This window comes from Zea mays, chromosome 3, assembly GCF_902167145.1.
Source record: "Zea mays cultivar B73 chromosome 3, Zm-B73-REFERENCE-NAM-5.0, whole genome shotgun sequence".
Classification (NCBI taxonomy): domain Eukaryota; kingdom Viridiplantae; phylum Streptophyta; class Magnoliopsida; order Poales; family Poaceae; genus Zea; species Zea mays.
The window spans coordinates 161151698-161223786 of NC_050098.1; the positions used below are offsets into that span (position 1 = coordinate 161151698).

The window sequence follows — 72089 nt, forward strand, 5'->3', positions numbered from 1 at the left end:
CTCCTTGCCAAGGTGTGCCTCGCCCTTAGCCTTCTTGTAAGCCTTCTTCTTTTCCCTCTTCTTCTCTTGTTCCTGGTCACTATCATTATCGGGACAATTAGCGATAAAATGACCAATCTTACCATATTTGAAGCATGGGCGCTTCCCCTTCGTTTTGTTCTTGTTGGGATGCTCCTTGCGACCATTTAGTGCTGTCTTGAATCGTTTGATGATGAGGGCCATTTCTTCTTCGTTAAGCCCGACCGCCTCAACTTGTGCCACCTTGCTAGGTAGCGCCTCCTTGCTCCTCGTTGCTTTGAGAGCCACGGTTTGAGGCTCGTGGATTGGGCCATTCAACGCATCATCGACGTATCTTGCCTCCTTGATCATCATCCGCCCGCTTACGAACTTTCCAAGTATTTCTTCGGGCGACATCTTGGTGTACCTAGGATTTTCACGAATATTGTTCACAAGATGTGGATCAAGGACAGTGAAGGACCTTAGCATTAGGCGGACGACGTCGTGATCCGTCCATCGCGTGCTTCCATAGCTTCTTATTTTGTTGACGAGGGTCTTGAGCCAGTTGTACGTTTGGGTTGGCTCCTCTCCCCTGATCATTGCGAATCTCCCAAGTTCGCCCTCCACCAACTCCATCTTGGTGAGCACGGTGACATCGTTCCCCTCATGTGAGATCTTGAGGGTGTCCCAAATCTTCTTGGCGTTATCCAAGCCGCTCACTTTATGATATTCATCCCTGCACAATGAGGCTAACAACACAGTAGTAGCTTGTGCATTTTTATGAATTTGTTCATTAATAAACAAGGGACTATCCGTACTATCGAATTGCATTCCATTCTCTACTATCTCCCATATACTTGGATGGAGAGAGAACAAGTGACTATGCATTTTGTGACTCCAAAATCTGTAGTCCTCTCCATCAAAGTGTGGAGGTTTGCCAAGAGGAATGGAAAGCAGATGTGCATTTGAACTTTGTGGCATACGAGAGTAATCAAAAGAAAAGTTCGAGTTAACCGTCTTCTTTTTCTCGTAGTCGTTGTCGTCGTTGTCCTTTTGGGAAGAAGAGGACTCGTCGCTGTCGTCGTAGTAGACAACCTTCCTGATGCGCCTCTTCTTCTTTCCGTCCTTCTTCTTTTGACTTGAGCCGGAGTCATTGACTTTGTCGTCCCTTGGCTTGTTGAAGATGGACTCCTCATTGTCGTTGACCACATTCCCCTTTCCCTTAGGATCCATCTCTTCGAGCGATTAGTCCCTTTCTTGAAGAGAACGGCTCTGATACCAATTGAGAGCACCTAGAGGGGGGGTGAATAGGTGATCCTATAAAAACTTGAAACTTAATGGCACAAAACTTGATTAGGAGTTAGCGCAATAAAGCCAAGTGGCTAGAGAGGAGTTCTTTGCAAAACACAATAACCACAAGAAGATCAACACAGATAGGCACAGTGGTTTATCCCGTGGTTCGGCCAAGTCCAACACTTGCCTACTCCACGTTGTGGCGTCCCAACGGACGAGGTTTGCACTCAACCCCTCTCAAGCGGTCCAAAGACCCACTTGAATACCATGGTGTTTTGCTTTGTTTCACTATATCCCGCTTGCGAGGAATCTCCACAACTTGGAGCCTCTCGCCCTTACAATTTGATGTTCACAAAGAAGCACGGAAGTAAGGATGGGATGAGCAACACACACAAGACACAAAATCAGAGCACAATCACGCACACAAGTCACAACTCGAGCTCACAACACAACCCAAAGAGTTCTCTACTCAAATGGAGCTCTAGTTGCTATCACAAAGAATCAAATACGCGGAATTGGAGTCTTGGTGCTTAGGAATGCTTAGAGAATGCTTGGTATCATCCTCCATGCGCCTAGGGGTCCCTTTTATATCCCCAAGGCAGCTAGGAGCCGTTGAGAGCATTCCAGGAAGGCAATTCTTGCCTTCTGTCGCCTGGCGCACCGGACAGTCCGGTGCGGATTTCTTTTCTTCTTTGGCGAAGCCGACCGTTGGAGATTCAGAGCCGTTGGCGCACCGGACACTGTCTGGTGCACACCGGACAGTCCGGTGCCCCCTTCTAACCGTTGGCTCTGCCATGCGTCGCGCGCGGATTACACGGCCGACCGTTGGCCCGGCCGACTGTTGGCTCACCGGACAGTCCGGTGCACCACCGGACAGTCCGGTGATTTATAGTCGTACGCCGCCGTCGAAACCCGAGAGCAGCCAGTTCGCCAGAGCCAGCCTAGCGCACCGGACACAGTCCGGCGCACCACCGGACAGTCCGGTGCACCCAGACTGCGCAGAGTCTTGGCTGCTCAGCCAAGTCTTTTCCAAATTGGTCTTTTCCTGTTTCTAGCACTTAGACACAATACATTAGTCTCCAAAACAATGTACTGAGTCTTAGAAACATACATTTACTCTTGATTTGCACTTCCTAAGTCTTTGGCACAAATATTACTCAACGCATTTGTGTGGAACACTTAATCACCAAAATCTTATAGAAATGTCCCAAGGGTACATTTCCCTTTCAATGCGGGCACGTAAGACTGCTTCCAAAGGTCGAACTGGCAGTCACCAAGCTTCTTCTCGTCGTCGATGAGCGACATCAACGTGAGCGCCTCCTTCTAGTGGTGTTTGTTCGGGGTTTTAAAGTAAGAAAAATATGGATTCATTATTGACGTTGGTTTATGAAAATTACTCACAAGTTAGATCCATGAAAAAATATTACGGAGAATAAATGATACGCGTGCAAAAAAAAGAAATTTAAGTTGAAAAATTATTTAAACAAAAGAAATTGCATGCAAGACTCTTCTTTAAATACTACTCTTTTCATCTAAAAATATAATTCAAGAATCTCAGTGATACTTATATACATTGTAAAAAGTGTAGCAATTGAGCTTGAGAAGAGATGTAGTAGATGTTTTTCCTGTCATAGATGTAGATATAAACACATATGCAGTATAGCATTAGTTACTGCTCACATTTACCCGAAGGGTCGCGGGTTTGAATTCCCTTAGGCCATGTGTGTGTTGAGCGCCATAATGAGCCAGCGGACGGTCCGCGCCTGTGGGCCGGACGGTCCGCGCGTGCGCAGAACAGATTAGGGTTCCGAGTTTTGTGCTACGGTTGTTAGCTATATTCGCGGAATTAGCTCAGAATCAGTTGTGTAAAGGGTCCAGCCCCCCTCCTCTATAAATAGAGAGGTCTACGGCCGATTTGTAATGATCAATCGAATCAATACAACTTTTATTCACATTTATTTTCAGTACAATTAGGAGTAGTTCTAGTCTAGTTCTAGTTTAGCCTCTCGATCCCCAAATTCTTTGCCTCCCTTCGACTCTACATCGATTAGAGGAGTCTAGGTCGGCCAGCCCGAGCCTAGACAATCCCTAGGATCTCTCCTCCCCGACGGGGTCCCTCCCGGGAGCGAGATCCAGGCGCCGCCGGCGATCTTCCGCCGCCCTTGCGCACGCGCGGACCGTCCAACCTCAGGGCGCGGACCGTCCGACCGTCAGGCAGGAAACCCTAGCCCCTGCGCCAGGTCGCGGACCGTCCGGCCCCAGGCCGCGGACCGTCCGTGCCTGACCAGAGAGCACCGTCGCCGGTTCTTCTTGAGTATTTGGCGCTCCGAAAAGGTGTCAACATACTTTTTGGCGACTCCGCTGGGGACATACATATCTAAGCTCATCAAATCGGCCCTCAATGGCTGGTTCAAGGTATAGCTTTGATATTTCTCCAAGCAACATCATAAAGCCGACATGGGAAACCTTGCCGGCTGACGAGCAGCTCCAGTTCGAGGAGCACAAGGAGCGGATGATCCAGGAGGCGAAAGCAAAGTTCTTGGCCAACTTCAAAGTGGACAGGAACAACAAGGTCGTCCGACATCGGGCGACGGATCCGGCTTCGCTCCAACCCACGCCAGATATCCCCAATGTAAGTAATACCAACGATCTGCAATCTCTTAGAAATTATGTAGAAGATCAGCGTGAACAAATGCAGAACATCATAGGGGGTATGCAAAGCGATCTTAAGAGACTAGTACGTGCATTTGATAAATCTAGTATCACAAATTTTCCTTCGCACGAGGTTGAGTTAGGAGGTAACACGCGTAACACATCGGCTACAGGTTGTCACGACCAGTCACAACCCCTTTATGGGATGCCGATGGACACATACCCTGAGCAACCGCAAATCGGCAGCAAATCAGCCGATCTGCACATGCCCGGACCGTCCGCACGTGAGGGCGGACCGTCCGGACCAACAACAGTCGGGCCGATTTTTAATGAGTTACCTAGATATGCGCCCGAACCACCACACACGACACAGAATCTAAACTACCCAGTCGGACCGTCCGCGTACAACAACGGACGGTCCGCACATAATCACGGACGGTCCGGGCCAATGTCCGGACAGTCCGCACATGATCTTTTTGAGGAGGATTGTTATCGGAATCCTCACCCGTCCCAGCAGCACTTCCCATCGCACTATACAATGCATCAACCCATTAATTCAAGATCTAGAGCCCAGGAAAGCTTTCCGGCCCCACCTAGGAGGCCGGAAAGAAACGATCAAACCTATGACCCATATAGGGCAAATGAAAATGCACCACGTAACTCAAACCAATGGGGGGAAAGACAACATGCTAATATCCAGCCAACCCCACCTATGTTTGACCAGAGAGCCGGTGGTCTCGCACCGGCTGCCATTGATATAGTAAGGGAAGAAATAACCAGGGCGTTCCGAGATAAGCTCGGAGTAAGCATGGTCCCTGGGGGGCAATCATATCGGAAACCTTATGACAGCCGATTTGATCACCACCCATACCCACAGGGAACCAGGATACCCGAATTCGCAAAATTTTCGGGTGATCAAGGGAAAAACACACGCGAACATATAGGCCAGTTCTTAGCACAATTGGGAGAATTGGTCGACATAGAGGCATTTCGCGTATGTTTATTTTCATTATCGCTAACAGGAACCGCGTTTGCATGGTATGCCACTTTACCTCCTAATTCCATTTCATCATGGGGGGATCTAGAACAAAAATTTCATGATCATTTTTTCTCCGGTGACTATGAGTTGGATTTGGTAGATTTAGTGTCGTTGCGACAGACAAAAGATGAATCGGTTAATGATTACATCCGGAGATTCCGAGATACAAGAAACCGATGCTTTCAAATTCATTTAGCAGAGAAACAACTAGTAGGATTAGCCTTTAATGGTCTGCGATATTATTTAAAAGAAAGATTAGAAGGCATCCAATTTTTTACACTAGCACAGTTACACCAGAGAGCTTTGGCTTGCGAAAGCCGGAGCAAAGAAACTGCTAAAACAGTGCGTCAAAACGTACACATAGTAGAATGCGACCAAAGTAGCTCAGATGACGAATCAGCAGAAGTGTACGCTGCTGAAATGGTTTGGCCAAAGCAGGCCAAATCTTCGGCTTGTGCTTCCTTACAGCCGGTTCAAAAGAAATGACAAGAGGAGGTAAACTTTACATTTAATGTTGGTAAATGTGATAAAATATTTGATGAGTTACTTAAAAATGGCAATATTAAAATAAATCACACTGTTCCATCCGCCGACGAGCTAAAACGTCGTGCGTACTGCAAGTGGCATAACTCATTTTCTCATGCCACTAATGATTGTAATGTATTTCAGCGACAGATTCAATCGGCCATTAACGAAGGACGATTGAAATTTCAGGAAATGCAGGTGGATACAAAGCCCTTTCCTATGAACATGATTGACTTCGAGGGCAAGAAAGTCCTGGTTCGGCCAAATACAGCCGATAAAGGCAAAGGCAAGGAAACAATCATCGGCAATGCTAAAAAGGCCGATGGGGATTGTAAAGTTTCTTGCAGGAAAGTGGTGGCCGAGAAGACTCCCGAGGGAGGGCAGACCCTGAAGGTGACCATCACAGCCTCTAGCACTGGGGGGCAAGCGCAGACAGGGAGACAGTAGCGGGAACCCGTGCTGCGCATCACGGACAGTCTGCCGTTCCGACGCGGACGGTCCGGCCATGCTCAGGACTCGCAGCGACCACGTACCTTCAAACCACGACGACCAGAGATAGGTACGTGGAAAACAAATACATTTAAAGCAGCTGGTCGGCTGATCAAGCCTAGCCCGTCTTTCGATCAATTGTTGTCTAAATATGTGAAAAAGAAGGCCGGCCCTAGTGACCAGCCACCGAAGCGACCCCGCTCACCCATTCATGAGCAACGTCAGGTCAGGCCGATTGGACCACCTCACCAATCGGAAGAAATGAAAGGTCCTATTGTACAATTGAGACCTAACATGCCGACATGGACCCCTCCACCTCCTTATCCATCTATGCCATATCCATACACATACTTACCTCCACCATATGTCCCAAATCAAATGTGGGGCATGCCACCATATCCATTTGGAATGCCACAGTACCCCGCCTGGGGGGCACCCCAAACATCCGTTTTTGATAGGTTGGCGCCACCAGTGCAAGACCGATTGAGCGCTGCTGAATCCGGTCACCAGGCACAGGCCCAACAAGATTGCCGGACTACTCGGCCTCCTAGGCCGACCAATCCGGCAGGGGGGCATATGCCTGTAGCAACTCAAAGAACAACAAAAAAGGACATCATCAAAATAGGCACCGCAGATGTTGTCATACGGGGAGACAATAAAGGGCCGATGATTTTCGGCGAATCAGCCAACACAACCGAAAAGGATACGGCTACCATCAAAACAACCGATCCAAAATACTCCATGCCTCGATGGTGCCCAGCGGGATTGACACGATCCCAAAAGAGAAAATTACAGCGCCTAAGAGCAAAGGAGAGCCAGGAGAAGGAGGCGGAAAAGACATTTAATGACACACATCCACTATACCCGCCACCGCAAAAGAAATGGAGACCGAAGGCCGTTGAGAAAAAACAAACGGCCACAGAAATAGAAAGTCAACCTGCACCAGGCGCGGACCGTCCGTCCCCCGCGCACGGACCGTCTACCGTTCACCAGGAAGCCTCTGGACAACCTGCACCAGGCGCGGACCGTCCGGCCCCCGCGTGCGGACCGTCCGCCGTTCACCAGGAGGCCTCCAACGACACGACAACATCAATGGAAGAGGACGACCTGCTGGGAGAAGACCTGGTCGACTACGAGGCTTCTCCAGAATGCCCAGGTATGGATGTAAATATTATTACATTTTCTGTCGATTGTACTATCATCGGCGACGATGAACCTGTTGTTGCCCAGTTTGATTTTGGTCCTAAAGAAGCCGCCTTTACTAAACCAAAGGAATCGGTAAATCATTTAAAGCCGCTCTTCGTGCGCGGTCACATTGATGGGATACCGATTGCTAAGATGTTGGTAGACGGAGGGGCGGCTGTAAATCTAATGCCTTATTCATTATACAGAAAATTAGGTAAACAAGATGACGAACTTGTCAAGACCAACATGACCCTCAGCGGTGTTGGAACTGATAGTTCGATCAAAGCCAGGGGAGTCACGTCCGTTGAATTAACCATCGGGACTAAGACCCTTGCTGCTGCATTCTTCGTCGCTGATGTAGAAGGAAATTACAGTTTAATTCTAGGCAGAGATTGGATTCACGCCAATCAATGTATACCTTCTACATTACATCAAATGCTAATACAATGGGTAGGCGATGACATAGAACAAGTACATGCTGATGTATCGGCCTGCATCGCTGTGGTCGATGCCCCTGTACTCTGGACTTATGAGACTGCTACATGTCTCACAGGAGTAGATTTTTCTGATTATCAATTCATAAGTATAGATAAGAAAGGTTTCATTCCTGTAATGCTAGAGCCGATGGAGAATAGGCTAAATCCTAAATAAAGTTTAAATGATGAATACACACAAAACTCATGAGTCTCTGGCCACGGACAGTTCGGCTTCCAAGGCCGGATGGTCTGGTCTTTCACAAAAGGGTTCGGACTTTAAGACCGAACATATATCACAGCAAAAGGACAGTATTACGGATGATCCGGTCCCCGAGACCGGAGAGTCCGTCGTCACACAAAGATCTTCTAATTCCTCTGTGGGGAACATAATAGAGGAATTCCGAGATCTTGATAAACTAGGACAGGGGTTTACATCGGCCGATCCTTTGGAGGAGATTGACATAGGAGATGGTAAAACTCCAAGGCCGACTTTTGTAAACAAGACCCTGGAGACCGATCCTAGAGATGAGATGATCGGTCTATTGAAGGAATATTCAGATTGCTTTGCTTGGAATTACACTGAGATGCTTGGATTAAGCCGAGAGATCGTAGAGCATCGGCTACCTATCAAGTCTGGTTTCAGACCTTTCAAGCAAAGAGCTAGAACATTTCGTCCAGATCTTCTCCCACGCATCAAGGACGAAATCCACCGGCTACTAGAAGCTGATTTTATCAGACCTTGCAGATACGTAGAGTGGGTCTCCAATATTGTGCCGGTGGAGAAGAAGGAGTCAGGTAAACTTAGAGTATGCATTGATTTTCGCAATTTAAATAGAGCAACTCCTAAAGACGAATACCCCATGCCCATAGCCGACACATTAATCAATAATGCATCAGGAAATAGAATTATTAGCTTCCTTGATGGTAATGCCGGATATAATCAGATTTTCATGGCCGAAGAAGATGCGTCTAAAACGGCCTTTATATGTCCAGGCTTCATTGGTTTATTTGAGTGGGTTGTCATGACATTTGGTCTGAAAAACGCTGGTGCTACTTATCATAGGGCTATGAATTTGATCTTCCATGAATTGTTAGGAAACACTGTGGAAGTTTACATTGATGATATTGTAGTCAAATCGGCTGAGTTTAGTTCTCATATAGCTGATTTGCGCAAAGCCTTTGATAAAATGTGTCAGTATGGTTTGAAAATGAACCCACGTAAATGTGCTTTTGGAGTGTCGGCTGGTAAGTTTTGAGGATTTGTCATACATGAATATGGTATAGAAATAGACTCTGACCGAATCAAGTCTATTCGGAATGTGGGACCTCCGACCTGTAAGGTCGAGGTACAGAGGTTTCTCGGCAAAGTGAATTATTTACGAAGGTTTATTTCTAACCTAGCCGGGAAAATTGATGCGTTCACCCCTATTCTTCGGCTTAAGAATGATGCCGAATTCACTTGGGGGGCAGAACAGCAAGAAGCATTTGATCTCATCAAAAAATACTTATCTTCGGCTCCCGTATTAAAAGCACCACGAGCAGGAGTACCATTCCGATTATACATTGCAGCTGAGGATAAGGTCATTGGGGCTGTTCTGACACAAGAAACTGAGGCGAAGGAGCATGTGGTGACATATCTAAGACGAAGGTTGGTGGATGCTAAAACAAGGTACACTTTTATTGAAAAGTTATGCTTATGCCTGTTTTTTGCATGCACCAAATGTAGATGTTATTTACTGTCTAGTCATTGCACTGTTTCTGGTCAAGCTGATGTGATCAAATACATGTTGCATAACCCAATTATGAGTGGTAGGATCGGTAAGTGGGCTTATGCACTCATAGAATATGACTTGGCCTATGAACCATTGAAATCTATGAAAGGCCAAGTCGTAGCGGATTTCATTGTAGAACATCGGGTTAATGATATTCATGAACTAGACATGTCATACCTCACTATTACTCCTTGGACTTTATATTTTGATGGATCGGTTTGCAATGAAGGGCAAGGAATTGGCATTGTGCTTGTTTCACCAAGTAATGTCTCCTTTGACTTCTCTAGCCGATTGAAAACTTATTGCACTAATAATCAAGCTGAATATGAGGCCCTCCTATTCGGCTTAGAACTTTTAAATGGTATGGGAGTAAAACATGTGAAGGTATTTGGTGATTCTCAGCTGGTTGTCCAACAAGTGTCAGGAGAATATCAATGTTTTGATGGTACTCTAAATAGTTACCTTGAGAAATGTTGGAGCATAATCCATTATTTTGACGAATTCAGTATTCGGCATATTTCTAGAGTTGACAATCATAGAGCTAACGATTTGGCACAAGATGCATCAAGTTATCGGATAAAGAGAGGGAAATTTCACAAAACTGTAAATCTGATAACCAGTGCAGAGCCAAATTCCCAGGCCGCGGACCATCCGCGTAATGACGCCGGACCGTCCGGGGTTACCAGAAATGTTCTCTTAATCGATTCGGCTGACAATGAAGCCGATGCAAGTGATTGGAGGACACCTATACTTAATTATTTACGAAATCCCAATATCAGGACAGATAAGAACATTCGGCGAACAGCTTTCAAGTATGTTTTGATGAGTGATGAACTTTACCGCCGAACGGTCAATGATGTCCTGCTTAAGTACTTGGGCCCAGATGATGCTATATTAGCCATGGCCGAAGTACATGAAGGAATTTGTGGTACTCATCAATCAGCTCCAAAGATGAAGTGGTTGTTGCGAAGGTCTGGTTTTTATTGGCCTAGTATGATAGTTGATTGTTTCAAGTACTACAAGGGTTGCCAAGTGTGTCAAAAATTCGGCGACCTACAGTTGGTCCCTGCAACCGAATTACATCCTATCATCAAGCCTTGGCCGTTTAGAGGATGGGGATTAGACTTTATTGGAGAAATTCATCCTTCATCATCAAAGGGGTATCGGTTTGTGTTAGTTGCCACTGACTATTTCACCAAATAGACTGAAGCCGTTGCTCTAAAGAACATGACGCACAAGGAGGTAATTGAGTTCATAACTGAGCATATTATTCATAGATTCGGCATTCCCCAGACCTTGACTACAGATCAAGATACTTCTTTTATGTTAAAGGAGGTACGTGAATTTGCTGAATTATACAGAATTAAGTTGCTTAATTCGTCTCCATATTATGCTCAGGCCAATGGACAGGCCGAGTCTAGTAATAGGACATTGATTAATTTGATAAAAAAGAAAATATCTGATAATCCTAAACATTGGCATAAGATTTTGTTTGAAGCTTTATAGGCTCATAGAATATCTAAACATAGGGCTACTAAAGTATCTTCTTTTGAGCTTGTCTATGGGCAGGAAGCAGTGTTGCCTGTGGAAATAAGTTTGAATGCAGTCAGGTTCGCCAGACAAAATGATCTAACTGCTACTGATTATTATAATTCAATGATGGATAATATTGATGAGGTGACCGACAAGAGGATGATAGCTTTGGGAGCAATAGAAAAGGACAAGATCATGGTAGCCAAGGCCTACAATAATAAGGTTAAAGCAAAATCATTTCAAGTAGGGGACCTGGTGTGGAAGACCATTCTGCCTCTAAGGAGTAAAGACCGGAAGTTCGGGAAATGGTCGCCAAGCTGGGAGGGTCCTTATAAAGTAAAACAGGTGATGTCTGGCAATGCCTATTTGCTATAAACATTACAAGGCAAGGATTTGCCTAAGGCTTTGAATGGGCGTTTCCTCAAACAGTACCATCCTATTATGTGGCAAGATGCCTAAGAGAACCGATGTGATCACATCGAGTTAGTTGCTTTTGGTTTGCTCAGCTCCACCAAAAGGCAGGGGGCATATGTTGAGCGCCATAATGAGCCAGCGGACGGTCCGGCCCTGAGGCCAGACAGTCCGCGGTCCGGACGGTCCGCGCCTGTGGGCCGGACGGTCCGCGCGTGCGCAGAACAGATTAGGGTTCCGAGTTTTGTGCTACGGTTGTTAGCTATATTCGCGGAATTAGCTCGGAATCAGTTGTGTAAAGGGTCCAGCCCCCCTCCTCTATAAATAGAGAGGTCTACGGCCGATTTCTAATGATCAATCGAATCAATACAACTTCTATTCGCATTTATTTTCAGTACAATTAGGAGTAGTTCTAGTCTAGTTCTAGTTTAGCCTCTCGATCCCTAAATTCTTCGCCTCCCTTCGACTCTACGTCGATTAGAGGAGTCTAGGTCGGCCAGCCCGAGCTTAGACAATCCCTAGGATCTCTCCTCCCCGACGGGGTCCCTCCCGGGAGCGACATCCAGGCGCCGCCGGCGATCTTCCGCCGCCCCTGCGCACGCGCGGACCGTCCGACCTCAGGGCGCGGACCGTCCGGCCGTCAGGCAGGAAACCCTAGCCCCTGCGCCAGGTCGCGGACCGTCCGGCCCCAGGCCGCGGACCGTCCGTGCCTGACCAGAGAGCACCGCCGCCGGTTCTTCTTGAGTATTTGGCGCTCCGAAAAGGCGTCAACAGTGTGTTTTTTAATTTTAGCTAGACGTGAACTGTGCGGGAGAATGAGAATAAGAATGGACTGTCCAGGAAAGGGGAACGAGAAAGTCATAACAAGGAACGAGAATGGTAGAACATGAAATAATAGTAAAACAAGAAATGATAGACTACCATTATAACTTTAATAAGTAGTATAGATACAAGATAGGATACCACTGCACCAGCCGAAAACAAACGATGCGCGCCTGCACATTACAAACGAGCGTTGCTGCTGCTATGGCATAAGTCCCCAAAGCGAGGCGAGGCCAGCCCAACCGTTGCTTGCCACACAAATTTTGTGACGCTGGAGGAAGCGCGATTCTGTACGTGACCCTGTGACTTGCCCGGCTCCTCACACACGCTCGATCCGCAGCGGCGTTGGACATTATGGCATCACTTTTGCAGTCCTCTTCAAAGAAACTCTAATCCAAACTCCGGTAAAGAGCTATCACATGTTCGTTGTTTGTTCCTATATATATTTGTATTGTTTAACCACTTTAATGTTTTTTTATATGGACATCAAGTGTGATTAGGACGTGGAACCTTGTTGCAAAGAGATCAATAACTAATAGGGTGTTTGGTTTCTAGGGACTAATTTTTAGTCCCTCCATTTTATTCCATTTTAGTCTCTAAATTGCCAAAAACGGAAACTAAAACTCTATTTTAATTTCCATATTTGTCAATTACAGACTAAAATAAAATAAAATATAAGGGCTAAAAATTAGTCTCTAGAAACCAAACACCCACTAAATCACTTCTTGAACCAAAGCAATTTATAGATTGGCTCAGGCTCTTTATAAATCTTGGATCCACCGTGCTTTGCCGGTATTTTTTTTACCGAGTGTTTTTCTAGTGCAATATTTCACAAAAGTTTTGTCGAGCGTAAAAATGTCTTTATCGAGTGTCTGGTTGGTGAATTAGATGAAGAAGACGAGTCCGACAGTCTCTGGCGCGAATGCGCTTGTCTGTTGCACTGCACTGTGCTGATGAGCGGGCTCCAAACAGTCCCGTTGCCAAACTCGCCATTGCAGCCGTACGTAGATACGGAGGGATGGATGAATACCACCGGCTGCCGGCTGGTCGATCGATCTCAATTCTCGCATCACAGACAAAGACGACGAGGGGATTTTCTGCGACAAGGACAACAAAGTTGATGCATGATGCCCCGCCACCGCGCCGTACCGACTGACAAAGAGGAGTGACTCATCACTGTCATCAAGATGAATCATGAATACATCCATCCAAAAAAGGAGTGATTGATTGAACTAGCTAGATGAGGCTGTGCCTAGCTTTGATAGTTTTAATGATATGTGCAGCAGCTTTACTTTATTTACTGCTGCCAAAATTACCTTTTCGATTATAGTCCTTGTCAAACTACTTTTGTACCCAAAAAATTACTACTACTGTCCAAGATAGTACATGGATCAGTGCAACTGCATGCGGAGCCCCAGCGATGCAGGTACTATATCATTTGCTTCGCCATGAATGGGATGGACCTCGTGGATTGAAAGTAGTAGCTTTGGCACATGGCAGATGGCTGCACAAAGCCCGCATATGATTGGTATTGGTACATCTGATTGCCAGAACGGAAGTATGGCCGATACCAACCCCAAAGTCTAAGGGTAGCAGTAGCACCACTGTCACGTTCCCTATCTTATCTCCTATTTCAAACAATATCAAATAGTGTTATCTACAGTTTCACGTACTCTATTTTACCTTATGTACATGTCGTCGTTGAGACCATGCACGCATATGATTGGTATTGGTATTGGTATTGGGACCATGCATGCATGTCGTCGTTGAGGGTTGTCCGCTTGCTAGGGGCACTGCATGCATTTGCATTTTGGTCGCGCAGATCGGATCGGTTCATAATAACTGCTCCCCAGAGCTGATTGCTGCTCAATGTTCAGGTTCAGCTCGAGTTCGAATTCCTGTCGGAGCATGCATGCACGCAAGCACGCACGCAACAGTGCAGCGCGCATCATGTCGTCGTCGTCGCCGCGATCCGTTTAATTCCGAGTTCCGACGAGCATAAATGCCGCTGGTGGTGAATTGCCTAGCTGGAACCAAATCCAATTCCGGGTAATACAATAAGGTGCCTCGCGCCAAGGATTGGTGCCCACCCGCGTTCAAGGAGGATCGGCTTGGTGTGTCGGCCACCCAGCGGGCTGGCGACGCCTGCCGCGTGCCGCCACGCGGTCTCCGCCGCGCCGGCGGGAGCCAGCGGGGCCGTGTGCGACTGTGATGATGGTTGATGGACCAAGCGCCGCGTGGTCGATCGGGCGCCAGAGATCCAGGCATCCAGCAACAGCGTTTATCATGTGGTAGACGACGAGGTCGAGGGACCTGGGACCGGGAGCCCCGACTGGCCTGATGTGGGCACGCCAGCTCAGCCTTGTCGTTCCCGGCGTCGGGAACCTAGGATGGTACCCGGCCCCTGCCCTGGTATGGGTGACCACTGACCACCGTGCCACCGCCAGAGCGAGCACGCAGGACGTGCCCCGCGCGCCCGCGGCCTTCCAAGCACTCTAGCTAGCACTAGCAGCTGGTCCCTGGCGGCTGGCACATGCAGTCACTGCACCTGCACTTGTTTCGCGTGGTACGGCTCCTGACGTTTTGCTGGCTGGATCGTCACACAAATGGTGGTCCGTACGTGGAGTGGAGGGAGCATCAGCTGGAACGAGCTAGTCCAGTCCACCACCACCACCGGGAGCCGCATCGAATGCCCGCCCATGTCCCTTGACGACCCAGTATCTGCGATCGAGCTAGTGGAGCACTGGCACTGCGCGTAACCAGCCAGTCAGTCAGGCTCTACGAGACAGGGTGAGGCTCAACAAGACTCTTCTTGTATAATGATCGTGTGATTTATGATACAAATACAATCGTGACGACGCTAACAGCCGTGGTAAATTAGTCGTGGAGACTCTGAACCCACCAAAAAGGCTCGACCAGTTCCGTGTACTCCCTCGTATGCAGGCGGCCATTCACTGCCTTGACACTAGTATTATTAAAATCTCCCTCTCTCTCTCTCTTTTTCACAAGAATTACTTACACAGCCATTCTGCTCGTTCCGACGCAGTATCATTTGTATCACACAGATCCGATGAGAAGCGTGTGCTCCCTCTGCCGTCGTGCTCTCCGCCTCCAAGCTTTTACCCCGACCGTTTCAAGTAGGCCATCACACCGAGCCCAGCAACCAGAGCCGCCCCTGCCGCGACGGCGCTGTACGCAGAAGCCCATGCTGCGTCCTTGCCAGCGTACTCCAAGTCCGAAGGTCCACCCCCTCCCTTCCGCCGGCCAACGCCGGCGTAATCCAGATGCAACCTTATGCTCTGCAAAAAGAGAAGCGTCGATGAGCATCTTCTTCTTCGCGGGGGAACAACCAAAGGCGCGCCTCTGCTTGGGAAACGACATTACCTTCCAACCGATCTTTCTCGCATGGTCCACAGCGGCTATAAGGTCACTGTCCGACGAAAGCACGACCTTATCACGGTCCTCGTCTTCGTACTGTGTAGTGGGCACCGGGAAAGAACAGAGAATGGACTTAGGAAATCGAAATAGCAACGCGGGTACTGTCTCGTGTTGACGAAGGTGTTAGGTTCAGCCAGTACCAAAATTTGCGGCAGGTGTTTTCTGTCAATGTCGTCGCCGACCCTCTGAAGAATGCTGGTTATCAGCTCTGCCAGGCCGCTTGTTTCTGATATTCAGAACAGGTAAAGCTCAGAGACAAATTTAAATCACTGGAAACAATTATTATTTTTTATGAAACGACTACAGTCCGCGGATTGAGGTGAGCATGCATACCACAGTTAAATCTGTGCATCCTCCCTTGCTTATCCTGAATCTTGAACCCAAAAGTGTTTGATAAGCCAGAAGCTGGAAAGAAGGCTGGTCTTCCTATATCTGTTGCCTCAGATACCACTCTAGTCGACCCTTCACTGGGAAAATGCCAGGTAAATCCGGTCACACAAAAAACACAGGATGCCATCAGAATGATATTACCTCCGTTCTAATCCAAATTATAGATCGTTTTGGCTTTGTCACAAGTCAAAAATTTTATGCAGAACTTTTATGTACGTTGGTACATTTTCCAACAAACTAACCTTCTCGAGTCATCGTCATCATCAATAGGTCCAATGGACATTGCTGAATCCCAGAACCTCTGCATCATGGCAGATGTTGCCTCGGATCCAGCTGCCCCGCTGTTTCCAACCTAGACAGAAAAAGGTACTCAGGCAGTCAGGCATGCACAGTCGAGAAGACAAGTACACTAACATAATGGTCAATGTTACTTGCAGACGTACATCTTACTAAAATTTACAGTAGCACAAATTGCTGTACGAATGACAGTTACAGCTTATAGCATGCAGTTTATAACAATTACAGTACAAATGACAACTGAGTTCTAGAGACTTCATTTTGCACACTGGACAATCAAGTATTGTGGGCAGTGGGCACTAACATATAGCAAAAATGGTTTCTAACCTCAGACCAGCAAAAGTGAGTGCATAGGGGTAATAGGTAAGATGGAAGCACAAATATCTGCATTAGATTCAAGTAGAAAGAAGTTGACACTCACCGTAGCAATTGCAGCATGAGTTATGTGAAGAACATCAACAACAGTCACAACATTTCCATCTGGATGAAGACAATATGTCATACCCATTAAACAGTCTTATTACAAAAGACAACGACAGGGTTCAGTTAGCTCATGGTTCATAGACATACCCCTGTCCAGGACAGGCAAATGTAAAAATTTCCCATCATGCATTGTGTGAAGAGCATCAAGAATTGGGGTGTCCACTGTGGCACATTCAGGACTCTGAGTCATGACCTGTGGAAAGGAATTTCAAACATGATGGCAGTTAGTTGATGAGTAGGTACAGATAATTAAATGTGATTGCATAGCGATACAAAGGTAATTGTAAAGAGACTTGCCTTCTCGACCGTGGTGGACTCAGGAGGAAGATTTTGGGCGATAACACGCATCAATATATCTCTAGATCTGTCATATAAATCAAAGCAAGGCTTGTAGTTCGAGTCAGGTCTAGAAATAGTTGTTCCTGTGATTAGACTAAGAAAAGGTACTCACGTCAGAATTCCTCCAGGTTTGTTTTCAATTGCTACAACTGCTGAACTCACTTTTAATTCCAGCATCTTCTTTGATGCTGTCAACACCATGTCTGATGGTGCAACAGTGACAACTCTAAAGAATTGAGATCAGGACATAAGTTGTTCTGAACTGGCATTTATGTTGCATGAATGCTCAAGAAGGCACTTAATCTGAAAAAAGAACGGATATTACCTACTTTGGATTCTCAGAGATAATAGTAGACAGCGATGGCCTAAACATCCGTTCTCGAAGCGTCTCAATAAAATTGTTAGGACCTGCAAAATAAACAGAGAGAAGATTAAAGGAGCACACTAGAAAAGCCATGAGAGCAAACTTTCATACATAAAGTTTATAATATACATGTGAAACATAAAGGTGAAGGGTAGTAGAATGAAGTTGGATGCATAATTTCATTTCCAAATGTAGAATAAAGATGAGAAGAGGTAGGGAATATGTCAAGTACAGACCAGGCACAGCTGCTCCCCAATGCTTTTCAACGCCCTCGACGGCAGCGGCAATTGCTTTTCCTTTCTCCGCCGCCCTTTCCATCCGTGCAATAGCATCATATAGGCACTTGGCTATGTCCAGAATTGCAATGACCTCGCCATTCTCCACGACAGGCAGATGCCTGAACTTACCTGGAACCGAAGGATACGTTTCATCAGGGAACATTAAAAGATGAATATAGGTGAGGCGCACAGAAACCGTGGGAGCATTCACAGACCTTGCACCATCTTTTGCAACGCCTCGACTGCAAGCGTGTCCGCGAGAACAAATACAGGGTTTCGGGTCATGACCTTGGAGACCGGTGTCTCTTCCATCTTCAACTCACGAGCAATCACCCTTGTGGTTATGTCCTGACCAGCGTTCCCAAAATACAGCATACAGTGAGAAATGGGAACATCTAAGGCGGCACTGACACGAAAAAAAAAGCGAAGGAACATCCCCTCACCTTGTCGGTGAGGATCCCACAGAGCAAAGCGTTGGAGTCAGTCAGCAGCACGGCGTCAACCCTGCGTGACGCCATCCTCCGACAAGCCTCGTGCACGGTTGTGTGATCCGGTATCGTCAGCGCCTTGGACAGCCTCAGCCTTTTCACGGTCCTCTCGCCGGTCAGTGACCTGGAAAGAATCACACGAGGTACGTTTTTTTTCAGCTGTGAAGATTTTGGTCTTGTCCATTTGATAGAGCAGGCATGGCAATATAATCATGGCTTGACAGCAATCAATGTCGTGTTGCAATCTTGCTTGTGTTAGTGAAACGTGTGTGGTTTACGTTACACGCGAAATTCCACAGCCGGAGTCATGCGTATGTGGTACGGCATGGTTGTAAGAGTTGAATGGGATTCAGCACTTGTCTGTTGTAACTGAAAAACGGCCCGTACTTGGTATTGTTAGACTAAAAAGTGCGTAACATCCATCGATTCCACAAACCGGGGGAGGTGTCAAATCTAGGCTATGGAAGCTCCCAGCTACAAACAAAGCGAGGCACACGGAAGCTACTCCAGGTTGACACGCGACGCGACGCTTGAAGCCTTGATCCGAAGACACCATGCGTCCATGCCACAGAGACGGTAGGTACGGAGCACGGTCTACGCTACGCATAACAAGGGCAGAGCAAGGCGGGTGCGGCGGATCACGTACGTGGAGTGGCCGCGGGAGAGGGAGACGGAGGACCGCCTGGAGGGCGGCGGGGCGTCATGGCCGTGCCCGTTCTCGGCGGGCAGGACCCTCCTCCTGGATCCGGAGGACGATGAGACGTTCCTCCGGCCGGCGCCCGCGCCCGCGCCGCCGTCCATCTCCCGGCGCGCGCCGCCCGCCGGGGGAAGCGAGAGCCTCCGATCGGCGACGGCGCTGATCCGCGGCGGCGCAGGAGCGGGGGATTCTCTTTGTCTCGCCCGCTGGCTCCCGCGAATCAGGAGCGCTCCCCAATAGGTGGGGGAAGGCGGAGACCGGAGACGGGGCCGAAGGTCGCGGCGTGCGGCAGGGTATCTAAAATTTTCCTTCTTTTTTTTCGCCGAGCTGGTGGGTGCTGGGTGGTGGTGTTCGGATGCCCCCGTCCCGTGCGTGCGCGCCTGGCCTGGCCCGCGTGGTGTTTGCTTTGCGCATTCGTGTCGACGAGAGGCGGCTGAGTGGCTGACGGCTGGGGCTGGATAATGCCGCGAGGCGTGCGATGCGGATGTGGGGACCATAGCAGACTGCAGAGAGAGCAGCTCCGGGCCTCCGATCGAAATCCAACCGTGTCGACGCGGCCCACGCCACCCGTCGGGCGGCCGACCCGCGCAATCCCGCGTCGACACGACTGTTTAGACGCATGGCGGTGGTGATGTGTCGCCCGCGGGACGGGACACGGGACTGACCACCGCGCCGCGCCGCTTCCCTGAGGTGAGGGGCCGGGGACGCCGCCGGGCAGTATATATACCGCTGCCGGGCGGCGAGCGCTGGTGGCCGTGCACCAGAAGGCCGAACACCTGGCGCCGGCCGCCGGGAGACAATGCCTCAGCTCGCGTGCAATGCAAATGCTACGAGAGCGGGCGGCTTGGGGTCCTCTCTCCGTCTCGACCACGCCAGTTCGACCAGGTACGCCGTCGCCGGCGGCGGATGGATGGCTAGGTCGTCGCTCCTTCATTCTTCTGTTACTTCCGCCACGCATTCTTAAAGGGTGTTTGGTTTGTAGGGACTAATTTTTAGTCCCTACATTTTATTCCACTTTAGTTACAAAATTATCAAATATAGAAACTAAAACTCTATTGTAGTTTCTATATTTGTCAATTTATATACTAAAATGGAACAAAATGAAGGGACTAAACATTAGTCCCTAGAAACCAAACACCCCCTTAGATACTTCCTCCATACTCGGTCAGTCTAACTTTCCTCCATCTAGTAGTATTATGTTTTATTATATCAAATATTTCGATTTGATCGGCAATTTTTTTTAAAAAAAATTATATAGGTTAACGACATAAGATTTTGTTTTCGTATCATTATTATGACAACTGCTTTCAGCACACAGTATATAATTCACAGATATTACCTTTCAGCCCACTGACGCCTAGGGCAACTGCATAAACACAAGTGTACAGCACAATTTTTATCACAAACTTGCGAAAACATCCGGCTAGATTTGACACCCAACCCGCCCTCTCTTTTTTGCAGATGAAATCATGCAAGCCTGTACCATTAAAAGGAGTTAGCTACTGATTGAAAATTTGACATCTGCTAGGCAATCACATAATTTTACAGCATCACACTTTTTCTGCACATCACACTAGGTAAGAGGAGCGTGAGACCCAGGCTCCACGAGGGTCACTGCAGGTTGGCACATCCAAACAAACATAAGCAGCAAGCACAGTGCTAGGAAATAAACTTTGTGCGACAACGTAACGGGGCTTAAGTTCGGCAAGGAGCGGCACAGTTTCCGCATCCTGTTATTGAACTCCACTTCCTCGGCTAACCTTGCCAGCAGCCACCTTGACAAACCTCAGCTACACAACAATAGTATGCGGCACCGGCACCGCCCCGTTAGCAACAGATGCACGCCCCGTTTCATTTGTCGGTTGCACGCTCTGCCGAGTAAAGCAACATCTGGCTGCTTGTACTTGCACCGGCACCACCATTGTTTTCTTTTGCCAACATCTGCATTTCATCATAATAGAGAACTTCAGACTAACATGCGAGGAATACATAGCTGCATTTACCAATTTCGTAAAAAATGATTCATAGTGAGCAATAATCTCTTTTTTTTTCTGAGATGACTGACGAGTTCCATTCTGATGAACGGTGTTCCTTTCAAGCTTCAGGATATACAAACAGAACATTTTGTGAGACATGGTTCGTATGCACGTTTACTGTGTCCAGCTTACAAATGGTTGACTCTAGAATAGTAAGGCAGCACGATCCACTTGCCGTCGAAATCATACCAAAAAAGCTCAATTAGAATATAACAAGAATGACTTTTGGCGTTTGTTATCTTGTCCTACTTAAGAGTAGAGCTACATAACTGAGTTGAGCTCTGACAGGGCTTCCGGCCATTGATGTTAGATTTTCACATAATATTTTTTAGCTGTCCCTTAATTAAGAATGGAATTGACACAGTTTTAAGTAAAATCGGACCCAAAACCTACGCAAGGTGTACAAACTACCCAAGCAATGGCAGCCTCACACATAAAACTCATCCAGAGTCATCGTTGTCGAGCTCAACATAATGGACCAAAGAAAACTGGACGACGTCTATAGCCAAACACTAACACAAATGGAGGAAGACCGCGGAGCGTCGTCATTGTCAAGCCTCGAGACACCACACGTGAGGCAGCTCCGATTCTTCACGAACGGGACTTTCAATCTTGATCTTCCGCCTCGTTCCCAACATATGCCTAACCTCAGAAGCAATCCTTCCACGAAGAAGGGGGCGTCTCACGTCATCATTGACGAGCCACATCCCCTGACGTAGCAGCTTCGACTTTACGCTCCAACACCGTACCTCCACCCGCATACCAAACGCTAAGAAGCGAAAGCATCTACAGAAAAGCGATGTCGTGGTCGGGACAAAACTTCAATAGCGACCTCTTCAGGAAGGGAGTGACGTTGCAGACGTCATCGTCGCATGTCCAAGATGACAGGCTTTCACCCATAGAAGACAGTGCTGAGGAATGCGACGCTCTCAAGTGGGTAAGCGACGCTCACGAGCGTCATCGGCGTCGAAAGCCTTGACGAAGTCCCCCAACACAACGTCAAGTCAAGGTCAAAGCAAGCTACCTCCGTCGTCGTCGTTGCCCCGACACCCGCACAAACCTTCCAGATGGGCATCGACGCACCGATTGCCGCGGCAGCTGCCACCCCTCGAGTTGGGCAGATGGAACCGGGCACCACCATGCCACGTGCGACACTACCACGCGCCGGAGTCGTTGCTAGCAGTTGTCGTCGACCCTGGAAAATGCGGCCACCTAAGCCAGCAGTCGTCGGGCGTGTCTCGCAACTCGTTGCCAGCAGTCGCCTGGTGCAGCACCCCTCGGCTAGCCAAACCTTATAGCAACAGCCGTGACGTGGCGGGTCTGAGGTGCTGGCGCGCGCACCACAGCCGGCGCCGCTGGGGCCACTTTGCTAGCCCACCGTCGCCCCGAGCTGACACGTTCTCGGCTGCCGTCGAGCCACCCAACCTCGGAGCACCGCCGTAGGACCAGACCGCAGCCACCGCCGCCCTAACCCCTCTCGGCCTCCAAGCTTCGCACGTCATTGGTCGACAGCATCTTCCCTGTTTTGGCAATGCGAGGAGACGAGCTCGCCCACGGCGACGTGGAGCAGGAAGCCAACGCTGAAGCCGTCCTGGAGGCCGTGGCTGAGCTTGCGGAGCGCCAAGACGTGGCCGAGCCACGCTTCCCGCACACACAACGCCACGCCCGCGTGTGGGACCTTGTCCACCTAGACGCCACCACGGCACACGCCCGCCTACCTGCCGCCGCGTCGCGACTAAGCTGCACAGCAAACCCTTTCAAATCTAAAGCATAGGGAGACCAATCGAAAGAAGAACTTTTCGTGCCGCCATCCTTGGGGCCCGTGCTGGCCTACGGCGGACTCCTCCAGCGACTGCGAGGGGGTGGAGGGAGGCGGAGGGGGTGGCAGCGCTAGGGTTTAGAGTTTAGGGGCAACCTGTGTCGCTCGAGCGGAGGACGATGCGGGGGCTGGGGTCGGGACGTTGCTCACCTCACTGGATATCCTTCTTTCACATAATACTAGAGCAGTACTAGGACGATGCCACTTCTGTTGTCTCATATTATTAACGACGTCTTTGAAAATATGACACCATATACTCTCTGGTTGACTGGTTGACACCTAGCAGCTAATATCATTGTTCAATGCTGACCAACACGCAATGTTTTGAATATTTTTACTTTGTCAGATGATAATTCTCTTGTCTGCGTGGAAATTGGGAAGGTAGAAAACATCAGAAAACCATGCACCAAAGTATTGTAGCAATAATTGGTCCGCAGGATAGGAATACAAAATGTATCAAAAAGTTTTTGGAGCGAGATCTCTATCTAAATCATCAGCCGCAACGATACATGACGTAGTAAAAGAAAGGCATTTTACTGTACCTTTTTGGCTTTCGTATTCCTCAAAGCATTTGTCAGGAGTTCCTCAAGTTTCTCAAGTTCATTGGCATCCGACTCCTCAGCGTTGTTTTGTTTAGACCTGCAGGTTTGTTACATTGTTGCCACCATTGAACATAGAAAGTTGGGAGAGAGTAGTGAAAACTTAGTGTTACCATGTTGCGATCTCCTTAAGTCTCGACTGTAAATCTGAAGCAGCTACATCCCGGTTCTGGGGCAAAATACTTTAGTCAGCTGTATTTATCAGAAAAATAACAGAATGTCTCTTTAGTCAGCTATAATTAACAGAAAAATAACAGGATGTCTCTTTTGTGTGTAGATGAAGTGTCCACTCCGTTTGGGTAATTATACTACAAAGGACAACGCAAGCGAACAAAATACTGGGCAAATTAATGGCAAGTGAAGCGACATATATTGAGGAATTCCACAATCGATAATTGTTTCCTTCCCAATCTAAAACTGGACTGTAAGTGATGCAGCTAAAAGTCTTATTGAGATCTTTACATCGTTGTTATGTCCGTTCACTTTTCTTCCTGCTCCCGCAAATTGATGATAGCGGTCATATGTATCTTCTATGCTGAAAAGGAAAAACATGGTAGCAGGGCATCAGCACTATTTGCCTCCACCTTTTGGGAACAATGGGTGGGATTAGATCCTAAGCTAATATACCTCGGTTTAGCTTGTCACAACATACCTTGGATTTAGTTTCTACGATAGAAGATTCATTGGACACAATTTAAATGTCTACTTCTATGTAGATAAGGTTACAAGTGAGTTCGTGTCTAGGTTATAAAATCATATGAAAACAAAGTGCAATAAATTCAAATTTTTAGAATAAAATTTGAAATTTCCTTACTCTTTGTTTCAAGAGATTCTTTGATTCAATTAAAGAGCAATGCTTTGAACTTCACATCAAACTACCTATAAAGTAAGGAAAAACAGATGAGTCATGACGTCTGATGTGAGATCATGGTGTTTAATAGATATGAGATCTTGACGTTTTAGAGTAATTCCTTGAAACGAACTTGGACCAAAGAAAGAAACAAAATTCTGAAGTGAAAGTGTCCTTTACTTCAAGTAAAGCACCTATTCCTATGTTGGCCAGGACGATTCTGCTGCTGAAAATTGGGCCTTGTGTCTTGGGTGGTGGAACGGTAAAACGGGTGTTACCCTGTTGCTGCGGTGGTTGTATTACCTAACATTCGGGTTGTGATGCTTGAGAAACTCTGGCCAGTGCATTGGAGACGAGCTTGAATTTCTGATTCTGGGCATTTGATGGTGCAATTGGGGCCTTTCACTTCTCCGAGGCATGATGCAGTCTTCTTGCGTGATAGCCAAGTTCATAATTTTATTGTACATGTCTACTTTCACCGGGTTTAGGCGTTGTTTGAGCATGGTATTGAGGCCGACGAAAACGATCTCTTTTTTGGCATCCGTGTCTCCATGATATCCTACATACTGGCATAGATTTCGAAAGCTTGACCATACTAGAGTATGGTGCAGTTGTCTTGGGTCAGTCCTAGAAACCCTCTCCGTTAGTCCTTCCAGAAAGTTATCTTAAATTCTTCCTATGAGAAAATGTGATCTGCTGAGAGTATGACGTGATAGTTGTTCCACATAGACGAGCCAATCATCGCAGTTGTTGAGCACCAAATCTGGCCTTGCTTTCATCCAAACAAACTACTGAAAGCATCTCCATGCATATCCAAGCATCAGAGTGGATTCTTCAGTCTTGTTGAACAGTTGTGTACTCAAGAAATCGAAATCCTGGTAGCTCACAACCAGAGGCTGGTGGTGGTTGTACACATCATGAGGTTGTGGTACTTGTTGCTGCCTTTGGACAAGCTGTCGTAGCAATTCAACCTCTTATGAGCATCAGAGCATGGGTATGTATCTGAGTTTGTACCTAGATCAGGTAAAGTTTGATGGGTACGATTTATCCCATCAATTGTAGGTATAGATGGACAATGCAAAATGGATTCATACCCATTTATCCCATCAATTGTAGGTATAGATGGACAATACAAAATGGATTCATACCCATTGTCATCTGATAATTACAATGCGACAATAATGGTTGACCGCTAGGCTAGCAACAAGGCATCACAATCACTTTAGGCCTTGTTCGTTTCTATCGGATTGCATCCGGAATCGTTTCAGCTAATTAAAGTTTATATAAATTAGAGAAGCAATCCGGTTAGGAATCGTTCCGACCCACCAATCCGGCACAAACGAGGAATAATTCCAAGGGATAGAGGGTTCTTCACGAGCATTGTGGAAGTCCAAGATTTGATTGTAGAAAGATAAAAACATGTGTTAAGTATCATTTTATTTCATTTATTTAAATTCACAAACTTCTCATATTACCATAGTTACAGAAGATCGACACATCGCGGTAGAAACGATATCGAATATGTGAATATTCATAAGTTGTATCAATAAGTACTCGTATTTTTCTACTTTTTTCTTTCTAGATTTATTTTAGCATTTACCACACTTATTTTTTAGTGATATGCAACATGCACAGCAGCAAGTGGATGTGGCGACTTTGCCAAATCTTGGGTTCTGGTAGTGAAAAAGGATCATGCAAGTCTATAGGGTTTTGAATACATGGTTTCAAAGGTGTCGCCTAGGTGACACCTAAGTCCAGGCGCCCAAAAGTTCTAGGCGTCCCCGCCTAGCTAAGAATCAGCAAGCGAGGTAAGAGGGGAAGGGGAAGAAGCCTAGGCGACGGTATAGAGCTTGGGACAGTGGCGGCACAGAGCTCGAGAGAGCGGCGACCGACAATGCAGAGCTCAGGGCGAGCGGTGGCGTACAGCTCAGGGGCAACAACGGCACAAAGCTGGGGGAGCAGCGGCGTAGAGCTCGGGGGAGCAGGAGAGGTGACGCTGAGATGCCGGCGAGCAGCATCGTGAGACTGGGGTAACCCTAATCACTAGCAGGGAAGGTTATATGGGCTAGCTGATGGGATAGGCCATCTCTTATACATCTCCTAGCCCTTCCTTTTCCTTTTTCTTCCTCATCTATGTTGTTCTTCTATTTCTCTAATTGGTAAGGTGCTTTTTCTTCCTCATCTATGTTGTTCTTCTATTTCTCTAATTGGTAAGGTGTCCCCTTGCTCTCCTTAGTAAGCGGCTAGGTGTTGCCTAGGCGTCCAGGCGGTGGTCCAACGCCTTGCCTCGTCTTACCGCCTTAAGAACCATGGTTCAATAGACATATAAAACAAACTTAATATAACAGTTAGAATCAGACGCGATACTCTCGTGCTTGCGTGAGGATCACCGTGCCACGACAGTTTTGGGTATTGATGTGGTACTACCGCACCCGAGGTACCTCATGTATAAAATTCAAAAACTATCTAAGAGAACTTAGATCGAGTGATTTACTAAGGTTCTTGTGGTAGCTTTGAGTCTAATTCACAACGATGTCAAAAGCTTAAGTACAAGTAGATCGGGCGCAAACCCTAAACCAACCACAACATAAGTAGAACATAATACGATCATAAAAAACACAAGGGACAAATGATTTATTCTATGGTTTAGCATGCCACTAAGGATTGTCACCTCCATGTTGAGGAAGCCATCCAGACTTGGTTTCAAGAACTATGTACACTTCTCAAGTTAAGAGCACAAGTCTCTTGATTGAGAGCTCTTCCTAGATGTTGGTAGAGATTACAATTTTTTTTGGAGTACCCAAAAGGGCTTGAGTGAATAGGAGATGCCTAGCCGACTATGAGCCTTTTTTTCAAGAGCAACGAATACAATCTACCGTCTTGAGTGAGAACTAAAGTTAAGAGTGCAAGTCTCTTGATTGAGAGTTCTTACTAGATGTTGATAGAGATTACAAACTTTTTGGAGTACCCACAAGGGCTTGAGTGAATAGAAGATGTCTAGCCGGCTAGGAGCCCTTTTTCAAGAGCAACGAATGCAATCTACCGATTTGAGTGACAACTAAGTGTTCTAGAAGTTTGATCTAGGTCGCAATCCACCGGTTTGAGTGAGAACTAAGTGTTTTAAGCATTGTTATTAAAACGTCGCTTAAACGACGTTTAAGCGTCTTTTAAGCGATAAAACGTGAGTAGGAACTAAAACGTCCGCATGTTCTAAGAAAATGGTGTTGAACGTCCGTTTTGGACGTTTAAGCGTCGTGTAACCGTCTAAAACGTGTTTTATGGTGTTTTAAGCGTTCTATGAACATTCTAGTTGTTAGTGGGCCTTCCTAGGCCTTTAGCCGTCCTCAGTCGCCCTCAAACCCTAAATCCTTAGCCGTCCTCAGCCGCCAGCCGTCCTCAGCCTGCTACCGCCGTCGATTGTCCTCAGCCGCCCTCAGCCGCCTCCAGGAGTCCAGGCACGCCGTCGGCCCCTCTACTCCCTCCTCCCTCCGCCCACAGTGCAGTGCGGCGCCGCTCCAAAGTCCAGTGTGCCGCCGCCGCCAGTGCTCTACCTCACCTCTGCGTTGTTCTGCCTCGTTGCGCTGCTCTGCGCAAGCCGCCAGTTGAAAGGGAAATGTGCCCTTGGGCCATTTCTAAGTATTTTGGTGATTGAGTGCAAACACAAGGGCCTAAATGTGAAAATATGCTCATGGATGAACAAAGTGTAAATCACAAGTAAAGGTATGTTTCTAAGCCTTAGTACATTAGTTTTGTGTACTAACATCTTGTCTAAGTGTTAGAAACAGGAGAAAGAAGAAAAGAAAAGAAGTGGAGAGTGGCTGTGTACAGCCAAAGGCTGCTTCGGGCTGGGGCACCGGACTGTCCGGTGTGCACCGGACAGTGTCCGGTGCGCCAGATCAGCGCAGCGCAAACCAGCCGCTCTCGGGTTTTTCTCCGGCGACTTCGGCTAAAATTCACCGGACTGTCCGGTGTGCACCGGACTGTCCGGTGAGCCAACGGTCGGCCGGGCCAACGGTCGGCCGCGCGATCGGCGCGCGACACGTGGCCGAGCCAACGGTCGGAAGGGAGCACCGGACTGTCCGGTGTGCACCGGACTGTCCGGTGCGCCAGATCTGCAACGGTCGGCAACGGTCGGCTTCGCTTTCTATGGAAACAAATCGGGCACCGGACAGTGTCCGGTGTGCACCGGACTGTCCGGTGCGCCACGAGACAGAAGGCAAAGATGGCCTTCCAGATTTGTTCCCAACGGCTCCTAGCTGCCTTGGGGCTATAAAAGGGACCCCTTGGCGCATGGAGGAGCATACCAAGCATTCCTTGAGCACTCTTGATCACTCACACATCAATCTCGCGCACTTGTTCGACATTCTAGTGATTTGAGCTCCGTTCTAGTGTGCTAGTCTTTTGAGCTCAAGTCTGGGTCTTGTGTGTGCGTATTCGCTGTGATCTTTGTGTCGTGTGTGAGTTGCTAATCCCTCCTTTGCTCTGTGATTCTCTGTGAACATCTTTTGTAAGGGCGAGAGGCTCCAAGTTGTGGAGATTCCTCGCAAACGGGATTGAGAAAAGAAAAGCAAGAACACCGTGGTATTCAAGTTGATCATTGGATCACTTGAGAGGAGTTGAGTGCAACTCTCGTCCGTTGGGACGCCACAACGTGGAGTAGGCAAGTTTTGTACTTGGCCGAACCACGGGATAACCACTGTGTCATCTCTGTGATTGGATTCTTGTGGTTATTGTGTTTTGACTCCTCTCTAGCCACTTGGCATAAACTGTGCTAACACCTAATCAAGTTTTGTGGCTATAAGTTTAAGTTTTTACAGGATCACCTATTCACCCCCCCCCCCCTCTAGGTGCTCTCAATTGGTATCGGAGCCGTTCTCTTCAAGAAAGGGACTAACCGCCCGAAGAGATGGATCCTAAGGGGAAGGGAATTGTGATCAACGACAAGGAGAAGGAGTCCTTCGTCAACGAGCCAAGGGATGACAAGTCCAATGACTCGGGCTCGGGCCACAAGCGAAGAGATGGGAAGAAGAAGAAGACAAGACGCATCAAGGAGATCGTCTACTACGACAGCGATGAGTCCTCTTCTTCCCAAAAGGACGACGACTACGACAAACAAAGGAAACCGGTTAATTCTAACTTTTCTTTTGACTACTCTCGTATTCCGCATAGTTCAAATTCACATTTGCTTTCCATTCCACTCGGCAAGCCCCCACACTTTGATGGGGAGGACTACGGATTTTGGAGCCACAAAATGCGTAGTCACCTATTCTCTCTCCATCCTAGCATATGGGAGATTGTAGATAGTGGAATGCACTTTAATAGTTCGGATAGTCCTATATTCATTAATGAGCAAATCCATAAGAATGCACAAGCTACTACTGTTCTTCTAGCCTCATTGTGCAGGGATGAATATAATAAAGTGAGTGGCTTGGATAACGCCAAGCAAATCTGGGATACCCTCAAGATCTCTCATGAGGGAAATGACGCTACCTTGCTCACCAAAATGGAGTTGGTGGAGGGCGAGCTTGGACGGTTCGCGATGATAAGGGGCGAGGAGCCAACTCAAACATACAACCGGCTCAAGACCCTTGTCAACAAAATAAGGAGCTACGGAAGCACGCGATGGACGGACCACGACGTCGTCCGACTAATGCTCAGGTCCTTTACCGTTCTTGATCCTCATTTGGTGAATAATATTCGTGAGAATCCCAGGTACACCAAAATGTCGCCCGAAGAAGTACTAGGAAAATTCGTCAGCGGGCGAATGATGATCAAGGAGGCAAGGTATGTGGACGACGCCTTGAATGGACCGATCAACGAGCCGCAACCTTTTGCTCTCAAAGCCACAGGGAACAAGGAGGCGCTACCCAGCAAGGTGGCGCAAATTGAGGCGGCCGGTCTTAATGAAGAAGAAATGGCCCTCATTATCAAGAGATTCAAGACGGTGCTAAAGGGTCGCAATGGACAGCCGAGCAAGACTAAGACCAAGGGGAAGCGATCATGCTTCAAATGCGGTAAGCTTGGTCATTTTATTGCTAACTGTCCTGATAATGATAGTGACCAGGAAAAGGGGAACAAGAGGGAAAAGAAGAAGCATTACAAGAAGGCAAAGGGCGAGGCGCATCTAGGCAAGGAGTGGGACTCGGATTGCTCCTCGTCCGACTCCGACAATGAAGGACTCGCCGCCACCGCCTTCAACAAATCAACCCTCTTCCCCAACGAGCGTCACACATGCCTTATGGCAAGAGAGAAGAAGGTATGTACTCGCAACTCTACCTATGCTTCTTCAAGTGAGGACGAATCTAGTGATGAGGATGAAGTAGATTATTCATGTTTGTTCAAGGGCTTAGATAGATCTAAGATAGACAAAATTAATGAATTAATTGATGCCTTGAATGAAAAGAATATACTTTTAGAAAAGCAAGAGGATTTGTTGTATGAAGAGCATGATAAATTTGTTGAGGCACAAAAATCCTATGCTTTAGAAGTTAAGAGAAATGAAATGCTTTCTTTTGAACTATCTACTTGTCATGAAACCATTTCTACTTTGAAAGGTGTCAACAATGATTTAAATGCTAAATTAGAAGTAGCAAACAAATCCAATTCTTGTGTAGAACATGTTGAAATTTGTACTAGGTGTAAAGACTTTGACATTAATGCTTGTAGTGAACACCTAGTTTCAATTTCCAAGCTTAATGATGAACTGGCTAGTCTTAATGCTCAACTTAAGACTAGCAAGAATGATTTCGATAAGCTAAAATTTGCAAGGGATGCCTACACAATTGGTAGACACCCCTCAATTAAGGATGGACTTGGCTTCAAGAGAGAAGCTAAGAACTTAACAAGCCATAAGGCTCCCATTCCCGCCAAGGAGAAAGGGAAGGCCCCTATGGCTACTAGTGCTAAAAGGAACCATGCATTTTTGTATCATGATAGAAGACAAACTAGAAATGTAAGTCATGATGCTTATGATTCATATGTTTATGATTCTCATACCATGTTTGCTCCTAGTTCCTCTTATGTGTATGATAGAAATGTTACTAGGAGAAATGTTGTTCCTAAAAGAAATGCTATTCATCATGTGCCTAGAAGGAATGTTATTCATGCTCCTAGGAAAATAGCAAATGAACCTTCCACAATTTATTATGCTTTAAATGCTTCCTTTGCTATTTGTAGAAAGGATAAGAAAATTGTTGCTAGGAAGTTAGGGGCAAAATGCAAGGGAGACAAAACTTGCATTTGGGTCCCTAAGGATATTTGCACTAACCTTGTAGGACCCAACATGAGTTGGGTACCTAAGACCCAAGCCTAAATTTGCCTTGCAGGTTTATGCATCCGGGGGTTCAAGCTGGATTATTGATAGCGGATGCACAAACCATATGACGGGGGAGAAGAAGATGTTCACCTCCTACGTCAAGAATAAGGATTCCCAAGATTCAATCATATTCGGTGATGGGAATCAAGGCAAGGTAAAAGGGTTAGGTAAAATTGCAATTTCTAATGAGCACTCTATCTCTAATGTGTTTTTAGTAGAGTCACTAGGATATAATTTACTATCTGTTAGTCAATTGTGCAATATGGGATATAACTGTCTGTTTACAAATATAGATGTGTCTGTCTTTAGAAGAAGTGATGGTTCACTAGCTTTTAAGGGTGTATTAGACGGCAAACTTTATTTAGTTGATTTTGCAAAAGAAGAGGCCGGTCTAGATGCATGCTTAATGGCTAAGACTTGCATGGGCTGGCTGTGGCATCGCCGCTTAGCACATGTGGGGATGAAGAACCTTCACAAGCTTCTAAAGGGAGAACACGTGATAGGTCTAACCAATGTTCAATTCGAAAAAGATAGACCTTGTGCAGCTTGTCAAGCAGGGAAACAGGTGGGAGGAGCGCATCACAGCAAGAATGTGATGACCACTTCAAGACCCCTGGAGCTGCTGCATATGGACCTCTTCGGACCCGTCGCCTATCTAAGCATAGGGGGAAGTAAGTATGGTTTAGTTATTGTTGATGATTTTTCCCGCTTCACTTGGGTGTTCTTTTTGCAGGATAAGTCTGAAACCCAAGGGACCCTCAAACGCTTCCTCAGGAGAGCTCAAAATGAGTTTGAGCTCAAAGTGAAAAAGATAAGAAGCGACAACGGGTCCGAGTTCAAGAACCTTCAAGTGGAGGAGTTCCTTGAAGAGGAAGGGATCAAGCACGAGTTCTCCGCTCCCTACACACCACAGCAAAATGGTGTGGTAGAGAGGAAGAACAGGACGCTCATCGACATGGCGAGGACGATGCTAGGAGAGTTCAAGACCCCCGAGTGCTTTTGGACGGAAGCCGTGAACACGGCGTGCCACGCCATCAACAGGGTCTACCTTCATCGCCTCCTCAAGAAGACGTCGTATGAGCTACTAACCGGTAACAAACCCAATGTATCGTACTTTCGTGTATTTGGGAGTAAATGCTACATTCTAGTAAAGAAGGGTAGAAATTCTAAGTTTGCTCCCAAAGCTGTAGAAGGGTTTTTATTAGGTTATGACTCAAATACAAAGGCGTATAGAGTCTTCAACAAATCATCGGGTTTGGTTGAAGTCTCTAGCGACGTTGTATTTGATGAGACTAATGGCTCTCCAAGAGAGCAAGTTGTTGATTGTGATGATGTAGATGAAGAAGATGTTCCGACGGCCGCTATACGGACCATGGCGATTGGAGAAGTACGGCCACAGGAACAAGATGAACGAGATCAAACTTCTTCCTCAACTATGGTGCAACCCCCAACCAAAGATGACGAACAGGTACCTCAAGTGGAGGCGCTTGATCAAGGGGGAGCACAAGATGATCAAGTGATACAGGAAGAAGCGCAACCGGCACCTCCAACTCAAGTTCGAGCGATGATTCAAAGGGATCATCCCGTCGACCAAATTCTGGGTGACATTAGCAAGGGAGTAACTACTCGATCTCGATTAGTTAATTTTTGTGAGCATTACTCCTTTGTCTCTTCTATTGAGCCTTTCAGGGTAGAAGAGGCCTTGCTAGATCCGGACTGGGTGTTGGCCATGCAAGAGGAGTTAAACAACTTCAAGCGCAATGAAGTTTGGACACTGGTGCCTCGTCCGAAGCAAAATGTTGTGGGAACCAAGTGGGTGTTCCGCAACAAACAGGACGAGCACGGGGTGGTGACGAGGAACAAGGCTCGACTTGTGGCAAAAGGTTATGCCCAAGTCGCAGGTTTGGATTTCGAGGAGACTTTTGCTCCTGTGGCTAGGCTAGAATCAATTCGTATCTTGCTAGCATATGCCGCTCACCATTCTTTCAGGTTGTTTCAAATGGATGTGAAGAGCGCCTTCCTCAACGGGCCAATCAAGGAGGAGGTGTACGTGGAGCAACCCCCTGGCTTCGAGGATGAACGGTACTCCGACCATGTGTGTAAGCTCTCTAAGGCGCTCTATGGACTTAAGCAAGCCCCAAGAGCATGGTATGAATGCCTTAGAGATTTCTTAATTGCTAATGCTTTCAAGGTTGGGAAAGCCGATCCAACTCTTTTTACTAAGACTTGTAATGGTGATTTGTTTGTGTGCCAAATTTATGTCGATGACATAATATTTGGTTCTACTAACCAAAAGTCTTGTGAAGAGTTTAGCAGGGTGATGACGCAGAAATTCGAGATGTCGATGATGGGCGAGTTGAACTACTTCCTTGGGTTCCAAGTGAAGCAACTCAAGGACGGCACCTTCATCTCCCAAACGAAGTACACGCAAGATCTGCTAAAGCGGTTTGGGATGAAGGACGCCAAGCCCGCAAAGACTCCGATGGGGACCGACGGACACACCGACCTCAACAAAGGAAGTAAGTCCGTTGATCAAAAAGCATACCGGTCAATGATAGGTTCTTTGCTTTACTTATGTGCTAGTAGACCGGATATTATGCTTAGCGTATGCATGTGTGCTAGATTTCAATCCGATCCTAAGGAGTGTCACTTAGTGGCGGTGAAGCGAATTCTTAGATATTTGGTTGCTACGCCTTGCTTCGGGCTCTGGTATCCAAAGGGGTCTACCTTTGACTTAGTTGGATACTCAGACTCCGACTATGCTGGATGTAAGGTCGATAGGAAGAGTACATCGGGGACGTGCCAATTCTTAGGAAGGTCCCTGGTGTCATGGAACTCTAAGAAACAAACTTCCGTTGCCCTATCCACCGCTGAGGCCGAGTATGTTGCCGCAGGACAGTGTTGCGCGCAACTACTTTGGATGAGGCAAACCCTCAGGGACTTTGGCTACAATCTGAGCAAAGTCCCACTCCTATGTGATAATGAGAGTGCTATCCGCATGGCGGAAAATCCTGTTGAACACAGCCGCACAAAGCACATAGACATCCGGCATCACTTTTTGAGAGACCACCAGCAAAAGGGAGATATCGAAGTGTTTCATGTTAGCACCGAGAACCAGCTAGCCGATATCTTCACTAAGCCTCTAGATGAGAAGACCTTTTGCAGGTTGCGTAGTGAGCTAAATGTCTTAGATTCGCGGAACCTGGATTGAATTGTAGCATACATGTAGTTATGCTTTTGATCATGTTCCTTTTTGCATTATGTTGCTTATTATGGTGCTCAAGTTGTACAAACACTCCCTGGACCTCACAAGTCCGTTGCAAAGTGATGCACATGTGTAGGGGGAGATGTGTTACAACTTGACCCTTTGAGACTAACCATGTGCTTGAGTTTGATAATTTAGTCTCGAAGGAGGATTGAAAGGGAAAAGGTGGACTTGGACCATGAAAGACTTCCACTGCACTCCGATGAGAGGGTAACTAATTCCAAGTTCATCTCATGAAATCTTATTGCCATTTGCTCTTAATTGAAGACTTTGGTGAGGCAATGGGGTTAACGGGCCAAGATTGATCCCGTTTTGGTGCTTGATGCCAAAGGGGGAGAAAATAAAGGCCAAAGTGATAAATGGATCAGCTACCACTTGAGAGATTTTGAAAATAGTAGAATAGAGTTTTTGTTTTGTCAAAAGCTTTTATTGTCTCTTATTGTCTCTATTTTCAAAAGTTGGCTTCTTGTGGGGAGAAGTGTTGATTATGGGAAAAAGGGGGAGTTTTTGAAATCTTTGATCAATCTCTTTTGGAATGACTCTCTTTATACTTCAACATGTGTGTTTGACTTAGAGATAGAGATTTGAGTTTGATTTGCAAAAACAAACCAAGTGGTGGCAAAGGATGATCCATATATGCCAAAATTGAATAAAACCAATTTGAGTTTTTAAAGTGATTTTGCACTTGTTCTAGTTGCTTTATATTGTGTTGGCATAAATCACCAAAAAGGGGGAGATTGAAAGGGAAATGTGCCCTTGGGCCATTTCTAAGTATTTTGGTGATTGAGTGCAAACACAAGGGCCTAAATGTGAAAATATGCTCATGGATGAACAAAGTGTAAATCACAAGTAAAGGTATGTTTCTAAGCCTTAGTACATTAGTTTTGTGTACTAACATCTTGTCTAAGTGTTAGAAACAGGAGAAAGAAGAAAAGAAAAGAAGTGGAGAGTGGCTGTGTACAGCCAAAGGCTGCTTCGGGCTGGGGCACCGGACTGTCCGGTGTGCACCGGACAGTGTCCGGTGCGCCAGATCAGCGCAGCGCAAACCAGCCGCTCTCGGGTTTTTCTCCGGCGACTTCGGCTAAAATTCACCGGACTGTCCGGTGTGCACCGGACTGTCCGGTGAGCCAACGGTCGGCCGGGCCAACGGTCGGCCGCGCGATCGGCGCGCGACACGTGGCCGAGCCAACGGTCGGAAGGGAGCACCGGACTGTCCGGTGTGCACCGGACTGTCCGGTGCGCCAGATCTGCAACGGTCGGCAACGGTCGGCTTCGCTTTCTATGGAAACAAATCGGGCACCGGACAGTGTCCGGTGTGCACCGGACTGTCCGGTGCGCCACGAGACAGAAGGCAAAGATGGCCTTCCAGATTTGTTCCCAACGGCTCCTAGCTGCCTTGGGGCTATAAAAGGGACCCCTTGGCGCATGGAGGAGCATACCAAGCATTCCTTGAGCACTCTTGATCACTCACACATCAATCTCGCGCACTTGTTCGACATTCTAGTGATTTGAGCTCCGTTCTAGTGTGCTAGTCTTTTGAGCTCAAGTCTGGGTCTTGTGTGTGCGTATTCGCTGTGATCTTTGTGTCGTGTGTGAGTTGCTAATCCCTCCTTTGCTCTGTGATTCTCTGTGAACATCTTTTGTAAGGGCGAGAGGCTCCAAGTTGTGGAGATTCCTCGCAAACGGGATTGAGAAAAGAAAAGCAAGAACACCGTGGTATTCAAGTTGATCATTGGATCACTTGAGAGGAGTTGAGTGCAACTCTCGTCCGTTGGGACGCCACAACGTGGAGTAGGCAAGTTTTGTACTTGGCCGAACCACGGGATAACCACTGTGTCATCTCTGTGATTGGATTCTTGTGGTTATTGTGTTTTGACTCCTCTCTAGCCACTTGGCATAAACTGTGCTAACACCTAATCAAGTTTTGTGGCTATAAGTTTAAGTTTTTACAGGATCACCTATTCACCCCCCCCCCCCCTCTAGGTGCTCTCACCAGTGCGCAAGCCTCACCTGTCACTTGCGCTGCTCTGCCTCACCTCTGCTGAGCAAGACCAGCAGCTGAGCAGCCACTCCGCCAGACCAGCAGCCAGCCTCAAAGTGAATTTGTTGATTTTGCTCACAGTGAATCAATCTCTATTTGCTCACAGTGAATTTCAATGGCAACAAATAGCGAGGCATTGTCTGTCGGTCAAAGTAATGACTCCTATGACCCACTCAAAGATCAGTGACTAAGGCCAAAGTCAAATGATCCAGGATAGAAATATGCATACTATGTTGAGGCGGGAAAGCGAGAGCTGATTCAATGTGCTTTGTGCCCCAAACAAATAAAAGGAGGTATCAAGAGGGTGAAACATCTACCTGGTGGCTATGGAGACATTGTCAAGTGTCCTAACACTGCTAGAGAGATTGATAAAGAGATGAATGAAGCTTTGAATAATGGGAAGCGGGCTAGGACGGTGTACCTAGATGACGATGTAATGGAAGATGAAGCAGTACAAGATGATGATGTCCAAGTTATGGGAAGCAGGTCGTGTCAGCATCATCAGGCTTCCTCATGTATTGTGCCAAGTTCTGGAGCAGCTGCCAAAAGAAACAAAGCAATTTTCCAATTGAAGCCCCACCCAATTGCAGCTCCAAAGAAGTCCATTGCATCTATGATTCGACGAACACCTCAAGAGGTTGTAGCATAGAGACATGCAAAGGGACCTGCTCAAACTACCATAAGTGCTACCATGAAGCCTAAGGAAGAAAGAAATTCTATTTGTTTGGAGATAGCCAAGTTTTTCTATGAGTGTGGTATACCATTCAATGCTGCGAACTCAAGGTAATTTGAGGTAGTTGTGGAGGCTATTGCTCAATATGGATCTGGGTTCAAGCCTCCTACTTTACATGAGCTACGTGAGCCTTTACTTGCTAGGGTTGTCAAAGACAGATGAGAGGAAGAAGCACAAACAAGGAATCCACGTAAGTATTCTAAAATTGATAGCCTTCCTCCATTTTCAGTATGTAACATATAATCTTCTTGTTCGCGCCATTTTAGTTGATTGGTGGCTTGCATATGGTGGTCGTACTATTGAATTATATAAGTTTGCAAGACGGATTGTTAGTCTTTGTGCTTCATCATCCGGTTGTGAGCGGAATTGGAGTACATTTAAATTTGTAAATGAGCTAGTCAAATTATTCAATTTCTATTCGCCACTACTTTTTTATCCTCAGTTCTTCTTTGGTTACTTTTATTTGTACTTGTAGATGCATACCAAAAGAGGAATAGGTTAGAGCACAAAAGGTTGAATGATTTGGTCTATCTTTCATACAACAGAAAGATGGTTGATAGATTTTAAAAAATACGTAAGGAAGGAAAAAACTTTGATCCTTTGATTTTAGAAGACTTTGATTGGGACAATGAATGGGTTGATCCATTAGCTAATTCTTCTCATGTTAGCAATGCTCTTGGAGTTGATTTCAATTTATCATGGGATGCTCATGGTCTTAATATTGATAAGTTTGATGATGGTTAATAATCATGCATAAAAGTTGTAACTTGTGTTTGTTGAACTTGTGTTGTTGAACTTGATCTATTTCTTTTTATGCTAATGTTATTTGGTTTGTGAACTCAACTTATGTATGAACTTATTCTATATTTGAAATTCTATGTCAAGTTTAAAAAGATGTTTCAACGTTCGTTTAAACGTTTAAATGTTGAAAAGTTGGTTCATAACGTTTTAACGTTTTACCTCTTTAATAACCATGGTTTTAAGAGTTTGATCTCAGTTTGAATAACTCTCTAACAAAGTTTAGAGACTCTAATCTCAAAGGAATCTAAAAGGAAGTCAATGTAGAGCTTATGAGTCTTCAATGGAGTGAGAAGAGTTATCTTAAGGATGGTGAGAATGAAAAACACGAGATGGCCGTTGAGAAGAGTGGGTATAAATACCCTCAGCTTTCCAATGATCGCTAAGTTGTGATAGTACCGCAGAACGTGCTGCAGGGCCACGTAAGTTTTTGTGGAGTGGAGTTGAGCACTTGGTTACACACTTAAACTTGTGTATTGTATTTTCTTTACGGTACAACGGTTCCTATACTCAAATTCCAAATGTAAAAAGAATTTAAACCATCCTTTTGAGTTCATCACTACATCATGCCTTTTTGCCCCACACTAAATCATGCATGTGTCTGCACCGTAAATTGTGACCTTTGAAAAAAAATCTTCGTCTAGCAAAAGAGAACACATTATTTCATTGAGTATGGTGTTAATAAACACAGTTATATCAAACGGTATGCACTAACCATAACTAGAGATAGGTACCTGTTAACGAGGTACAGTAGATATGGAATATTTTCTTCATCCATCACATGATTAGTCGGTATCCTTTTTACCTCTAATCAAATTCTTTTTACCTATATGGCACAGGCAGAGGAGGTTGAAGGTACCCTACACCGATGTAGTCACGAGAACTCATGGAAAATTGTATGTTGTGACATTATGACATTAAACCTTACTCTCTTTGTACCATGTGAATCAATATGATAGATTTAGTTCATCTTATGTAATGTCGTTAATTTTAATAGAACTATTTTGTATTAGGTTAAGTTGTTAGAGTGGACGCTCTAACTAGTTTAACCTAAAAGCTTAAGCCTTTAAGAGAAGGTAGTCAATCCACTTATACACTTTAATATTCTCACTCATGTGTAGCGGGAGAGGAAAGACACAAACGTGGAAAATAAAGGGGCAGGGGCAACCTCTGTCAGGATTCAAACTCGAGACGTCTGGCTTCGGTATTGACAGATTCAAACTCGAGACGTCTGGCTTCGGTATCATGTTAAAGTGGACGTTCTAACCAAATAAAGGGGCAGGGGCAACCTCTGTCAGGATTCGAACTCGAGACGTCTGGCTTCGGTATCATGTTAAAGTGGACGTTCTAACCAGTTCAACCAAAAAGCTTAAGCCTTTAGGAGAGTAGACAATCCACTTATACATTGACTCCGTTCAACTATGCACTGAATGGTGACAATCCACTTATACATCTAACCAGTTCAACTATGCACTGATGCATCTATTGGTCTCCGTTGGACATATGTTCAAACCATCTCAATTATTGTCGGACAATCTTTTTTTCCAATTGGTGCCACCTCTAATTTATCATGTATATCATTGACTCAATGGTAAATTGACCACTTTAAGTACCATTTGGGAGGTATGTTTGGTATCCTAAAAGTGCTTAGCAACAATCAAACAAGTGGGTAGTGTTGGGGTGAACCAAAAAAGTTTGGTTAGAGTCGGATCTAAATGTTGGCTAGGTAAACGGGGTGTTATGATGTTATGCATCTGTCGACGCACCTCCTGCAGTCGCCAGCGCATTAGGAGGCAGACTGCAGCCGCACCACCGCTGACACCTTACAGGCACTCGCCCACGCAATCGCCTTCCTCTAGTTGATGGGACGACTGAGCGCCGCCGCTTGAAGATGGGGCGATGTCCTTGCCGACGCACTAGGAGGCAGCATGCCGCCGCCTATAGTTGTGTCATCGATGCTCGGATGCCATCCACGCCCCGTAGAAGACGTCATCGCACTGCTGCTGTGGCGGCACAGGAATGGGGCGGTGAACAACGGGGTCGATGAAGGAGACGTTGCCATCGTGAATTATGGTGCCATTGATGATGAGAGGGTGTACGATGGAATTGGCGATGATGATGGTGGCATGGAGATGAGGTAAAGGGGCAAGCCTCCCTAAGGGATGATTGCACCTGATGTCGCAATCTGTGTTTGCGGCAAGGGCATGGTGTACTGGGGTCCCCCATAGCCATGGCGTATGATGGAATAGGGGAAGGCGACGGCGGCATGGGCAACAAATGAATGGGCAGGCATGGTGCCGCCGGGGTGCTAGGTTGACGGATCGAGCCTGGCAATGCATGCAGCGGCGGCAAAAGGTTGGTGTGGGACGTGTGCCCTAGCGGTGAAAAATTGGTGGAGAGGAAGGCGGTGATGATCGCCACGGAACGGTCGAGATCGACAACCGCTTGGGCTACGACTTCCAGGGTGAGGGTCGACGTCGTCTCTGATACTAGATTGTTATGGATCTAGGGTTACGAAGTAGTACGAGTGGTAGGTTTGGGGTCTAGGACCAAGACACCGACGCTTGGACGTCGTCGGGCAGTTGGCTGGGGAGGCACGGTACTATTCACATGGATAAACAGTACCCGCACTATTTTCCCACGGTCGGCAAGAGAGAAGAGATTTCCTTCTAATCTCTTGGTTACCTTCAATTGATACAATCTCTGTCCTTATATAAAGAGGGTTACTTGACCTGTAAGCACTAGATCTAATCTCTTATCCCAAACTAGTCTTATCTTTATCTAACCAACCTAAGGGCGTGCTACAGTACCACGTCGCTATAGTGTCACTGTAGCGGGCCCTCTTGGGCCCTGACATATGAACCATGAGAGAGAAGGATGAACGATTTATTTGCATGACTGCTAGCACTACTTGATTTGATTTCCTTGAACAGTCGAGTAAAGAGTAGCATGGCCTATGAAAGCTTGATTTAAGTAGGCTAATTCATTCTCTTTTATGATATGCTACGCCCTAGTTATCATTTTTTATGAATTCATTCTGATATCTAACCTATCACATATATATAGCATCGATTTGATCCCTCGTGTGGCCACAATTCTAGTATATAACATATATATTTTTGCAATGCTTATCTGTTGAACTTATCTTTTTGTAGACCAATATTATGCATCATATAATAAAACATGTCTAATTTGTCTTTTAGCTTATGTAGTACCCTCTTATCACGCATAAGGTAGATGTTTAGCGCCACTTTCTTTGCCCTTCTTTTGATTATATGGCTAACAATATTCCATTTCTCTATAGTATTGATCCTAAATATCTATATCCCATTTCTCTATAGAATTGATCCTAAATATCAAAATCTATTCTTCCTGGTCACTACTTGACCTTCCAAACTAATATCTCCCTCACGTGTAGTAGTGTCAAAGTCACATACTCACATCTCATGTATTCGGTTTTAGTTCTACCAAGTCAAACCTTTGGGCTCTATAGTCTCCTACCACAACTTTAGTTTTCTATTTGCTCTTATCCGGCTTTTATCAACTAGCACTACATTGTTCGCAAAAAACATACACTAAGAAATACCTCTTTAAATGTCCTTTGTGACCTCATCCATCCTCATCCATTATAAAGGCAAGAAGGTAAGGCCTCAAAGTTGAACCTTGATGCAGTCCTATTCTAATTAGAAAGCCATGTCTCCATCACTTGTTGAAACACTTGTTGTACATGTCCTTAACAAACTTCATTGAAACTTTTATTTGTCTAAACCCCCCTATAACATTTTTTATGTTTTGTCATAAGTCTTCTCTAAGTCAAAAACCATGTGTAGGTTCTTCTCCCTTATACCGCTACATCACAAGTCTCTTTTACTGCATCTTTTTATGTCAGCTTCGGCATTCTCTCGCATCTTTTATCATTACTATCACGCTTCACGCCTTAGGATTCCACTACACACTAGTGTGTTTGGGATCTCCGTTGGACATGTCCAAACTATCTCAATCGATGTTGAATATGTTTTTCTTTAATTGGTGCTAGTGCTACTTATAATCTATTGCCTATATCATCATTTTGAACTCGATCCATTCTTGTATAGCCACATATCTCATATATTCATGTTCATCTCATGTATTCCCTTGTGACATCATCTATCACTAGGGCAGAAAGGTAAAGGCTCAAAGTTGACCCTTGATATAGTCCTATTTTAATCAAAAAGTTATATACATCCTTATAACTTGTTCAACACTATTCATAACATTGTTGTACATGTCCTTAATGAATCTAACGTATTTTGTTATGTTTCTCCATACCACCATATAATATTTTTTAACATTTTGTTATAAGCCTTCTTCGAGTCGATGAAATCTATGTGTGGGTCTTTCGCTTGCTCGCTATACTACTCCATAACTTATTAAGGAAATGGCTTTCATAGTTGACCTTTCAAGTATGAAACCAAATTGGTTCATAGATATCTAAGTTATTTCTCTTGTTATGTCTCTCAGACGATGCTCGATAACTCTCTTCTGTCTTTTCAAATCACTTTTTAATGCATCTTTCTATGTCAACTTTAGCCGTTTTCTATCTTTCGTTTCGTTGCTATCCCGCTTTAAGATCCTATTACACACTATATTACACACTAGTGTGTCTAAAGATCTCCACTGTATATGTTCACTTCCTTTAATCGGTGCTATAATTAACCTATCACGCATATCAACCACGTGGATGTTACAGAGTAAGGGTCCTTGGTAGGACTTCTAGGTTACCAAAAAGTCCTAGCAAACGAGATAAAAATGGCTTTCGTCTTGAGAAGAATCTATAATTTTTTTGGAAAATTTCTAAATAGAAGGACTTGGCCACATTCATTTAACATTATTGGTCTAGAGTAGAGCTGGAGGCTCCTCTAAAAAGTCCAAGATGGATGCCGATCCAAGGTTATCAATAGACGGAAAAAAATCAGAACACAGGAACAGGTCTCACTTGACTCCAGATTAGACGAGAGAAGTGCGGGAAAAGTCGAGTCAACGTAACCGGGTGCAAATTGGAGGGTGTGCACCCTATTTGTCATTGCCCGCACGAGAGATACTCGCGCACAGTGGCATTGAAGCACGCTCCCGAGTTCCTATCTGTGAGCCACGTGTGAAAAAGAGAGAAAGAACACACGCACACTATCTCCACGCATTGGAGCAGCCAAGGTCCAGAACAAGCTCATGGAGCAGGTGACGGATCGTCAATAATAATAATAATAAAGAACAGGTGGCGCTGCGGGCGGCAGCGGCAGTAGAGATGGCCAGATGGGCCGGGTTAGTCGGGCCGGCCCGAGGCCCGGCACGATTTGGCGTGCCTGAGCCCGGCACGGCACGATCGGATTCGGGCTAGTGCCGGCCCGGCACTACGCCCGTGCCGGGCTTGGGCCGCGACCAAGGCACGCCGTGCCGGCCCGGCACGGCCCGTTTAAAACGGAAAGCACGCCAGGCCCGACTACCTATTCCTACTTTCTACGACCCGAAGTCCGTAACCCTAACCCTAACCCCAGTCGTGCACTCGTCTCGTTCTCTCCGTCTCCGCTGTCCGCTCCGCCCTCGCCCAGTCGCCTTTTCGCCCCGTCGGTTCCCTCGTGGGTGCTCGCCTCGCCGCCCGTCGGTTCCCTCGTGGGTGCTCGACTCGCCGGTCGTCGGTTCCCTCGTGGTGCTCGGCTCGCCGGCCATCGGTTCCCTCGCGGTGCTCGCACCCGGTTCCCTCGGTTCCCCGTCGACCGCCGCCTCGCACCCAGTGGCCAGTTCCGTCGACGTCGAGGCGTCGGCCGTCGCGCGCCGTGCTTCCTGGAATCCTGGATGCCCCGTCCTCGGCACGTCTTCGGTAACAGAATCTTGTATCCCCATTCCCTAGCGCTTCCCCCCTCTGCTATGGACTCCGGTGTACTAGATCTGTGGATCTGCCTCTCCTCTGTCTTATCCATCACCGATGGTCTGCGGATCTGGTAAGGTAAAGCTTCACACACACCTCCTCTCCCTGTTTGGCCATCTATATCGTGCGCTTGTGCTCATAGTCTCTCTGTTCTTCTATCTGGCTCTATCTCTGTGTCTCTGGATCTGCTGTCGCTGGATCTTCTCTATCGCCGACGGAACTGGTGCTCCGGCCTAATCGGCTAAGGTATGAACTCGCTAAACCCTAATCCCCCTCTGTTTTTGCTTCTTTAACCCTAACCCCCCTAATCCCCCTATGTCTTTGCTTCTTTGCAGGTCGAGGTCGTGGCCGTGAGGGACCAGGTGCCGGCGATGGAGCATAGGTATGATCCTACCTCCATTAATCATGATTTGGTGTTGATGGGTCAAACCCCAGACGATGTGGATGACGTGCACGATGGTTTGGAGGATCTCTTTGGTTCCACTGCCCCTACCCCTAACCCTACCCCTAACCCTACCATAAACCTTGGCGACGACAATGTCGCTGCCGAGGGCGAGGCTCTCCCAGATGCTACTGCCTCCACTACGGCAAGCACTGGTAGAAAGAGGAAATGCACGTCCGATGTCTGGGAGGACATGGATAAGATTTTCGCCACTGAAAATGGTGTTGAGGTTAGAGTAGGAGCAAGGTGTCATTTTTGCAAGAAATAACTTGCTGCCCGTTCTACCATTGGCACTGGTCATTTGTCTCGGCATAGGGACAAATGTAAACGACTCCATGGCCGAACTGGGAACCAATCTATGCTAAGATATAATGCTGATGGTACTGTCTTTCGTTGGGAATATAGTGCTGAAGTTGCACGTGTTCAGTTATGTCGTTTGATTGCTAGGTTGGACCTTCCATTATGCTTTGCTGATTGTGATGCATTTGATGAATACATTAAAACTGCCCATAATCCTAGGCATTGCAATGTTTCTAGACAAACTACAACTAGAGATATGGAAAAGTACTTTAAAGAACGACATGCTATAGTTGCTGAAAAATTGAAGTATGTTTCTTCTGTTGCTTTAACTTCTGATATTTGGAGTGGCAATGCTAAAGAAGATTATTTGTCTGTTGTTGCACATTATGTTAACTCTGATTGGCAGTTAGAAAAAAGGATTCTTGCTATGCGTCTCATTGATTGTTCCCACTCTGGCAAGAACATTGCAGAGAGGATTCATGCTGTTGTTAATGAATATGAATTGGCTGAAAAGGTTTTTTCCATTACCTTGGATAATGCATCTGCTAACACTAGGGCAATGGACCATCTTACACCTTTGCTATCTGCTTATGTTGGTCCTTTATTATTGCATCAACGATGTGCATGCCATATCATTAACCTTGCTGTGCATGCCACATTTGTGGAACTGAAACCTTATCTTGAAGATTTTAGAACTGCCATCTCTTTTTTGAACTCATCAAACCAAAGGATTGCTGCATACAAAAGTTTTTGTGTTGCTATGGGAGTAAGACCTCGTAAGTTTGGTTTAGATATGGAAGTGAGATGGAACTCTACCTACCTTATGCTCAAACATCTTATACCTTACAAGAGCACATTCTCTGTGTTTATACAGACCCACTATCACCCTAGAGAAGAGGGTACTACACTTTTAAGTGAAGCACATTGGTATGTTGCTGAAAAAATATTAGAGTTCCTTGAAAGGTTTTATGATTCTACTGTTGTGATGTCTGGTGTGTACTATCCTACATCACCTTTAATGTTGCACCACATTCTTCATATTAATAAGCACATGAACATGTATGAGAATGATAATTTGCTTAGACATATAGTTGTCCCAATGAAAGACAAATTCTTAAAATATTGGGGTACAATTCCTTTGCTATATGCATTTGCATTTATACTGGACCCTAGAGCTAAAATGAGAGGTTTCAACAATGTGCTTGCACTCATGTCTCAGTTGACTCATTCTGATTACTCTGGATATCTAACTTCTGTGAGGGCTGATTTATCTGATTTATTTAATAAATATGATGACAAATTTGGTTCTGTTAGGTTGCAGAGGACTTCAAATGCTACCCCTGGTGAAGGTAAGAGCAAATATGCTTGGGATTTGGTGTTTGGTGCAGATGGCATTGGTAGCAGTTCTTCAATGGCACTGGGTGCTGGTCTGGGTGCCTTTGGTGCCAGTAGCAGTTCTGGGATGGTTCCTGAACTGTCAAGAAGGACATCTGCTAGTGCTTTGCTTCATGCAGCAAGCACTCCTGGTATTTCTGGTTCTGAACTAGCTGCTTATCTAGATAGTGACACTGTTCAGAAGTTTGATGATGAATTCAATCTCCTAGATTGGTGGCATGATCACAAACTTACTTACCCAGTACTTTCAATCCTAGCTAAAGATATCATTTCAGTTCCTGTCTCTACTGTGAGTTCAGAATCAGCATTTAGTCTTGCAGGTAGGCTCATTGAGGAGCGGCGTCGTCGACTTGGCTCTGGAATGGTGGAGATGCTTTCCTTGCTAAAGGATTGGGAGGCAGCAGATGCAAGAATGCAGCACACAACAGAAGATAAGATCCTTGAAGAGTCCTTCAGAGATTTATTCATTGATTAGTCTGTTCTGGTATTCTGGACATGTAATGTGGGTTCTGGACATGTAACTTAATTCTGAGATGAACTATGTGATGAAATAATGAAAATATTGAGCTGGGCTGTACTCTTTTCCTATCTAGGGTTTCTCACGAGGTGTGAGTTTTACCTAGATAGGTTTTTAACGAGGCAGCCATTGCACCAGCTCAAACTAAATAATGTGTTATGTGTTGTGATTGTGTTAGATTTTGTTGTATTAATATGTTATTAACTCTGATCTGATGAGAAATATATGTATTAGATGTTCCTGCGTTTCTGTACTGAGTTTTACGGGCTCTTGGGCCGGCACGAGCCCTAACGTGCTTCGGGCTGTCGGGCCGGCACGGCACGGTTAACAATCTCCCGTGCCGTGCTTGGGCCTGAGGCTGGGCACGTCGGGCGGCACGGCACGGCCCGATTATGTAAACGGGCCTGTCGTGCTCGGGCCTGTCGTGCCGTGCCCAAGTCGGGCTCGTGCCGGGTCGGGCCGTGCCGCCCGTTTGGCCATCTATAAGCGGCAGGGCGGATAGAGATCCCAAACTAAACAGGGTCATAGTACTCATGCAAGGTGGCACAGACGAAGCCTCCTGAAGTCCTGATACGGGGGATTGTCTCGAGCACAAGGCGTGCACGATCAAGGCGGCTGGTGGTCCACCGCGCGTGCGAGAGGCCATGGAGCAACGGGAGTGAGGGGGGTCCAAATGGTGCCGGAGCGAATCGAGGATCACCTCAGCTGCTCCACCGCTAGATTGTTGGGTGGGGCTATTCCCCTGCTTCAATCTCACTTCGATCAACAGGGGCAAGCGATTCTACGACGATGGGGTAGGGGTACGGAACCTGGAGGAGGAGTACTCATAGAGCTTGCCGCCGGGGGAAAAGACGAGGAGCGCGACCTCGGCGTCGCAGAGCAGGGCCAGCTCGAAGGCCTTCTTGAACAGCCCCGCGCGGCGCTTGGAGAAGCGCACCTGCCGGCTCGCCTTGTCCTCGATCCGCCGCAGCTCCACGCGCCCGCGCGGTGCCATCTTCCTCCGTGCCCGCCCCTCGCGGTGCGGTGCGATGCCCGTGTCGATGCGGCGGGAACCCTAGACTTGGACTCGCCCTCTTCTCTCGCCTCGACACGTCGTCGGTGATGGGAGATGACTGGGAGTGGAGGCGACTGGCGTGGCGATGAGGGGGAACGAGAGAGGCGAGGCGGTAGGGCTATCTTGGGCACCCAAGCAGCGACTCGGTCGGGGTTTAGCTCGTCGCTCGTCGCTCTGCAACCAGCATAGGAAACGTTCCGGCTCATACAAATTATATTCGTTCGAAGGAAACCAAACGGGCACTAGGTCGGTTCCAAACATTTCTTTTTATTTTATCTTGGGCTCCCAGTCGCAGACAGTTGCTGTATAGTAAGTCGGTTCTGATTTTTTATTTTTTTATTGATCTTTTGAATATATCAAAAATATGTACTGCGGTTTCATATTAAAAAATTCAAAAGTAGACACCTTTTTGCCAAAGCTAACCGGCAAGTTATATCAAGATCTCGAAAGAATAGCTTTTATGTCCTTTTCATAGCATTGCACGAGTTAGAACTTAGAACCATAGTCCATAGGTGCCTAATGATATTATAAAATTACAAAATACCATTTGAACGTAAATATTTCAAGTAACCACGTGACAAATCGTATATTCTGTTACAATGCATCAGCATGTTTTGATGGTACATAAATAAAAACTAGTAGGTTGTTCGTGCATTGCGACGCCTTACAATAATACCTATGTAAACTATCCAACAAAAAAATCAAGATTTTTTATTGATTGTATCTGCTCTCCATATAATATTTTTTTGATTTGACTAACTGATATTATTATTTACTCCATCAATATGTTTTGATACAACACGACCAATAAAGTGAGCGATTAGAAGAGAGTTCACAACGACTGAACGAATAGAGATTATAAAATGACATAATTCCACCATACATAGACCAAACAAGAGAAAGTTTGTGAGCTCAAGTTTCTAAAATAAATCACATGAACTCAAACTTATAAAAAAGATAGATCAAAATATGGAATGATTGCTAAAGTCAGGCATCAATAAAAACTGGATGCGCTCCATATAAATTATGAATAACCTTTCATTTTACTGTTAGCGTGACAAATCATTGTTGCCACATCCAATTCAGCAACCTCAAACATCATGGAGTCAATTGCGCTAATGTGGTCTCAGAAACGACCTAATGCTTACAAGAGCCAAGAATGTCGTGTCGTGCTTGGGCTGTAGCATCGGCCTGTAGTGCTGGTCCGGCATGACACGATTATATTTTTTATTTTACAAAAAATGTATACACATATATATAATTTATATTCAATATTAAAAATATTTGAGCATGATGTTCTACTGATTAGACAGCTTTACCCAGTGTCTCTCACCCTTCTTCCATCAGACATGGGTTTGAACCCCACCTCCTGCACATTTTTTTAACATTTTACGCTGATTTAATCAAATGGGCCGACGGGAGTTGTGGCCCGCGGGCATCTGGTCCAGCCGCCGTTTGGCCATCTATATGTGTGCAGCGGATTAATTTGAAATAGTTGTGACGGGTTATTTGTAAAAAGATAACGCGAGACGACCGTTGAAATTAGTGCTTTAAGTATAGTATAGATAAGGCAGACTAGATGCTCATGGGTGTGTTGTTGTGTTATGATATCACGGTATCGATACATACCTAAGGGCTGATTTGGTGGATATGAATTACGAGGAGATCTATGGGAGAGAAATCTCCTTGCTATTTAAATTTGAATAACAAGGCAATTCTTCTCCCATAGATCCCCTCGTGATCCTTATCCACCAAATCAGCCCTAAGAGAGACAATCCACGTAGTAGAGTTTTGTAGGGGTTTATGCACGTCTAGAGAGGTGAATAAGCGAAACCTAAAATTTATCACTTGATACAAAAAAGCTCTATCCCTAATTAGGCGTTAGAACGAGAAATATTGCAATTAGAGTAAGAGAGAGGAGAAGAACAAATCACAAGTAAGAACAACATAAAAGAACACAGGCGATTTGTTTATGGAGGTTCGGTTCCAAAGAATCTACGTTCACATTGAGTGTCCCAAGGACAAGGTTGTAACACTCCAAAAATCCTAATATGGATAAATTAGGAAAACTCATTTCATGATTTAAATAAAAATATTTTCAAATAATAGATTACCTAAAAGATTCTTATGAGAACTATTCTTTGTGTTAAAGATTTATTCTCCAAAAAAAGAATTAAGTTAAACTATCTCTTAATATAGATTTTACATAAAAAGTATATCCTTTTAAATAAATATGTGAAGATTATAAATTTATTTTACTGTATTTGTAAAATATGGGTATGTGTTTGAATTATTTTTTAATAATTATTATTGTAAAACATCTTACATGAATTATTTCTATTAATTTTCATTTTCTTAAATAGATAGATTAATTAATAAAAATGTTTTGCATTAATGTTAAGTTTTTGTTTTGTTGCAATTTATGTTTGAAATAGAAAATTTAACTTATCTCTAGATTAGACTTAAATTTTAAATTTAAAATAGAAAGAAAAAATAGGAATATAAGCTAATATAATGGATCGATGTATGTTTGGTTGGTTTGTTTGTACAAGACGCCCTTTAGGTAAAGTTGATATAAATTAGAATAACACAATAACATATTTAAGAAAATACTCCTTTCACCTCGCGTGTAACACCAAAAAATAATTTTAAATTTTAAATAAAATATATTCTAAGATTTATTTAAATTGAAGGACTAATATGATTAGTACAAATTAATAACAATATTATTGAAATAAAAAAGATAAGTTAGAGTTCCTAACAGATAGGATAGGATTGTAACAGATAAGTACAAGATTATATTTGTCATGTAACGGATTTGGTCTCAAGTTTGTTAGAGTTTCTAATAGATATGATAGGAGTGTAACAGATAAGTACCATATTAGATCTATCATGTAACATATTTGGTTTCGAGTTTGTTGAGTTCGTAATATATATGATGTGGTTGTAACAAATAAGTACCAGATTAGATCTATCATGTAACCACCCACCTCTCAGCCTATATAAATACATGCCGCCATAACACCAAGCCATCAATCAAAGACTTATCTCATCCATAGCCTTGCAGCAGCCACCGCTCGACGGTGGGCCTGTCACCGTGGGCAGGATGCCGCAGTCTAGTTCCAGCGTGAACATGATCGTGCGGTGGAGAGATGGCCCTAGCTGTCGATCCGGTGATAAGCGCTCACGATTGAGTCTCAAATACCCCATCGTGATAAAAAAAAATCGTAGCCATTGATCTCCAATTTGTTGGTCGAGATCAGATTGCAGGATCCTTTAATCTCGAGCGCTGATTTTAGATTCGACGCCTGTGATGGGATCGGTCGCTTACCGATTCGGGCGAGGCCGTGGGCTGTCCGATTCAATCTGGCGAGGGAAATTCGATCTACTATCATAAAATCTCCATCGTCGATCTTCGATCTAACGACCGAGATTTCGATCTAATCTGCACCATAGACTATCGTTGGTCCACAAAAGCTCATACCCCTTGGGTCGTTTATTTTTGCAAAAGAGACCATGTGCTCTATATTAATCAACCCGTCGTCCACCTGTGCGGTAAGATGATTACCTAGCACTCTTTGATAATTGCAAATAAGTCCCTAGAGCTCGATTTAATTACAAAAAATGACTGAAAACTAAATTAATCTATATATTGCTCATTTTAACTCCGATTTAGTCCGTTCAATTTGCGTTAGTCTCGTATTAAATTTGTCTATGCAATAATAACATTATTTACAATATATTACTTACTTTTATATTGTTTATCCTATGATTATTGATTTATCTTGCTGATCAAAGTTAATTGTTCATGATTATAACCTGACTAAAAATACAACTATAATCAAATTATATCTCATATTAAAGTTTAATTAATTCCCACATGATTTATATTTATTAACATATAAGTTATCTTTTATTGTTTAATCACCTAAATATTTGGAAAAATCATATCCTCTTAACTGTAACTATGAATTTAGTGGCTACGAGTCACCGAAGACCAACTTGGTGAAGTACCTAGAAATTCGAGTTAGAGGCAAGTTGTGCCCTTGATCACTCTTCTTTACCCAATAATGTTCTGGTTAATCAATATGACATGCTCAGGTTAATTTGATGGGACCTAATAGGCTTCTCTAGCATTGTTTATCCCACACCTTGCAGATAAAAGAACTATTAGGTAGTTTTGCTATTCTCTACCTAGTTTTGGGAAATTAATGTTACATTAAGATCATGTTCTAGTTATGCTGTTGTTTTAATTATTGTTCATGATAAGATCATTATGTTAATTGAAACATGGAGCGACCACCCGGGAAAACAGTGCTACCACAAGGGTGGTATGGGACACCATTGACTGACTAATTAGGAAAGCAAGTGGAGGACTACCTTACCCGAAAGGGGCAAGGGCGGTAGAGGAGCTACATATAAGGAGGTTCTCGGGTCGATCATGCTGCGATGGCTTTTCGGACGAGGGATTCCTATATTGCCCTTCTCAGAACTGTAGCGGGTTTTCTGAAGCAAGTGGAACTTTGTAAAGACCTTGTAGTGGATACCTAACCATTCACCTTGGAAGTGTCTAAGGGCCTTGCAAACCCTAGCTAGACAGAATACACAACTTGTGTGTAAAGATTCACAACCTCTGCACAGTGTAAAACGGGTATATCAGTCGTGCTCACGGTCATGAGCAGCTTGGACCCTCACATGAGTAATCTATGGAACTAAGCTTAATCTGTCATATGCATTGCATCGCGGGTGTTATTATCAATTGTGATCTCTTATTTAATTGGGTTGATATCTACTTATACTTAGTAACTGCTAATAAAACTTTGATCAACTTTAAAAGCAATGCTTAGCTTTAACCATCTACTTTGATAAGCCTTTCACTTCACATGAGCCCCACTGTAAGTAAGCTCATGCACATTATTCCCCACAACTTGTTGAGTGATAAACGTATGTGAGCTCACCCTTATTGTACTCACATCCCCCATAGGATGAGGCGCATGAAGGATGTCGCGATGAGTTCGAGAGTGGTCTAGGTCGTCGTCTCCCATTCAACTTTGGTTGTTGAATCGTTGTCTTCGTATGATGTTATTATTTATCTATTTGTACAGAACTTTGTTATATATCAATGATGTGGCATTCGTTTCTGTACCATGAGTCATCATATGTGTGAGACTTGATCCTAGCACATATTTGACACACGCCCGGAAATCCGGGTGTGACAGAGGTCTCTTTCAACCCTCTCGAGTGATTCTAAACATCAAACTCGAGTCATCTTCTCTTGTATCAAATGATCAAGAGACTCCCGCAAGGTACTCCACAGAGTCGAATCCTCTTGCTAGCCTTTACAATCTTAATGGTTGCCTTGCACCAAGACACAAAAACACTAGATACTCTCTTTTGGCTTTATGACAAGTGCACACTTTGATCACTATGAATTCTACTCAATTGGGGCACTTGGATCACTTGAGGTGTTGGGAATTCTTCTCTCACTTGTAGGAATGAATGCTCAAGATTTGTGTTTTGAATGAGCTAGTTGGGGTGTATTTATAGCCCCCAATCACTCGAATAACCATTATACCATCTCTGTCATCTTTGTGCACTAGCGGACGGTCAAGTATGAAAGTTCAACAACTATAATTGATAATCCAACGGCAAGAACTGACAGATCAACGACTATTTGACCTTAATGACATCACGCGGACAGTCCGCCCCTTTGATATGACCATGCACAGTTCACTTATCTCAGTGTCTCGGACTGTTCACGAATTATAGCATGACGGTCCGCGCATGACACTAAAATTCATTTCTTCAACTTGCCACCTTCTGTTGATACAGGATTGAATAACGAACGGTCCGCTTCTTGGTGCTGGACGGTCCGCGCAGAGGCTCAAAATGTACCTGACATGACATGGGTACGAACAGTCTGTAATACAAATGTCCAAATCAATACAATTTGAATTTTGTCCACATTTTGAAAAATGTACTGCGGATGGTATAGGCTTTGGTGTCGGACAGTTCGCGGCTTGACTGTTTGAGGCATGGAGCCGGATGATCTTAAGTTTTTGCTCATATGAACCTATATATATTGACTTAGCAAACTAGTTAGCTCATATGGTTGTGATGGTCATCAACGCAAAACAAATTATAGAAATGATTTTAAGCCCATTTCCCTTTCAGATATCAATAGAGCCTCATGACCGCTTAGCTTTCTCTTCCATTTTGGTTTCAGTGAGAGTTTCAGATACTAGAAGTATGAATCCATGTGGTTATTCTCTATGGTATGGAAGATAAAAGTCTGAATCCCAGTCTGAACCATAATATGCCCCAACTCCCACTATATAAATGTACCTCTCCCTTTTATAGCTTAAAGGGAGAAGATAGAGTGGTATGTGCCTTTAGAGCAATGGTCCTACCTAATAAAGGCTCAACTATTCTTATCTTATTCTATACATAGAGTCAGATGTGGTGCATGTTTTGATCGTGACACGGTGTTGAGCTCATCAATAATCGTCATGTCGCAGTGGTAGATATGTCTCATCGTAGTGATAGGTACTAAAGCCAAGGCTCAACTATTCTTATCTTATCCTAGACATAGAGTCATATGTGGCGCACGTTATGATCGTGACACGGTGTTGAGCTCGTTAATCGTCATGTCGCAGTGGTATATATGTCTCATTGTAGTGGCAGGTACTAAAGCCCATGTTATCTGGCATGACGTAGTTGGCAAATGATACAAGTACTTGTGCATTATAATACTTTGTCGGTACACTAGTGAAATGGAAATGTGCCTTTGGTCCATTTCTATAAATGTTTTGGTGATTATATGACCAACACAAATTACTTTGGTTCATAAGCGCTAAGTGGTTGAAAGATGCAAATCAAAGAATCAAGGTATGTCCCCGGCCTTAGTAAATTGTTTTTGGATACTAACATATTTATCTAAGTGTCAGGAATCTTGCCAAATCAAAAGAAATTGGATTGGAGAAGTTTGGCATGAGTTCAGCCAAACATGCACCAGCTGAAGTGCACCGGACTGCCCAGTGTGCACCGGACAGTGTCTGGTGCCTAGGCTGGCCCCGGCGACGAACTCTTCGCTCTTGGGAATTTGTCGATGGTGGCGCGGCTAAAATTCACCATACTGTCCGGTGAGCCAACGACGCCCGTGGCCAACGGTCTGCAGCGCGATCAACGGACGACATGTGGCCCGAGCCAACGGTCACTTGGTCGCACCGGACTGTCCGGTACGCCAAGAGGACCGAAGGTCGAATGGTCGGCTTTGCTAGAAAAGGAAGGAGATCGGGCACCAGACAAGCACTGTTCATGTCCGGTGGTGCACCGGACTGTCCAGTGCGCCACCCGACAGAAGGCAAGAATAGCCTTCCAAATGGAACTTCAACGGCTCCTAGCTGCCTTGGGGCTATAAAAGGGACCCCTAGGCGCATGTAGCACTATCTCAAGCATTCACTAAACATCCTAAGACGTCTAGACTCCGCAACCACGCAATCGGATCATTGTGTTTGAGATTTGAGCACCGTTCGAGTTATAAACTCCCTGCGCCGTTTTTGTGTGCTCACGTCTTGACTTGTGTGCATGTGTTTGCTGCCATTCGAGTCTTGTGTGTGTTTCTTTCCCTCCCTTACTCTTGTGCTTTGTGTTGTGATCAACTTTGTAAGGGTGAGAGGCTCCAACTTGTGGAGATTCCTCACAAACGGGAAAACTACTATAAGGAAGAAACCATGTTATTCAAGTGGATCATTGGATCACTTGAAAGGGGTTGAGAGCAACCCTTGTCCATTGGGACGCCACAACGTGGAAGTAGGTAAGTTTTATACTTGGCCGAACCACGGGATAAAATCACCGGTTCTCTTGCGTCGCTCCTTTGTGTGATTGGTTTCTTCTCTCGAGTTCTCGCTTAATCACTTGTGCTATTGTTCCATAGTTCAATACTCACTCTAAAGGAACAATCAAGTGAAGAGTTCTCACTTTAACAACTTGGCTTCAATCTTTCTAACATTTATAAACCAAGTTTGTGCTATTTAGTATTTGATTTTATAGGATCACATATTCACCCCCCTCTAGGTGCTCTCAATTGGTATCAAAGTCGTACTCTTCATTTAAAGGGACTAACCACCCGAAGAGATGGATCCTAAAGGCAAGGGGATGGTGATCAACGACAAGGAGAAGGAAACCTTCAATGAGCCAAGAGATGATAAGCCCACTGACTCAGGCTTGAGTCACAAGAAGAGGGACGGGAAGAAGAAGAGGCGCATTAAGAAGATTATCTACTACGACAACGACACCTCCTCTTCTTCACCAAGGAATGAAGACGACGACGACTTCTCATCCAAAAAGAAAACAGTTAATCAAAATTACTCCTTTGATTATTCTCACATCTCTTACAATTCAAATGCTCATTACTCTCTATTCCACTTGGAAAACCCCCACACTTCGATGGAGAGGATTACTCGTTTTGAAGTCATAAAATGCATAGTCACTTATTTTCCCTCCATCCTAGCATTTGGGACATTGTAGAAATGGAATGCATTTTGATAGTACGGATAACCCTATGTTTATCAATGAACAAATACATAAAAATGCTTAAGCCACTACTGTTTTGCTAGCATCTCTATGCAGGGAAGAATATAACAAGGTCAGCGGCTTGGACAATGCCAAACAGATATGAGACACCCTCAAGATATCTCACGAGGGAAATGATGCCACCATGATCACTAAAATGGAATTGGTGGAAGGCGAGTTGGGGAGATTCGCGATGATAAGGGGAGAAGAGCCAACACATACATACAATAGGCTCAAGACCCTTGTCAACAAAATACAAAGCTACGGGACTACAAGATGGACAGATCATGATGTCGTCCGACTCATGCTCATGTCATTTATGATTATTGACCCCAGGTACACCAAGATGACACCCGAGGAAACCCTCAGAAAATTTGTAAGCGGGCGCATGATGGTGAAGGAGGCAAGATACATGAACGATGCATTAAACGGGCCGCTTCCTCACTATGAGCCGCAGCTCGTTGCTCTCAAGGCAACTAGCAGCAAGGAGGCGCTACTGTAGCATCCCAAAAATTCAAATCTTGGAATTTTCTCAAACTCGCTCTAAATTCAAAATGAAATTCAAATTTCATTTCAAAATGTTTGTTTGCGAGTTGATATCAGCAAATAAAATATAGTGGTCTATATTCTCTCCAAAATCCTCCTCAAATATCCTACAAATGTTTCTCGAGTGACCCCCTCAAATTCTTTCCAGAAATACTGCCCAGTTGTTTCCCGAGTAATCCCCTTCAAGTTCTTTCCAGAAATACTGTCCAAATATTCCACTGATATATCTCCAAGTATTTTCCTCTTGAGAAATACCTTCAGAATCATTTTTCAAGTCCCTATAAATATTTTCTTCATAACTTTCCTCATGCTCATACGTATACGTATGCCTCCGGTGTCATACGTTGAGCTCTACAAGCTAATCTCACTTATACAAGACCAATACATGCTAATCTCCCACTAATCCTCTCATCCTCCCACTAATTCTCTCATCCCTCCCCTTAATCCCCCCACCATGGCTATAAATAGAGGGGCAAGGGCCTCCTCTCATCCCACCCCAAGCCATTTCATGGCAACTCTCTTCCCCCCACACACACCCACTCCATGTTCCACACAAGCACACACTAGCACAAGGATCGTTCGATCGTTCTTCGATCGTTCGTCCCCTGTTCTTAGTTCGTTCGTTCGATCGTTCGATCGTTCGTCCGATCGTTCATGGTTCATTCGTCTGATCGTTCGATCGTTCGTCCGTTCATCCAAATAATCTTTTTCCTACCGTTATGCTGCCGAAATTCCGATCGTTCGTTCGATCATTCGATCGTTCATCGTTCGTTCATAGTTCCTATTTATCGTTCGTTCATAGTCCCTATTCATCGTTCTTCTAGATAATCTTTGTCCTGCCGTTATGCTGCCGAAATTCTGATCGTTCGTTCGTCCGATCATTCGATCGTTCGTCCGTTCGTTCATCCAAATAATCTTTTTCCTGCCGTTATGCTGCCGAAATTCCGATCGTTCGTTCGATCATTCGATCGTTCATCGTTCGTTCATAGTTCCTATTCATCGTTCATCGTTCGTTCATAGTCCCTATTCATCGTTCTTCCAGATAATCTTTGTCCTGTCGATATGCTGCCGAAATTCCGATCGTTCGTTCGTCCGATCATTCGATCGTTCGTTCGTTCGTTCATAGTTCCTATTCATCGTTCACCGTTCGTGCATACGACTATTCACCATCACTATTCACCGTTACTATTTATCGTTACTATTCACTGACACTATTCACCATCTTTACTAATCATTGTTACTATTTATCATCGTTACTACTCATCGATGATATCTATAGTAACTTTTTCGTCGTCACTATTCATCGTTACTATTCATCGATTAGCCGATCACCCCAAATTTCAACTACTCATACATCATGCTGTCCAGTCCACCTAAGACCAGCCAGACCCATATTCCAGTCATACAAACTCCGGTGGCTGTGATTTTCCTTCTAGTGGGAACTTCCCATCTGGTCACCCATCCCAGGTTTCTCCAAGTTGAGCACGCTTAACTTTAAGATTCCTTCGAACCAGGCTTCCAAACTCCGATTCCAATAATTCTTGTTTCTAAATTCTTATCAAACTATTCCCTATCCAACCATGTCATCCCTTAAGCATGGTCCATATTCCAAAAAAACTCCCAAAATACTCTTGTCCCATATTCTGCCTATAACTCTCCTGTTCATACTAAGTCAGACGATTCATTCGTCACTATTCTCACCAACAGTGAACTTCACTGAGCTACACCACATACACTCAGCTATAAATACACCCAGCTACCCTCTCCCTCTCCACACACGCTCAACACCCTCAGCCAAGGCAAACACCCCACCCACTCAGTTACTCCGCTCTACCGGCTACACGCATAGTGTCGCTTCGCCTCCACTCCACTCTCCTGGTAAGCACCTCCTCTACACCACTAGTAGTATCTCAACACCACATGACACAGATTCTACTCAAGACTCTACCCATCCATATATCGCTATTCTGACCACTATACTAAATATTTGTTGGTATACTTGCTGGTTTGTATGTTTGCTTGTTCATGTTGCATAGTTATCGGAGCGTTCGTGTTGTCTCGTGGAGGCCAGATCCACAAGTCTACGCTAGGCGGTGGAGCCAGAAGCCAGTTCCGCGAGCTCCCCTCCCCCTTCGCCGAATAAGCACGACAAGCTCACTGGATCCCTTTGATACATAAATTACCTATGATTGTTCAACCACAACCCTCAGCCTGTTATTTTATGCATGATATGATTTTGAGACAAGTTATTATGGTCACCCAAGCCGCTTGCCGCAATCAATCCTTAATATATTTGTTACAAATGATTTGAGAAAAGGTGTGAGTTTTTCAAAAGAAAATGCTTTTCAAAATGTGTATGATGAAGGGTTTTCACCCTTATCACCTTTGAGTAGGGATGATCAGGGACTCCCTGGTTTAGGGGAGGGCCTAAGGTGATGGCTCAGCTGGTTTAGGCGTGAGCAGAAGGATTGTCCCCTCGTATAAGGACCGGTTTGTCATCTTTCACTACCTGTACTCATGATAAGTACAACCACTCGAGACTGTGTGGGCAGTCACTCAATCTGAACTCGTACGGTCCAACCCTAGGGTTATGAAAGCTGGGGAGCACTGGGAGGATAAGGAGGAGGAATGTTTTGTCTAGTTTGGACATGGCGGTGGCCTGACTCCTTCCAGTATAACCGTTAAGGTTAGGACGTGCGAGGAAGGAAAGGGATTCGGATTCGGATCTCATTGATCATGAGATCGCAGAGCCGGACTAGTGGGTAAAGTGTACACCTCTGCGCAGAGTTTGAAAACCTATTCGAATAGTCTGTGTCCACAGGAATGGACGAGTCTGGTATGGTATGGCAATTAATGTTTTGTTTTCCAAATAAAGAGATGCTTTTGAAAAGTGGTTTTTAAAAGGTCTGGCTGTTGAGCCGTGAGCTATGGTGGACGGGAAGTCCAGTAGCTGTTTTTGAAAAGGAAAATCAGTGGGAAACTGCTGAGATGCCTGGATGGTTTAGTCCAGGGGGTTTTGTCTAATATTGAAGAACTTCCTGCTCCTTTTGGAGAAGATGCGCTTTGCAAAATACAAAATGTTTTTTTCAAAACAACCTTGCATAAAATATTGCTGTTTCTGCAAAATATCCTGAGCTCCACATATTCCATGCATTATATCTGATTTCCCCATTCCGCGGATGAAGGTGGGCTGCTGAGTACGTTTGTATTCACCCTTGCTTATTTGTTGTTTTTCAGAAAAAGGAGATCGGGTAAGAGTTACGACTGTTCCCAACCTTGCCTGTGGCTGTTGGACCGCTGATTTGCTTCGCTGCGTATATCGGGCTGCTTCAGCCCCACTCTGATGATATGTCCCGAGTTGTGGACCAACTCTTAAAGTTGATCGCCACCTTTATAGGTTTGTCTCGTTTAAGCAGATCTGGAATCATCTGATGTATAAATGTGTTTACTAGACTCCTAGTACTAGTAATTATATCACATTTGAGTCCCAAAGGATTGGGACGCTTCAGGTGGTATCAGAGCTGTTAGGTTGGCCGCAGGACGTAACCCTTAGCCTGATTAAAAGTTTTTGAGTCAAAACTATTTTCTTAGAAAAATTCTTGCTCTCATCCCTTCACTTCAAAAATGTTTTCCCCCTTTCCTTCTCTCAGAAGTCAGATGGAGGTTCAGTGCCAAACCAGCTTCTGCCAGAATGAAGATGGTTTCCCCAAGTTGCTGAGAGCATGCACAGTCCGCCTCGGAATCAGGAGCCAGCCAGAGTATGATGGTCGTGAATTCATCGAGCATGGCACAGAGAAGTGTGTCGTGACTATATACATCGGATCCAGTCCGCACCATATGGAATGGAGTGTCACTGCTGCTGGACACAGATTCAAAGACACCTGCCAAGTCGTTGCTCGCAAGGCATTGAGGGCCCTGTGTCAGATCTATGAAGAAGAAGTGGCCGACACCCCGCTCAGATTCTTTTCGCCCTTTCAGAGAGACCGTCCAGTTTGGATGGCCAGGATGCGTGCATTGGAAGGGAAGCAGCTGCTTGAGGACGACCCCACAGTCGTGTACCTCACTGCATACCTGCTCACCCTGGATGCGCAATATGATTTCTTGGCTCGGCACCACCGTCAGATGATTGCTCGAGCAGAAGATGAAGAGAAGCTCAACTGTAAGCTCCATGTGGATCTCACCATAGCTCAAGCCCGTGTAGCTGCCTTGGAAAGTCATGAAGTCATTGCTGTTGAAGCCCTGAAGCAAGCCAAGGAGGAGCATGTCCAGAAGTTGATGGAGGCCTACTTGGTAACCCATAACCAACGTAGAGCCCTATGGATCCAAGAGCCCGCTCCATCCAACCCAGTTCAACCCAGGAGAGCTGAAGACCTTCAGATTCTTGAAGGTCACCCGGTCTCTATCAGAGGAGAGAAGAAGGCTTGGGAACTACCGGAAGGAGCCATAGTCTTGGAAGGAATTCCAGTCTCCCCTAAGGCTATGGATAAGCAAGAGTACCCCGAGTCCTCCCAAGATCCCCCGCTAGAGATGTTTGAACCCCTCACCATGAAGAAGATTCCAGCACCATCCCTTGAGTTCAAAGAAGAAGCTGCAAGCACCCCACCAGCACTGCCACCCTCTGAGGAGCTACAAGAGCTAGTCCCGCTTGAAGAAGAGTTCGACCCCGTCTTGCCATCTCAATCACTGCCAGAAGAAGTCATCAACATCAGCTCCTTGTTGACCCATCCAGGAGATGTCTCAGATTGAAGTTATGTGCAAGCCTTGCCAGAAGAGAATTGCCTGGTCTGAAGTTAGTATGCCCAGTCCTCTACATGCATTGGGTAGTGAAGTTTTTCTTCACTTTGGCTAGAGCCCTGCATGTATGAGAGGTAATCGTGTAGTCCCGTGCTTTGAAAAACTCTATTTGTGTGGCCCCCTAGGGCATTTCAAAATGAATTTCGCTTGATGTTTTCTCCCCTTTTGAGTGCATATGTGATGCTTTAACGTTAGTGCTCATAAGTTGCATTTAGCATAGTTCTCAATTCAGGAGCCAAGCAATAGTAGTTATGCTTAGCCCCCGAATCTGAGTAGTCCGTGCTTTGGAAAACTCTATTCTTCCCTTATTCAAAACATTTGATTTGTTTGTGCTTATCATTGCTGAGCTTGTGTGTTTTATTTTTTAAGAAAGGTTTCCTCTAAAAACATAGATCACAAATTAGATCTAATCCTCACCTTATGCTTCCATTCTCATCTTAACCCATCTTAAGAGAAAAGTGCCTTACCTAAGAAGATACCGGGAAGCTTACCCTTGAAGCCTGGAACAAGCTACAGAAGAAACCAGTCCAGCCGCTCAGTCAAAAGGACCGACCGTGGGAATCAAAGCACTGCCCCTGAGTCAAAGTAAACAGGAAAAGAGGACAGAAGGAGTTATTACCATATAGAGAGGCAAAGATTCTTGGAACCAGAGACCACAAACATCAGGGTCATCGACCCCACCACTCACTCGTGCCCCCGCACACGTGCCCGCCTCCATGCGCACTAGCACCGCCGTCCACGCCCCCTTTGCAGCGCACTACCGCCACCCGCGCCCCCTTTGCAGCGCACCCACTACCGCCATCGTCGCCGGCAACAGCCCCCCCTTCCCCTTGTCGCACATAATGCCTTGTGTCACCTGCTCCATCACTACCACTCCACACCCCCCGAGCACCCCGGCTCGCCTATAAACCCCCCCACCAGCTCCCTCAACTCCCATCTCGCTCAAAGCAAAGCGCACTCTAGATAAAATCCCCTCTACCAAATCGCAAGCAAATCCGTTTTCCACTCCATCGCCCCTAAGATCACAATGCTTGGTGATTCTTGGGTTGAAGACTGTTGTACATGGTTCATAGTCTTTGGTTTCCTCCTCTGTATGATGGTAATACTCTTTGATAGAATCCTCCAGTGGGAAGAGCAAAGAGAAAGAAAGAGGCAGTGAAAAGTGAAAAGTGAGAAGAGAAAAGAAGATAGTGAAGAGAAGATAAGAAGAAGGTTCTCCCAGAATCAACCCTGTGCCAGTCATCCCTCCGCAGCCTGCTCAAGCAGCAACAGCAGCAGAAGGACCCGTAACACCCTTGTTATGTGGTACTTCAAGGAGTTCAAATCCCCAAGATGCAGGAGTTCTACCCTCATTCTTTTTAAGTGGGGTAGTATTCCAGTAAGGTTCCTGCTATGGAGAAAAAGAAGAAGGCCTGTAGCAAGCTTGTGAAGGACCAGATCATCAAAGCATATAAGTTTCTGGATGAGAAGTGGTCACCCAAGTTTTGTTGATGAAGCACCAGAACACCAATCAAGGAAGGAATCCATGTGGGAGTTCGCAAGAGAAAGGTTTGCATGTTGGCATCGTTGCTTCTTCAGTAAGCTAGCCGCCAAGCGAAACCTAGAAGCCTGAAGATGATCTTTGAGTAGCCAGAATCAGCGTTTGCAATCGGCAACCAGATGCTCCGCAAAGGCCAGATTTTGTTGAAGCTCTATCTCCTCGAAGAGTCTGCAAAGTGAAGATATGTAGCTGAAGTAAAGCTATACCCATAACCCTTCTAAGCCAAATCTCGAGGACGAGATTCCTTTTAAGTGGGGTAGATTTGTAGCACCCCAAAAATTCAAATCTTGGAATTTTCTCAAACTCGCTCTAAATTCAAAATGAATTTCAAATTTCATTTCAAAATGTTTGTTTGCGAGTTGATATCAGCAAATAAAATATAGTGGTCTATATTCTCTCCAAAATCCTCCTCAAATATCCTACAAATGTTTCTCGAGTGACCCCCTCAAATTCTTTCCAGAAATACTGCCCAGTTATTTCCCGAGTAATCCCCTTCAAGTTCTTTCCAGAAATACTGTCCAAATATTCCACTGATATATCTCCAAGTATTTTCCTCTTGAGAAATACCTTCAGAATCATTTTTCAAGTCCCTATAAATATTTTCTTCATAACTTTCCTCATGCTCATACGTATACGTATGCCTCCGGTGTCATACGTTGAGCTCTACAAGCTAATCTCACTTATACAAGACAAATACATGCTAATCTCCCACTAATCCTCTCATCCTCCCACTAATTCTCTCATCCCTCCCCCTAATCCCCCCACCATGGCTATAAATAGAGGGGCAAGGGCCTCCTCTCATCCCACCCCAAGCCATTTCATGGCAACTCTCTTCCCCCCCCACACCCACCCACTCCATGTTCCACACAAGCACAAGGATCGTTCGATCGTTCTTCGATCGTTCGTCCCCTGTTCTTAGTTTGTTTGTTCGTTCGTCCGATCGTTCGATCGTTCGTCCGATCGTTCATGGTTCGTTCGTCCGATCGTTCGATCGTTCGTCCGTTCGTCCAAATAATCTTTTTCCTACCGTTATGCTGCCGAAATTCTGATCGTTCGTTCGATCATTCGATCGTTCATTGTTCGTTCATAGTTCCTATTTATCGTTCGTTCATAGTCCCTATTCATCGTTCTTCCAGATAATCTTTGTCTTGCCGTTATGCTGCCAAAATTTTGATCGTTCGTTCGTCCGATCATTCGATCGTTCGTTCATCCAAATAATCTTTTTCCTGCCGTTATGCTGCCGAAATTCCGATCGTTCGTTCGTTCAATCATTCGATCGTTCATCGTTCGTTCATAGTTCCTATTCATCGTTCATCGTTCGTTCATAGTCCCTATTCATCGTTCTTCCAGATAATCTTTGTCCTACCGATATGCTGCCGAAATTCTGATCGTTCGTTCGTCCGATCATTCGATCGTTCGTTCGTTCATAGTTCCTATTCATCGTTCATCGTTCGTTCATACGACTATTCACCATCACTATTCACCGTTACTATTCATCGTTACTATTCACTGACACTATTCACCATATTTACTATTCATTGTTACTATTCATCATCGTTACTATTTATCATCGTTACTACTCATCGATGATATCTATAGTAACTTTTTCGTCGTCACTATTCATCGTTACTATTCATCAATTAGCCGATCGCCCCAAATTTCAACTACTCATACATCATGTTGTCCAGTCCACCTAAGACCAGCCAGACCCATATTCCAGTCATACAAACTCCGGTGACTGTGATTTTCCTTCCAGTGGGAACTTCCCATCTGGTCACCCATCCCAGGTTTCTCCAAGTTGAGCACGCTTAACTTTAAGATTCCTTTGAACCAGGCTTCCAAACTCCGATTCCAATAATTCTTGTTTCTAAATTCTTATCAAATTATTCTCTATCCAACCATGTCATCCCTTAAGCATGGTCCATATTCCAAAAAAACTCCCAAAATACTCTTGTCCCATATTCTGCCTATAACTCTCCTGTTCATACTAAGTCAGACGATTCATTCGTCACTATTCTCACCAACAGTGAACTTCACTGAGCTACACCACATACACTCAGCTATAAATACACCCAGCTACCCTCTCCCTCTCCACACACGCTCAACACCCTCAGCCAAGGCAAACACCCCACCCACTCAGTTACTCCGCTCTACTGGCTACACGCATAGTGTCGCTTCGCCTCCACTCCACCCTCCTGGTAAGCACCTCCGCTCCACCACTAGTAGTATCTCAACACCACATGACACAGATTCTACTCAAGACTCTACCCATCCATATATCGCTATTCTGACCACTATACTAAATATTTGTTGGTATACTTGCTGGTTTGTATGTTTGCTTGTTCATGTTGCATAGTTATCGGAGCGTTCGTGTCGTCTCGTGGAGGCCAGATCCACAAGTCTACGCTAGGCGGTGGAGCCAGAAGCCAGTTCCGCGAGCTCCCCTCCCCCTTCGCCGAATAAGCACGACAAGCTCACTGGATCCCTTTGATACATAAATTACCTATGATTGTTCAACCACAACCCTCAGCCTGTTATTTTATGCATGATATGATTTTGAGACAAGTTATTATGGCCACCCAAGCCGCTTGCCGCAATCAATCCTTAATATATTTGTTACAAATGATTTGAGAAAAGGTGTGAGTTTTTCAAAAGAAAATGCTTTTCAAAATGTGTATGATGAAGGGTTTTCACCCTTATCACCTTTGAGTAGGGATGATCAGGGACTCCCTGGTTTAGGGGAGGGCCTAAGGTGATGGCTCAGCTGGTTTAGGCGTGAGCAGAAGGATTGTCCCCTCGTATAAGGACCGGTTTGTCATCTTTCACTACTTGTACTCATGATAAGTACAACCACTCGAGACTGTGTGGGCAGTCACTCAATCTGAACTCGTACGATCCAACCCCAGGGTTATGAAGGGTGGGGAGCACCGGGAGGATAAGGAGGCGGAATGTTTTGTCCGGTTTGGGCATGGCGGTGGCCTGACTCCTTCCGGTATAACCGTTAAGGTTAGGACGTGCGAGGAAGGAAAGGGATTCAGATTCGGATCTCATTGATCATGAGATCGCAGAGCCGGACTAGTGGGTAAAGTGTACACCTCTGCGCAGAGTTTGAAAACCTATTCGAATAGTCTGTGTCCACAGGAATGGACGAGTCTGGTATGGTATGGCAATTAATGTTTTGTTTTCCAAATAAAGAGATGCTTTTGAAAAGTGGTTTTTTAAAAGGTCTGGCTGTTGAGCCGTGAGCTATGGTGGATGGGAAGTCCAGTAGCTGTTTTTGAAAAGGAAAACCAGTGGGAAACTGCTGAGATGCCTGGATGGTTTAGTCCAGGGGGTTTTGTCTAATATTGAAAAACTTCCTGCTCCTTTTGGAGAGGATGCGCTTTGCAAAATACAAAATGTTTTTTCAAAACAACCCTGCATAAAATATTGTTGTTTCTGCAAAATATCCTGAGCTCCACATATTCCATGCATTATATCTGATTTCCCCATTCCGCGGGTGAAGGTGGGCTGCTGAGTACATTTGTACTCACCCTTGCTTATTTGTTGTTTTTCAGAAAAAGGAGATCGGGTAAGAGTTACGACTGTTCCCAACCTTGCCTATGGCTGTTGGACCGCTGATTTGCTTCGCTGCGTATATCGGGCTGCTTCAGCCCCACTCTGATGATATGTCCCGAGTTGTGGACCAACTCTTAAAGTTGATCGCCACCTTTATAGGTTTGTCTCGTTTAAGCAGATCTGGAATCATCTGATGTATAAATGTGTTTACTAGCCTCCTGGGACTAGTAATTATATCACATTTGAGTCCCAGAGGAATTGGACGCTTCAGCTACCTAGCAAGGTAGCACAAGTGAAGGCTGCCGGGCTCAACGAGGATGAGATGGCACTCATCATCGAACGATTCAAGACTGTCTTGAAAGGACGCAAGGAGTACCCCAACAAGAACAAATCAAGGGGAAAGCGCTCCTGCTTCAAGTGCGGTAAGCCTGGTGATTTTATTGCACAATGTCCCGATAATGATTATGACCAGGCACAAGAGAAGAAAGGGAAGAAGGAGAGAAAGAAGAACTATAGGAAGGCGAAGGGCGAGGCACACATCGGAAAGGAATGGAACTCTGATTGCTCTTCATCTGACTCTGATGATGAAGGATTAGCTGCCTCAGACTTCAACAAGTCTTCTCTCTTCCCCAACGAACGTCACACGTGCCTCATGGCTAAGGAGAAGGTACACGTATGAGATACACCTAAGTATACTTCTTCTAGTGATGAGGAATCGTCTGATGATGAAGTAGATTATAATTACTCCCTCCGGTTTCCTATTAATTGTCGTTTTGGATAATGTTCGAGTCAAACTTATAAATTTTTTACTACAAATAACTATTTTGTTATTTAGTTTTGGAACCTAATATTTATATGCACCAATTTGTCATAAAAAGTACTTTTATAAAAGTATAAATGTATTAAGAGTTCATTTGTATTTTAACAAAAAACATTGGTCAAAGTTATATTTTGGAGACCGTGTCGTTGTCCTAAACGACAACTAATAGAAAACCGGAGGGAGTATTTGTTTAAGGGATTAGATAGAACTAAGGTAGACAAAATAAATGAATTAATTGATGCTCTTAATGAAAAGGATAGATTGCTAAAAAAGCAAGAAGATATTTTGTATGAGGAACATGATAAATTCATTAGTGTTCAAAAATCTCTTGCTCTAGAAGTCAAGAAAAATGAAATCCTATCCTCTGAATTGCCTACCTATCATGAATCTATTTCTAGCCTAAAGAATTTAAATGATGATTTGAATGGTAAGCTAGAGAAAGTTAATGTAACTAGTTCATGTGTAGAGCATGTTGTTATTTGCAATAGATGTAAAGACTTTGATGTTGATGCCTGTAATGAACATGCTGCTACTATTGCTAAGTTAAACAATGATGTTGCAAGTCTTAATGCTCAACTTAAGACTTGCAAAGATAGTTATGAGAAACTAAAGTTTGCTAGGGATGCCTACACCATTGGTAGACACCCCTCTATTAAGGATAGACTTGGTTTCCAAAAGGAGACCAAGAACTTAACAAGCCATAGAACTTCCAATCTCAACAAGGAGAAAGGGAAGGCTCCTATGGCTAGTAGTTCTCAAAATAATCATGCCTATCTTTACGATAAGAAATTTACTAGTCGTGCTCATAATGATAGGTGTTGCAATAAGATTGTATCTCATGTATATGATGATTCTCATGCTATGATCACATCTAGTTTCTCTTTTACTCATGGTAGAAATAGGCCTAGGCACAATCATGTTGTTTCTTATTTGCCTAGGAAAGTTTACACTGGTCCAACTACTATTTATTAGACGTGTGATGCTTCATTTGTTCTGTCGTGCAAAAATGCTAAAGTAGTTGCTAGAAAGTTGGGATCTAAATGCAAGAAAGACAAAACCTGCATTTGGGTTCCAAAATCTGTCATAACTAACCTTGTAGGACCCAACAAGAGTTGGGTACCTAAAGCCCAAGCTTAATTACCTTGTAGGTTTATGCATCTGGGGGCTCAAGCTGGATAATAGACAGCGGATGCACAAACCACATGACGGGGGAGAAGAAAATGTTCACCTCCTATGTAAAAAATAGGGATTCCCAAGACACCATCATCTATGGAGATGGGAATCAAGGCAAAGTTAAAGGCTTAGGCAAGATAGCCATCACATCCGAGCATTCAATCTCTAATGTGTTTTTAGTAGAATCGCTTGGGTACAATTTATTGTCTGTAAGTCAATTGTAATATGGGTTATAATTGTTTATTTACGAATATTGATGTATCTATCTTTAGAAGGAGTGATGGTTCATTAGCCTTTAAGGGTGTATTAGACGGCAAGCTCTATTTAGTAGATTTCTCAAAGGAGAATGCCGATCTAGATGCATGCTTAATTGCTAAGACTAATATGGGCTGGCTTTGGCACCGCCGTCTAGCACATGTTGGGATGAAGAACGTTCACAAACTTCTAAAGGGAGACCATGTGTTAGGACTAACTGATGTCTGTTTTGAGAAAGATAGACCTTGTGCAGCGTGCCAAGCAGGGAAACAGGTGGGAAACACTCATCAAAGCAAGAACGTGATGACAACAACAAGACCACTGGAACTCCTCCACATGGATCTCTTCGGCCCCGTTGCCTATCTCAGCATCGAGGGAAGTAAGTATGGTCTTGTTATAGTTGATGATTTTTCCCGCTTCACTTGAGTGTTCTTTTTACATGACAAATCCGAAAACTAAGGAACCCTAAAGCGCTTCTTAAGAAGAGCTCAAAATGAATTTGAGCTAAAGGTGAAGAAGATAAGAAGCGATAATGGGTCTGAGTTCAAGAATCTACAAGTTGAAGAATATCTTGAGGAGGAAGGCATCAAGCACGAGTTCTCTGCTCCATACACACCACAACAAAATGGCGTGGTAGAGAGGAAGAACATGACACTAATTGACATGGCGAGAATGATGCTGGGAGAATACAAGACGCCTGAGCGGTTTTGGTTGGAAGCTGTGAATACAGCCTGCCATGCCATAAACTGGCTCTATCTGCACCGCCTCTTCAAGAAGACATCCTATGAACTCTTAACTGGTAACAAACCCAATGTTTCCTATTTTCGTGTATTTGGGAGCAAATGCTACATTTTGGTAAAGAAAGGTGGCCTTCAAAGTTTGCTCCCAAAGTTGTAGAAGGTTTTTACTAGGATATGACTCAAATACAAAGGCGTATAGGGTCTTCAACAAATCATCAGGATTGGTTGAAGTCTCTAGCGATGTTGTATTTGATGAGACTAATGGCTCTCCAAGAGAGCAAGTTGATCTTGATGATGTAGATGAAGATGAGGTTCCAACGGTCGCAATGCGAACGATGGCGATAGGTGATGTGCGACCACAAGAACTATAGGAACAAGATCAACCTTCCTCCTCTACACTGGTGCATCCTCCAACTCAAGACGATGAATAGGTGCCTCAAGAAGAAGGGCAGGATCAAGGGAGAGCACATGTAGAACAGGATAAGGAGGAAGAAGCATCATGGGCCCCTCCAACTCAAGTCCGAACGACGATCCAAAGAAATCATCCAGTGGATCACATTCTGGGTGACATCAGCAAGGGAGTAATAACTCGCTCTCGATTAGCTAATTTTTGTGAGCATTACTCGTTTGTTTCTTCTATTGAGCCTTCCAGGGTAGAAGAAGCCTTACAAGATCCGGACTGGGTATTGGCCATGAAAGAAGAGCTCAACAACTTCAAAAGAAATGAAGTTTGGATCCTGGTGCCATGTTCAAAGCAAAATGTTGTGGGAACCAAATGGGTGTTCCGCAACAAGCAAGACGAACACGGAGTGGTGACAAAGAACAAGGCTCGACTTGTGGAAAAAGGTTATGCCCAAGTCACAGGTTTGGATTTCGAGGAGACTTTTGCTCGTGTGGCTAAGTTAGAATCAATTCGGATTTTATTGTCCTATGCTGCTCACCATTCCTTTAAGTTGTTCCAAATTTATGTGTAGAGCGCTTTCCTCAATGGACCAATCAAGGAGGAGGTATACGTGGAACAACCCCCTGGCTTTGAGGATGACAGGTATCCCGACCACGTCTACAAGCTCTCTAAGGCGCTCTATGGACTTAAGCAAGCCCCAAGAGCATGGTATGAGTGCCTTAGACATTTTCTTATTGCTAATGCTTTCAAGGTTGGGAAAGCTGATCCTACTATATTCACAAAGACTTGTAATGGTGACCTTTTTGTATGCCAAATATATGTCGATGACATTATATTTGGTTCTACTAATCAAGAGTCTTGTTAGGAGTTTAGTAGGGTAATGATGCAAAAGTTTGAGATGTCGATGATGGGAGAGTTGAACTACTTCCTTAGATTTCAAGTGAAGCAACTCAAGGAAGGCACCTTCATCTCCCAAACAAAGTACACTCAAGATCTTCTCAAGAGGTTTGGGATGAAGGATGCAAAGCCCACAAAGACACCGATGGGAACTGACGGACATCTGAACCTCAACAAAGGAGGTAAGTCTGTTGATCAAAAGGCATACCGGTCAATGATAGGATTGTTACTTTATCTATGTGCTAGTACACCGGATATTATGCTAAGTGTATGCATGTGTGCTAGATTTCAATTCGACCCCAAGGAGTGTCACCTTGTGGACGTTAAGCGATTCCTTAGATATTTAGTTTCTACGCCTTGCTTCAGGATCTGGTATCCAAAGGGGTCGACCTTTGACTTAATCGGATACTCAGATTCCGACTATGCCGGGTGCAAGGTTGATAGGAAGAGCACATTAGGGACGTGCCAGTTTCTGGGAAGGTCCCTGGTGTCTTAGAGCTCTAAGAAACAAACATTCGTTGCCCTATCCACCGCTGAGGCTGAATATGTTGCCGCAGGACAGTGTTGCGCGCAACTACTTTGGATGAGGCAAACCCTCTTGGACTTTGGCTACAATCTGAGCGTAGTCCCACTCCTAAGTGACAATGAGAGTTCAATCCGCTTGGCGGATAATCCTGTTGAACACAGCCGCACTAAGCACATAGACATCCATCATCACTTCCTGAGAGACCACCCGCAAAGGGGGATATCGACAT

The 72089-nt window shown here is 45.1% G+C and overlaps 2 protein-coding genes across 4 annotated transcripts; both read right to left on the reverse strand.

Annotated features, from left to right (window-relative positions):
• Positions 1-14985: 14985 nt before the first annotated feature.
• On the reverse strand, positions 14986-19279 carry LOC100279329 (uncharacterized). Of its 2 annotated transcripts, none has more exons than NR_176412.1 (14): positions 18918-19279; positions 18227-18395; positions 17999-18131; positions 17742-17912; positions 17467-17549; positions 17254-17367; positions 17100-17166; positions 16890-16995; positions 16741-16799; positions 16265-16374; positions 15966-16099; positions 15773-15858; positions 15579-15668; positions 14986-15493 (listed from the first exon to the last, which is right to left on the reverse strand). NR_176412.1 is itself a non-coding variant. In NM_001158091.2 (14 exons), exons 1-14 carry the CDS (start codon positions 19070-19072, stop codon positions 15314-15316), a joined length of 1653 nt encoding a protein of 550 aa, NP_001151563.2. In that variant the 5' UTR covers positions 19073-19202; the 3' UTR covers positions 14986-15313. The 2 variants fall into 2 exon arrangements, 1 of the variants encoding a protein (NP_001151563.2); NM_001158091.2 differs by having other exon boundaries at positions 17471-17549; positions 18918-19202.
• Positions 19280-20291: 1012 nt separating this feature from the next.
• Positions 20292-48206, reverse strand: LOC100272251 (uncharacterized). 2 transcript variants are annotated; one of them, NM_001146746.1, is made up of 5 exons: positions 47790-48206; positions 23885-23957; positions 23536-23591; positions 23366-23462; positions 20292-20909 (listed from the first exon to the last, which is right to left on the reverse strand). In NM_001146746.1, the coding sequence occupies exons 1-5, from the start codon at positions 47972-47974 to the stop codon at positions 20820-20822; spliced, it is 501 nt and encodes a 166-aa protein (NP_001140218.1). In that variant the 5' UTR covers positions 47975-48206; the 3' UTR covers positions 20292-20819. The 2 variants fall into 2 exon arrangements, with proteins under 2 accessions (NP_001140218.1, XP_008672317.1); XM_008674095.4 differs by lacking the exon at positions 47790-48206 and adding an exon at positions 24576-29109 and having other exon boundaries at positions 20433-20909.
• Between the last annotated feature and the right edge of the window lie 23883 nt (positions 48207-72089).

Bases quoted from the DNA above. Each gene is read 5' to 3' on its own strand.
- LOC100272251 (XM_008674095.4), bottom strand. From the start codon at position 24,775: ATGCTCAAACAACGCCTAAACCCGGTGAAAGTAGACATGTACAATAAA. The intron at 23,958-24,575 runs GTAATACAACCA...TTTCCTTTTCAG, and splicing joins CATCACAACCCGAATGTTAG to CATAGAAGATACATATGACC. The intron at 23,592-23,884 runs GTAAAGATCTCA...ATTTTGCCCCAG, and splicing joins TGAACGGACATAACAACGAT to AACCGGGATGTAGCTGCTTC.
- LOC100279329 (NM_001158091.2), bottom strand. From the start codon at position 19,072: ATGGACGGCGGCGCGGGCGCGGGCGCCGGCCGGAGGAACGTCTCATCG. The intron at 17,167-17,253 runs GTGAGTACCTTT...TTTATATGACAG, and splicing joins AAACCTGGAGGAATTCTGAC to ATCTAGAGATATATTGATGC. The intron at 15,669-15,772 runs GTACTGGCTGAA...CCCACTACACAG, and splicing joins AACACCTGCCGCAAATTTTG to TACGAAGACGAGGACCGTGA.